Source organism: Patiria miniata, unplaced genomic scaffold (genome assembly GCF_015706575.1).
Source record: "Patiria miniata isolate m_02_andy unplaced genomic scaffold, ASM1570657v1 HiC_scaffold_7, whole genome shotgun sequence".
In the NCBI taxonomy this organism is placed as follows: Eukaryota; Metazoa; Echinodermata; class Asteroidea; order Valvatida; family Asterinidae; genus Patiria; species Patiria miniata.
The window spans coordinates 18250196-18311143 of NW_024037074.1; the positions used below are offsets into that span (position 1 = coordinate 18250196).

At 39.7% G+C, this 60948-nt stretch overlaps 3 protein-coding genes across 3 annotated transcripts in view; all 3 read left to right on the top strand.

Moving 5' to 3' along the window:
• LOC119718928 overlaps window positions 1-412 on the top strand; it is an 18667-nt gene extending 18255 nt beyond the window's left edge. The window contains exon 23 of the mRNA XM_038188362.1: window positions 1-412. This exon is cut by the window's left edge and continues 930 nt beyond it. The gene's annotated coding sequence lies outside the window, so the exon portion shown is untranslated.
• An 18415-nt stretch (window positions 413-18827) lies between these two features.
• Window positions 18828-31965, top strand: LOC119745019. The gene is made up of 17 exons (XM_038221243.1): window positions 18828-18843; window positions 19873-20130; window positions 20841-20907; window positions 21145-21358; window positions 22519-22699; window positions 23065-23358; window positions 23964-24294; window positions 24466-24592; window positions 25077-25247; window positions 26273-26425; window positions 27194-27566; window positions 28335-28534; window positions 29329-29499; window positions 29804-29916; window positions 30119-30387; window positions 30955-31021; window positions 31490-31965. The coding sequence occupies exons 1-17, from the start codon at window positions 18828-18830 to the stop codon at window positions 31962-31964; spliced, it is 3480 nt and encodes a 1159-aa protein (XP_038077171.1). The 3' UTR covers window position 31965.
• Window positions 31966-31972: 7 nt separating this feature from the next.
• LOC119745020 lies at window positions 31973-60734 on the top strand. Its single transcript, XM_038221244.1, has 19 exons — window positions 31973-32384; window positions 46538-46642; window positions 47248-47385; window positions 48018-48122; window positions 49256-49457; window positions 50115-50328; window positions 51472-51652; window positions 52044-52337; window positions 53392-53722; window positions 53893-54019; window positions 54510-54695; window positions 55001-55153; window positions 55397-55769; window positions 56230-56429; window positions 56702-56872; window positions 57169-57281; window positions 57670-57938; window positions 58312-58378; window positions 58842-60734. Exons 1-19 carry the CDS (start codon window positions 31973-31975, stop codon window positions 59812-59814), a joined length of 4614 nt encoding a protein of 1537 aa, XP_038077172.1. The 3' UTR covers window positions 59815-60734.
• The last annotated feature ends 214 nt before the right edge of the window (window positions 60735-60948 follow it).

Sequence of the window (60948 nt, forward strand, 5' to 3'; positions counted from 1 at the left end):
GATCTAGGGACCCAAAATGAATGGGGTAAAAAGAAGTGGATTGAGAATCAGTCAGGCGTTAATGTAATATATAATGTCATTGAAGGAAAAACATTAAACGGTTTTAATTATTAAATTGTGTTTTCTGAATGTTGCACTTTTTAGCACATCTGTACATGCACAGATCTTCCAGACAAAATTTAATTTTGATAAAGGCCTACAAGTTTATACTTTTGCTGACATTTTATTACTTTTACATGGGTGAAGAGTGTTTGAAATTAATGGTTATCACTTTACAGGCGTATATATTCTTTGAAGTTCATGTAATTGTAATGAAAGATTTATCTAACCAAGAAGAAGAAAAGTAAGTTTCTGAACAATAGCAAAGCGAGGCTTTATTGAAGTGTTCGGAAAGGTTGTGGTAGGTACCATGGGCGTCACAAGGGGGGGGGGGGGGGGGGGGGGGGCAAGGGGGGTGCTTGCCCCCCCCCCCCCCGGAAAAGCAAAAAAAAGAAGAGGCGCTAAGTCATAGTGGTGTAAATTTAATGAGTGGGGGGGGGCAAAATGTCCCTGCCCCCCCCTAAAACTGAGAAACCGAGAATATGTTGAGAAATACAGGAATTTTGGGGGGGAAATATGTTTTGCCCCCCTCTAGAAAAAATTCTGGCGCCGCCAATTGTAGGTACACATTTTGTAGTACATTTATAACCGAAGAACTTGAATTTAGCTTTGGAAGAAAATGTTGCAATAGCGTTTGTTTTAATGTTTATTGTACAGTGTGTTTTGTTCTCACTGAGATACATTTAATTGCTTTTTGGGAAGAGTAAAACCAGAAAAAGTAAACTGCTTGATATTTGGTTGGTATCAAAAACTAAAGTGATGCTCGTTGATTTATATATCATTCCATATTTACTTTAAGGCCGTTTATACTCAGTGTTTAATCAAATATTTTTACTGGATTTGTGGGGTATAACGAAAATTCACATACAGTCACATAATGATATCCTTTGTTCACACTTTCAAACATAATTGCTGAAGAGATATATACATAGTACACAGATGATTGAGTTTGATATTTGGTTGCTATAAGAAGTGATGCTAGTTCATGTATCATATCATTCCATATTTTCTTTAAGGCCGTATATACTCAGTATTTAGTCAAATATTTTTACTGGATTTGTGGTGTATAACGAAAAGTCACATAAAGTCACATAATGATATCCTTTGTACACAGTTTTAAACATAATTGCTGAAGACAGATATACATAATACACAGATGATTGAGTTCTGATTCTAAGTGAATGTTTTGTTTTTAAGGGGAGAAAATTACACTTAAGAAGTTCCTCACGAGGACTTCAGAGCTGTCTAAAGTAGGTCCAACATGAATTAATGATTGTTTGAAAATATCTCCTCTTGTATAAATAATGGTCATTCATCGGATATCTTGACAATTTCTTTATGATACGTTTTTTGTATAGGCTTTCAATGGAATGCCTGAATTTTTATCAAACATTTTGAAATGTTACAATGTGAAAGACTTGTCTTTAGAATTCCATACATGTCAGAAGGAAAGCCGATATGATAGTTAGGTTCTTAGGCTTTTCAAATGAGTCAGCTTTTGCCTGAGTTGTTTTATGACGGTGAACCATAATGTAAAATGGCATAAACCAGTGGGGGATCCAAGATTTTCTTAACAGGGAATTAAGGGTAACGTATCGAAGTCCAACATTTTTCAAGGGGGTGGGTTGGATGAGTCGTTTAGTTGGAGTCAACGTACGAACCAGTGGCGTAAATCCGAGTTGGCGAGTGGGGGGATGGGGGATGACTAAAAATCATAAAATTGCCCCGCCGTAGAAATTCTGAAAGCTAGGTGGGGGAGGGCTTGACAGCACATGACACTGGGGGCGCTGTTCATGATACAAATGTTCATTTTATGCAAACTAACGCGCTTACGTCCCTCAGTTAATCTTACAGCAAAATGCTACATTTTTAAACCGTTTGTTCTCTGATTTTCAGGCCTATTGAATTTTCATTTGGACTGTTAGAAAGCTACAATACAAGATAACCTCAAACCCACCTCTTTTTTCTCTTGTTTCTTGATCTGGAGATGATCCAATGGCCCTGCTCAAAAAATGGTGGGATATATCCTTCCCCCCCCCCCAACCCCGGGTTTACGCCCATAGCATGAACATAATCGGTGTGTTGTTTGATATTGTTAGTGGCAAACGTGTCTTGTTCACATATACGGGGGAAGAAATGTCCGTCTGGTTTTAACATAATTTTTATAATTTGCAAAACCTTCATAATATCAATCTTGTTGTAAAATAATACATTTAATTTTAGTAAACGTGTGTATGTTTTACTCAGAAATAAAAAATTGTTGATGAACAGCAATGCAAAATATTGCCCTTGTCATGATATTTTTATAGTCGAAGGTGTGAAGTGAACCTTATTTTGATATATAATCTGTAGAGTGTATACTGTTCGAAATGTCCTCTGAAGGGCCTCGTCTTGATATTGAACTGATATTTTTAAAACTTATGCACTCACCTTGAGTGAATTCCAAATGGATCAATGTATGAATTCGTGATATCAATCACATGATCCTTTGAGGCAGTCCCTCTTTGACGACTGGTACCCGTCGCGTGTTTCATATTGAGTCTTTGACACAGTCTTCACATTGAATACATCCCCACATGATTGTAGCAGCAGGAAGCCAGGACCAAGACGTTTCGTGGTGACGTCTTGACCACAGTTTTACTTGGAGGCGTTCACACGTTGTGAGCAGTGTGTAAAAGTCAAGTCGCAACTCCATCTGCTGCCACCTTTACACACACAAATAGCCTCGCTCGTACCCCTGCCCTGCAAACCGGATACGAGCGAAACAAACTGGCGCACTCTATCGGCGATCCATACTTGGAAGTTATAAGCGTTATAAGCGGCAGGGGGCGCTACTTGACTGTCGAACATGCACATAGGTGCGCAAGTTCAATAATGATACCCAATATAATGAAGACACAAATATGCTTGCAATATGTTTCACCCAATAAAAAAATAAAGAAAACTGAACAATAAACTACCAATAACCTGATTGGAGTCCAAAAGGTTTCAACTTGAACCAAGTGTTTTTTATAACTAAATTCCCTGGAATTGTGTGCTGCAGACGCTTACAGACGCCCCCTCCCCAGGTCTGTCCAAAATTAATATGTTTTCATAGAAATTCATTTAAAAAAATGCGGAATCCCCCCACCCCCCATCTGCTCTGACACCCAAACAAAATATCCTTGAAATAGTTTCAGACTGTGCACAAATATGGACAGAGCCAGCTAGGGTGTATTTGTACACTTTCTGTAATATAGTGTTAATAATCCTCGGATTTGAACAGCGCCCCAATAAAAAGTATAATACGAGCCCCCCCCCCCCCCTCCCACACTCCCCACCTATTGATTTTTGGAGGGCAAATGTCCGGAGAAAAAAACCTGTCTACATGTCAGATTTTTTTTGCTAATGAACCTCCCCCCCCCCCCCCGCAAGTACATTACTTGCATTTCCTGGGAGTGTTGTAGTATAAATTTGTACTATGTCTGACATAAAGGAGAAATTTTACAATCAATCTCTGTCGGTTTAGCTGCCGAAAGTCTGGACATTTCACTCTTTGTATGTGCTGTTTGGTAAAGCTTGGGGGATCAGGAGGGGAAACACACACTTTTACCCGTTAGACGGTGAGTAGCGCTTTATGCATCACTTTTATGTATTGTTCTAGTAACAATTATTTGTTCCCTAGTCTGCATAAGCTTAAGGTACCTGTTCATACCCAAACCTTTGAACTTGAACATGTCAGGTACAATGTGTGGTTGCCCGTTTTACTTGCCGGATGTTCCTATCAACTCTCGTGCACGTGCAGTTGGTGATTACTCTTGTTCACATACATGTTTATCAGTATTTTTGCCCAACAAAATGTTGTAGCTAAATGTGCTAGCCTGGGGTATCACTGATACCTTGAGGGTCTGGGTATAGACCAATCTTGGCAGGCTATCTCTCACCGAAGCGAACGCATTGGGCTAGCATTTGTTAAGAATAACCGTCATCGATCAGTTGCTCTATTCGATATAGCTGACACAACGCCAGAGCCATTAAAAGGGGGCCACCGTGAGTGCATAAAAGCTATTGTAACTACGAAAGGTTTAGTGTTTTGAGACGAATATTCAGAACAGTGTGTCTGATGCCATGCTTTAGCTATACTGAGACGTTCTTTCCTTCATCTCAGTCTTTGTTAAAAGTGTGGATTCGGATCTACGAATCTCTTACACTGGTCACAAAGTGTGGATTCAGTTAAGGAGAATACACAAGAAAGTGTGGATTCGTAATTTAAGAATTCACGAGGCACGAAGCGCCGAGTGAATTCGTAAATTAAGAATCCACACTTGCGAGTGTATTCTTCGACTTAAACCATTGCGCCAACAGAAGTATTGGAAAGAATGTTGCAACCTGACGCCATTTTTTCCTTCATATATCATCTCAGTCAAGGTCATTCGTTGCAAAAATGACCATAATTTATGAATCTGGGACTGAGAAATGTTTCCAATTTTGTTAGGAAATACTTGAAACGACTCTTCGTAGCCCTTGTACACAATTGCAGAAGTGGCGTCAGGTTGCAACATTTTTTTCCTGGCGTGTTTAGCATGTGTATCGCCACACCCTTACAACCAAGTAATTTTATGTGTATAGGCTCCTTAGTCAAAATGGATAGTTCAGGCGACGATTTCTTTCGGACTAAAAGTAGATTTTGGAGTGACGGCTGAGAATGTAAAGTGAAGATGCATTGGTAATATTCGAAAAGCAAATTTTCACGCAGACGGTCCTATTCATGCTCGTTATGGAGAACAAAAGTCCGACGTGTTCAAAGTGTGGATTCGTAATTCCGAATCCACACTTTACTAAAGATTCGGCGCTTCGTGCCTCGTGAATTCTTAACTTACGAATCCACACTTTCTTGTGTATTCTGCTTAACATAGACCACCGAAAGTACCGGCGACAATAATTAAGAGGCCACGTTACAATCCCTTAAAATCCCAACTTTATTGTAGCGTGCATCGTAGAGGTTCACAATGACGGTTCACCATGCCATTTTGGCCAATAGAATTAGAATCGGACAAACAAAATTCCCACGTAAACATTTGTAAACGGGTCAGTAATTTGATATATATAAATGAGGTAGGGGAAAGTTGATAGAATTTCTCTCAATCATAGCGACATGTCAGTGCCGGCCGAAAGACGAGCGACGCGAAACAATAATTGATGAAACAACATTTTACTGCTCGGTACATAAGAGTGATTGTAGAAAAGAGTTACGTAACAGCATTCATTGTGTATAGCACGACGTTGATGCATCTTTCGTGCAGCTATGAAACACAAAGTAACTCTCCCACTCAAGGGCGGATCCAGAACACAATTTTTTGGGGGGCCAAAAAAAAATTTGGTCTCCCCCAAAAAAGTGTGTCTAAAAAATTACGGCGTGGGGTTCGGGGCCCGTGAGGGCCCCGAAAATTTTTTGGATTCTAGATGCTCTGTGGTGCGATCTGAGGCAATTTCTGACCACTTTAACCAATTTAAAAAAAAAAAAAAAAAAATTGGTTTCGTTTTGGGGGGGGCCATGGCCCCCTTTGGCCCCCCCCCCCCTGGATCCGCCCTTGCTCCCACTGCGGAAATAAGGATTATGTTTTAAACGTAAAGAGAAAAGCACCTACTAAAACAGCTTAGTTGTTAAGCTGTCTGACAGCGGACCCAGGGTTAGGGGTTCGAGCCCGCTTGGTGTCATTTTGGTTTTCGATGCCTGCGGTTCTGTCATTTAAGAGTATTAATTTCCCGTCGTCATTTACCAACAGCAGTTAGCTCGGTCGGTCGGTAAGCTGACTCACAAGTTGGGACTGTCTGCGAAGTCCAGGTTGGCATCTGCGTATAGGTACGGGGTTCTTTTGCTGACTCGGCAGCAAGGCTTAGGGTGCCACCTCGTTTCCTCCCTTTATGGTGCCTGACTTTCGAGTTACATGGATGGACAGGGAAGGAGGTGTGGTGGGCCGGGTACCGAGTCCCGGAAGAGTTCTATATGGAAGTCGGTAAGGGGCTCATTGAGTTAGGGTCATAAGTCCGACTCCTGAAGACTTGGCCATCGCCACATAACTTTTTGTTTTATTTTCTTTCTTTTTCTATCTGAAGACAATTGCAAGAATGATTAGTTTGTTATATTGAGAGCTTGTACTGTAATCGTTTGAAATTAATTTTAAAAACTGCTTGAAAATACAAAATTCAATCCAGCTATAATGTTTTAATTTCCTTGTCGCAAAACTGCATTTACATGCTCAGTACCTTTGCGCATACCTTGTTCAAGCTAGTCCCCTGATCCCCGACTGCGGGGGGAGGGGGGTTTATATCCTATAGTGCAATTTTTATATTTTTATAGTTTTATATGCACAGCTGTAGGTCTCAACGCCCGTAAATGAAGCAACTTCGCGCGGCAGCTTGTGCCGACATGACCGAATGTACAATCTTTTGCCATGGGTTGCAGAACCTGAGTTTAGCTTCGCGGAGTTTTGAGCAGCGGTGTTTATTATTTACATTCTCCACTTTGTTCTTATCCCCTCTTCCTTTCCCCTTCCTTCTCCATTCTTCGGAACACTGGTGCCTAGGGCCTACGAAACACTTAATCCGGGCCTGTTCCCCCGTTATAGAGCGCCCTCATGGTGTTCAATGAGTTCCTGCTTCACACAACCCCCAATCGCCACCCCCAGTACTTTTTGTTCTCGAAATTGCTTTGAACGGCCAATAGTCTATCGGCACCCTGAAAATTTGGGAGGATTTGTTGCAGATCCGCCCATGGTGACCCCTTTGCAATGTTGCTACCCCCCCCCCCCACGTCCCGCCCACTGAAAAAAAACCTTTCGCAGCGAAGCACATGCGTGGCGCGGCGTCCATTTTTAAAAATCTGTAGGATGCAACCCAGCATGTACATTTATAAACATAAGTCCCCATACTTCAAATTTCTTTTAAAAAATACTCAAAACTCTCACAGGTGTTCAGGCTGCACAGAAAAATGATGATCAACATGTCATCTTTCATGTTCCTTTCAGTTTTTGGTAGGTTGACTGATGTTTTTTTGGAGAAATTCTCAACCAAAGAAGACACCCTTATCACAAATGATATCTCCCAAACTGGAAAAAGAAGCCATTTTATAAAAGAATCCTGCCACAACATTGCTAAATAGCGTCACTTTCGGACCCCATTGCTTCCGAAATGTTCGGAATTGAAAGCCCCAAGTTCAGGCCTGAGGTACAGTGCCATATGTCTTCAATCCCCCAATTCGATGGCACTCAGAACTCTCTATTAAAATATAGACAAATTTGAATGTACAACTTTTTTTTCATGAGCACGGCGGACGGATTTCGGCCAATTTCCTGGGTTGCACCCATAGATGGCACTTTGTCCACTGATTGGTGATTCTCGATGCACTACAGAGGGCGCTATTAATCCAAACCATGACGGCATCTACGAGTCGACGCCCCCTACGATGATATTCACTGGCCCACATGGTCATTGAAATTCAATGTGCAATTACCACAGTAGACTATGCTTTGCTTCCAGAAGTCACAATGTCTCACATTTAGGCCTATGCTCTCTCTTCTCTGAGAGGGATATAAGTGTGGATCTAGAGGGACTAAAATGTTGTGTGGTCATTCAGAAAAACAAAAAAGAAACTTCAAGAAAACGACAACAAACAAACAAGACTTGAGCTCCGGAGTCAAAGATAAATGTTGGAACGCTTTAAAAATCCATTGAAATATATAGTATACTTCGTGGGTTGTTTTAGGGTTTGAGGTCCCGTCTGTAATTTGCCATCTGCTACGTTTCCCTTGACTGTTGCCGTCGTCGGGGGACCTGAGGGCTAAAAGAAGCTGAAGTCCTCCTCCATGCTGGTCTGTCTGCACCAGGACTTCTGACATAGTCATCATTTGGTCGTAATTCGTTTTTTACCCATTTCCAACTGATTTCTAATCTAATCTAAGGCAATTTTGTCAGAGTGTTTTTAATAAACAGATGTTATAATTTTACTCTTTAAAACAGTTGATAAAATTTTCATAAATTTATACAGGTTTGCTTTATGAATTTAATGATTTATTTCTTCCTGTCCTTTCATCTTTGCCGTATCCCGATAATTTTTGGACTCGCCAGCCGGGCTACTTAAGGAATAGGTTGACTAGCCCGCTCCTGTTTTGACGAGCATTTGGCTAGCGGGCTACCGCTAATTTCGAACCCCGTATAGTCCACTTTACGGACCCGAAGTATAGGCCTAAACTACATTGTATTTGTCAGATGTCATTTGTAAACAAAATAATAATAATAATAACTGGCGAGGTCTTGAGAAACATGGATTTTGAATGAGGTGATTTGTAAATAGTGTCTTTATATGTAGATCAAATTGAGAGCTAAATGTTATTTAGAGGCTGCTGTTTTGCTTTATATTACAATATAATGTAATTGTATTATCTTGTCTGTTAACATTTTGTTTTGTACTTTATGCAGGGTTGACGGTCTAAATTTTAATTCAGGAGTTATAATAATTATACAGGCCCCTGTATTTGGTATACAGAGTGGGGAATATAAGGGAAAACCCCAAAAAAATCCAGATTTACCTGGAGGCTGGATGGAGGCGTCGTTCAACTACATTTGTGTAGTTTGTGAGTTTTGCCAGTCGTTTTCAGGTGATTGTGTGTGTTTCATTGTTTGCGTGTATTATAGACGTAGCAAAGGCACTCTCACAATGACCCCAAAATTATCATCACCTGCAGTTCAGAGCCACTCTATTGAAATGTGTTTTGAACCTGTCTGCCGAGTTCATTTATTTCCTCAAGATTTGTGTACAATGTCTGACATAAAACCTTTTTTTTTTCAATCAATCTCTGTCGGCGTAGTCTGCCGATAGTCTGGAAAAAAAATCTCTCTTTGTATGGGCTGTTTGGTCGCGGCTGGTTTGAGAACTATATATTTTTACCCGTCGGGGTGAGTAGCACTTTATACAATGCATCGACATTTGTGAATGTTGGTACCACTGTTTGTTCCCTTGTCGTCATGAGCTTGCTGTACCCGTAGGGCATTGGTACCCCGAATTAATTGTTCACTTTAACGGGCACAATGCTTGTTTACCCGTTTACCTGTGGATTGTCTATAGGCCCTTTCAGCTCCCACGCATGCATGCGTGCACAATTTATCTGGTTCATATTTACACGTTTGTCAGAATTTTTGCCCAGGAAATGATTTCCAGCAAAATATCCTACTCTAGTACTTTCGCTAACAAGCTGAGTACATATAGACCCGGCAATGACGGTTATTCTGAACAATATAGCTCTTCTGCCATTAATGGGATTCTCGGTTTGTGAACACTGAAAAGTGGCCGAATCGGGCTAGGCATATATATGAAGCTATTCTTCTCAACAAAATCGTCAGAAAAAATCAAGGAAATTTAAATATCAATCCAATTTTATGTTCTTTGCAATGTAGAAGAATTCTTGTCACGAGTTCTTCATGGCACAATTTCTCTGTTTACTTATTAAACCACTTTGAATGATTCCATGACTGAATTGACTGCTCCAAAGACCCATTTTACGCTCTAAATTTAAAAGAGTGAAAAATTCACTCCATTCGAGTGAAGATTCACTCCAACAGTCGGAAACGAGGGACTAGACGTTTTAGAGTGAAATTTGTTCAATCGTAAAGATCGAGTTTCACTCGAGCTTCGACTGAAGTGGTTCTTTTTTCAGACTATTTCAATCGAATATGAGAGTGATTTTCACTCTAAAACGTCCAGTCCCTAATTTCACTCTTCGGAATTTAGAGAGTAACGATGAAACTTGATAGGGAACAAAATGGACCAAATTCGTAATTAATTGGCCTCGACCTGAACCAAAAGGGAGTGCATGGGGAAACAAGAACAGAAGTCACCCGAGGCAAATAATTGGATATAAAGTAAAGTATAACCGTGACAGTATAACTGCTGGAAGGGTATAAAATGTTACAATAGGCCTACATTTTGGTTTATTTCATGAACAGGGTCTGAGCGTCAAGTGCATGGTGCCCTCCCACGCACTCCCTCCGAATTTCCAAATAAGGTCGGAACATAAATCTGTTTGCAGTATTAAACTCCTCCCCCATTCCACATGAACACTTCTAGGTACACCACATGATAACTCATGTGCGTCACTGCATGTCTTTATGCTGGGAATTGCGGAAGGTTTACCCGAAGCACACGGGTTCAGGAACACTGGGTTGACGTTGATCCCTGAACAAAAACCAAACAGGAACCAGTCTTATTTATTTTGCCAACTCAACAAAGACCTGTGCGGGGACCAAAACTCGCCAGAGAGTTGCAGCACTGTGCTGAAGGAGCATAGCATTCGCTCATTGGAGGGTGAGTTGTATATTGTCATCTGTTAAGTTTCTATATCATGTAATTTAAGGTGTTTATTTGGCCTAAAAAAGCATATTTTCCCTTCATGCATAACACTCGTTCATGTAAATATATTTTCCGTGAAGTTTACATATACATTCGATTCCCAGACTGTATTGGTAAACAAATACACGTATGAGTAAACAAGTAATCTTGTACAGGTAAACTCATTTTTGCTTTCACTGGTAATGTTTTCATTGTAAAAAAAAAAAAAAAAAGGAGAAACAATTTAAAACCATCCTCGGATTACATTTAGAGTCTTCGTGATTGGTGGATGACTTTGATAATAGGAAACGAACAGCTTTTCATGTGCTTTGATTTAAGTAATTTTTGGTCCTGATGGGTATTCGGTAGAGGCTTCCCACAAACTTAAGGGGGCAACCCATCAACGGATGTCGGCCTTTTTAGCGAAGTTTATTCTAATAAATGGTATATTTTCGTCAGAGGATGTTCATATTGGAGTCCCAGATTGATCTTTACTTCTTATTTTATACATCTTTTAAAGGAACAGTCCATCATTTGCATGCAGCTATCCAAAAAATAGCTGACGTAATTATTGTTGAAAAGCTTACTTGGTTTAAAGATAGTAATGGGACTAAACTCCCTGCGAAATGATTCTTTCTGGCAAGTTGTCATTTTGAAGAAATCAATGAAAGAAGGCCTGACCACGATCGTTGGAAATGTCCGTAAGTAGTTCGGTTTTTTATTCGGCGAAGCACGCGCAAGCGTTGACACGACGCACATAATCTGTCGGTTCAGAGCGCGACATCGCGTAGCTGCAATCGGCTCAGTGGGAACTTCGCTCGTACCCCCGCCCTGCAAACAGGGCGCTGGGACACGCTGATGAGCTTCTCAGAATCTTGTGAAGGAAGTGGGGATGGCATCCTGGGTAATTTATCATGACCTATGTATAAAGCATCTGTCTGCAGCTGTTTAAGACCGCAGTAAGCCAATGCGCGCAAATGCTATTCGAAAACTTTCTCATAGAAATGCACACATTACCGGATATGATTTCTTTTTCATTGCGGACCATGTGGACAAATTTTGAGCGTCGCATAATATGCAATCTGACCCTTCATGAATTCGAAACGGAGCATGAGCAAGTGACGGGAATTGAAAATTTACAAAACAGATAAGTTTTACAGATTTTCCTACATTATTACGCTTTTCAACGAAAAAAAAAGCATTCACGAATGGGAATAAGAGTGATGACTCAGTCTTAACGGCCGTTTAAAACCTTGCAGAGTCGTGGCCGTGATGACTTGCAGGTCACAGGTCACGCAAAATCTATCCAATCAGAGCAAAAATCCGACTTGTGTAAAGTCTATTATCAGAAAAAACATTCTTTTACAGGTTTGGCTTGCAATTGAGGCTTCGAACAGACACCATGTTTTTATTTTGTTGGATCACAATCGCCATTGCAGTTAATTTACCACTATCACAGTGAGTGTTTTTCTTCTTTTTGTGTGTGTATTTTATATATTTACGTACAATACAACCTCATTTGCGCATTGATTATAAAATATCATAACTGAGCTACATTGCGGTAGTTTTTCAATATCGTATGCCATTTGTATTGAAGTATCTCAATTAAAATACATAGCTCCCTAATTTTGTAAAGGCCAATTATATGTTTTTGCTATAAACACTAACAACTGCATGCAATGGAACAAAAACGCGACTATGTACATACAGGTTCCACATGTGTGTTTTAAGCACCACCGCAAGTGTCAAAATTTGAAGTCCTCCAATTTCAAAAAAGACTAAAAAAGCACCAAAATGAGAACTGTTGTAAAGGTTCACATATTAAGTTTCTGATAACAGTGCAACCCAAATAGTCCTGGGACGAGAGGCCGAAAACGCTTTAGTTATAAACTTCACAGACATGTAGATTATAGTGTAGGCCTACGCTATCGAAAAAGCTTTCTTCCCCGATCCACGGTTGATTGGGAATGAGAAAATCTGGGATAAAAACGCCGAAAATTATTCATGAGAAAAAAAATAAGATACAGCGCCCTCTACTGACTTTGTCGGAAACCTCTTCGCACGCAATGAGTGCTTGCTGTATGATACCTCTTTCATGTTTTATTCCAGCTGTTTGCTATTAGCATGATTAATTCTCATCAGGATTCCAAAAACAACTTCATTACAGTTTTGTCCAACTTGAAATGATCAAGTTTAAAGATCGAAGGTTATGTATACATAGCTACATACAAATCGATTGGTATGGTTAAACCCCAGATCAGAATAATTTGGTGAACTTTTATCTCAGGGTAACATCTTTCAGTTCTGCTACCTTTTTTTGGAGGGGGGATTATTAAAAAAAAATAAAAAGGCCATAAATGAGGGGTTTTGGGTGTTTTTTTTTTTTTTTTTTTTTTTTTTACAGAGTTTCCCCTTTTTCAATTTCAGTGACGAAGAATTAAAAAAAAAAAGTTTACCTACCGGGACATGTATCTGTTAATTTAAAACGTCTTATTACAAAACCACAATACATGTATTTAAGTTGCTTTTATTTTTTATAACACTTGTATAAAAATGACAAATAAAAATAAAGATGGCAATAACTGCAAATTCTGCTTTTATATTCCAGCAATAAATCTCCAAAAGAAATACAAATAGTGATTTATTTCATTTCATTTCATTTCATTTTTTTTATTATTTTATATTTTATTTTATTTTATTTTATTTTTATTTATTTTATTTTATTTTTATTTTTTATTTTTTTATTTTTTTTTTTGGCGGGGGGGCTATTTAAACCAACAGTTTTTACCAACACAACAAGAATGGTATTTAGATGCCATAATTTTGTTCAATATGTAAAATGAGCTTTACTCTTTTATTTTCAACTGACAAAAACGAGCTGTATAAGTACGTGTATACATCACAGGCTGATTACATAAATTAATTGTTGTATAACATGTCAACAGTCTCATCAAGTTGAAGGACCCATTTTCTGTTTGCAAACTTTTTTTAAGAAGAGAACATTACTTTATATTCCCCCATATAAAATCTTTTAGTAGCAGCAACTGCAATTTGTTTCAACTGTGCATGCAAGCATTGGGTAACTAAAACAGAACGCGTCTGATCATTTTTTATTATTTTGAATATTGTTAAAAGGATCGATTCATGTTTTCTTGTTGCTTCATCCATTACGTGAAAACCACCAATTAAACCCAACAGCCCATCCACTTCCTTTTTGAGGCTGTATCGGGTGTTTTTATTTTATTTCAGGCACATGTTTTTAAAAGATGTTTCAGAAGTTCAGATTCTTGTAATAGTATTGTATTTACTTCAGTATGTGCTTACATACTCTACCAGATGCCACGCACTTTTCAACAATAATATAAGATGTTACCCTGAGGTGAGTTCAATTCACAAAATTATTCTGATCTGGGGTTTCAGTTGAACTATACCAATCGATTTTTATGTAGCAAATATAATACATAACCTTCGATCTTAAAACTTAATATTGTCAAGTTGGATAAAACTATAATGAAGATTTTTTTTTGGGTCCTGGTGAGAAATAATCACGATTATGACAAAAGGATCTAGCAAGCACTCATTGCGTGCCAAAAGGGTTCTGTCAAAGTCAATATGTCAAAGTCTACAATGGTCTTTGCCCCGAATTAACCCCTGATATCGACACTACACAAAACCTTTTATTAACACTATAAGTCGGTATACATGTACACGTATTAGCAGTCATTTCCAATGAAGCCTAACAACCCACGTATCACAGTGAAATGAGTCACATTAAACTAGAAGAAATTAGCTCATTGTTTTTTTTTATATGGGTTTTTTTTTCAACCAGGGCCGTAGTGTGTTCGTATACATGCACGGAACGTTACTTCGAACGCTGCTTTCTCTTTGGTTGGGCCCAGTGTAGCAAGTACAGGTTTGTATCATCTACACTTCCCACATGTTTGGAGGTAGACCGATAGGCAAGGCCTAAGTCCTTTTTTAAACTGCAGTGTATAGTGTAAGAAAGATACAATATTCATCGATTCATTTTCAGCTGTATTTTGTCGCTATGCAGTCGCCGTGTGGAAATGTGAACAAAGGGAACTTTAGATTTTAGGGCCAAAAAAAGTCTCCGGTTTCTGGTATGCGCGCGCGTCGCCGTAGCCGTGCGCGTCGGCAAAATTAAAAAGTTTTTTTTTTCAATGTAAGATGATGTCTCAAAACCGCCAAACTCACTGGTTTGACTGGAATCCTGCTGCTGAACATTTTAACGTGGGGTTTCGATCGAGTATAAGCTTTATGTGACCTCTCTGGGCTCCCATTTGTCGGGTACCATTTGCAGACGGTGTTGTTATTTTATTGTGCGTCTGGAAGCCAGACTGAGGGAGCGATGGTCGTGTATCTGGAACCTGTAGACGTTTTTTAATTAGTGCAATATATAAGGGAGCAGACTAATGACCAGCCTTGCAGCTCATGCACGAACAGCACGATGTCGAGTAGTGTATGGTCCGACGTTACCGTTTTCTGTGATTTTTGTCTTGACTATCCGAATTTCCCGAAGAATGTTCGTGTCGGTCGAGATCGTAAGTTTGTGCAGAATTCTCCAGCCTTATAGCCTTACTGAGGTCACCTCAAGAACCACACTGAAGGGTATTTTTGAGAGTTTTAAGGGGATCGAAGCGTCAGTTGCAACATCAGCCGACATTTGAAGAGAAAAAAAGTTGGGGGAAAAAACCCGCGTCGCCGCACCACTTTTGGGGCAAGCTCCATACCAGAAACCGGAGTCCTACGGTGGCCTTATGTCGTGTATGTGGACTCGCAAAGGTCCACATAGCCTTGGTCAAGGCGCTAGTTGTTATTCATCCGGCCGTAGCGCGGTAAACGATATCTTCGCTAGCGCTATGCATGCAGTCATAATTATGTCTATGCATGCAGTGCATTAAAAATACAGCGCGAACAGCGACCTCACGCGGCCACTATTTTTATGCAAATCAGTTGGTTCAATCGTCCATGTGAGGTTTTGGGGGTGGTGCTCATTATGTTAATAGCCTTAGCTGACCTTAAATGTCGTTTTCTTATTGGTCGATCGTTGCGTGGAAACTTGCATAGTGAAACGTGGCACCGTACATAATCCATACACGTACACATTGTGTGTCTCTGCACACGGCACCAATGCACAAATCTGTGGTTCCTGTCACGTCCGCAAAAGGCGGAATAGCTGCAAATAATTTGATGACGTCCGGATTTACCAAGGTGTGATTGGACACTCCACATATTAGCTCCGCCTACATTATCTGTATTTGCATACGAGGTCGTGCGCTGGAAATCTAGCGCAAAGTAAAGAAAAACATAAGCTTTTGCCGACGATTGAACCAAGGCTCTCGATCGTCCCCAACTGATTTGCATAAAAAATAGTGGCCGCATGAGGTCGCTGTTCGCGCTGTATTTTTACATGCATGTGCATAGCGCGTGAGGATATATGCCGACGATTGACCGCATACGGGACGAATAACGACGAGAGCATTGACCAAGGCTAACTTGAAGGTCCACACTGCGTTCCCCACTTTCTGAAAACAATCTTTGAATAATCATGGAGAAATTTCTCCATGGAATAATTGATGGGTTAGAATTACAAATAACGATTTTAAAGGCAATGCTTTTCAAACGTCTTTTCTCTTAAAAGGACGAGAACTTTACGATGGAAATTGTTTTGTACAAATATCCATTCCTCCGAAATGTTTGGAAACCATGTGGCATCTCTTCTTCTTCTTTTTTTTGGGTTACTTTTTGCAAAGTCCACTATGTTTGTTGTTTAAATGTTACTGTTGCCTTGCACTAATGCCTATTCACATTGTATGTCTATCCACATTTTATGTTTATTTTTGTCCTAGGTCTTTATCGCATGCCTCGAATATCCAATAAAGACATGAATTAATAATATTCATGCCTTTTCTGACAACTGAAGACGCTGTTGCTGTGATATCTCTTTGTGAACACACTGTGGAGTTTAGGGATTTTCTATTCAAACTGTGAACCCAAATTTCTGGTGACATTTTTTTTGAATAAACGTTGCTCATGGACTTAATTTCATGCACTGATGCAACAATGTTAACAATCACCAAAGCTAAAAACATTTTTTTTTTAATTACCTTGACAAATCCCCCAACTTTCTAGAAGAGTTTAATGTTGGAGCAGCTGTAACACTGAAGTTTCTGTCTAAAATCACAGTTTTGCTCATGAATATGAAATTTGCATTGAAATAAAAATTTAAAAGGCATCAAAAACACCCATGAAAGTTAGAATATGAAGTTTGAAAATGTGAAGATAAATGGGACATAAAGGTGCATTAATTAAAAGGACTGCATAAAACATAATGGGCCCCGTGATGCCTCGTGATGCCTCGTAAAGTACTTCGCTCCAGATACAAGCATTTTATGCATTTTTACAGGACTACAGCCTGCTACCGGTGTTGCCCAGGATGGACCGGAAGTACATCAACTGGTTGCTCAAACCGTAAGTTAATTTCGTTAATTAATTGATACCAACAAAAGAATATATTTTCTGAATCCATTCAGGTCACCAATCAAGACAAATGTTTAAATTTTGAAAAACATTTTTGATTTTCTGGTTTAAACGACTCGCATATATCGTCTTGAAATGAGTTTGTTTGCAAAGATCATACATTTCATTCTTATTGTTCATTCGTAGCCATTTGTACCACTGCGTGTCCCAACGGAGGGGTTTGCAGAGGTCCTAACTACTGCGGCACCTGTAACCGAGGCTTCTACTCTCCACTATGCGAACGTGAGTGATCACGAAAAAAAGTTTGGCTAGGCATTGAATGTACTTTTTTCATGACAGGACTTTGACTTAAAAGGACGTAAAGGACGTAGTCAACTAAGTAATGAGACCGAACAATTGAAGTGATTCAAAATTTGGACTACCTATTCATATTAATGTGGAAGACAGTTTCACTTAATCTGTCAAGTGTTTTGGTATGTCAGGTGAGTTCCTCTGGCGAAAAATTTGAAACAGAAGTTAAACATATATCGTCAAGGCACCTTAACGTAAGTCCATGCCTCCAACTAAGTCGTTGGTGGTGACTCAATAAAAACATATTTTGCTTTTCGTAGGGTGTACAGGCATCGTGAACTGCATTGACGTATTCTGTAGCAACTCCTCAGACCAGAGATGTGATCGATGTGATGGTGAATATGGCTCAGCGCTGGGATCAGCGTACAAGAAGAGTGATGACATGAGACAATGCAATAGTAAGTTGAGTTCTCATTATCAACCTTATTAACCTTAGTTTTTTGTACACAGCTCATGGTTAAAGGGAAAAAACAACATTTGCAACCATCAAAAAATGAAACTACCAAATTATTTTGAAATATCTTCCTGGACTGTTAGTGAATGACAGTCTAAAGCATCCTGTGAATTCGCAGCACCTGGTATACTGTCATTTTCAAGAAAAGTGGTATTTTTGTATCAATTTCCAACGCTGGTTGGCCGACCAGCATTGGAAAAAACTGGGTTTTTTTCAAATACTGGCCCAAATTGACCATCGCATTTGTTTGCAATCGATTACACACCTATGAACAGGTACAAGCAAGCTAGACTGGTTCCCTGACCTCACAATTCTTCAATGTATATAAACTGCTCCGTTTAATATTAAATGGAGTCAGGGAACCAGACTTCAGGAAAACGATATTTTTTTTCTTGGTTTTTATAGCTTCTACAAACCCAAAATTTCAAAAAAGTTAGTGTAACAATATTTGCTATATATTACCAACCCCCCAAATCCATCCATTTCTAAAAATTAGTGCAAAAGCAAATGATGTATATTCCCTTTCAGGTCTTGTAGATTCTCCTAAACTCTTGTGGTAATTGTATTGTCCCACCTTTATATCTTTAACAATGTACATGTAAACTGTATTTCTTTTACTATTACTTTATATTTTTATGTCTGACAGTTTTTATGAATTTTATGCAAATGTATTTTTATGCTAAAGTATTTTTTTTTCAGATTGTTATTGTAAACTGACTGTAATTCAACCTATTGCTGCAAAAGTCTTTAAATGAACCATTTATAATAATAATGATAACAAAAATCATCTTAAACCTCACTCTCATCCTAACCTCATTTTCATCCTCAACCTCGTTCTCATCTTTAACCTCACTCTCATCCTCAACCTCATTCTCATCTTTAACCTCACTTTCATCCTCAACCTCATTCTCATTTTCGTTTTGAAGTTATTTTCAGTTAAAGACATTATAGCTCGCAGTAAACATACATTTGTGCCTTTCTTACTTTGCCAGAGCAATGTTCATGGAGGAGTAACAGCAAGGCATGCTACCCAGGATCTTGCACAAATGCCCAGTGCACATGCAGCAGTGGATTCGTAGGCACTGACTGCAGAACAAGTGAGTCTGTAGCGTTATTTTTAAACTGCTTTTTAATTATCAATTATCAATAACAAATTATTCATAAGTTAATTTCAGGTTATTTCAATGTATATATCAATATGTAAATATAAATATAGCTTCTTAAACAACTGTTATTATTCATATATTTGTTATTCTATAAATTCCGGATCCAAAGTGTGACATATTTCCTGTCCCTGTTACCTTTGTACTTTAAACACTTCTTTTTTGTTGGGTCGGTAGTTTGCTATTCATAATCCTTCTTGGAGAACGACTGCATTAAGGAATGCATCTAAATTATAAAAATCATAGATGTCCGATGTAACAGGAACAGGGTGGACCCAAAAATTTATAGAATATTATGTTATGAACTCTGTTCAATTTCTTTTCTGCAAGGATGCATTTATGTGCCTGCATTATATCATTTATGCCTAAAAGGCTTGTAAAACCTTGCTATGCCCACTCAAGTTGACGACCCTACACCGTTGCGGTAACTATTGCTTTAAATCGTATAAAAGCATGCAGACAAAGACTGACTTCTCTCTGACCTAAAATCGATCCAGATATTTCGCTTACATTTCATAATTCAGCTCTTATATCATTTTTTTCACATTGGCATCCTCAGTGGCAGCACTTAAGATTTACATTGGCATTTAATGCACAGAAAGGACAATCTCACAATGAAGGTGATCAAGGTACTGCGGCTGTAAATCGTTTTTGAAAAGAAATGTCACAACTGTACCACAATATGACCAGGAATCCTTAGTTTTAGAAACGATTATAACTATAGGGATAGCACAGAAACCCAGATCAGAGAGATCTGAAAACCTGGGAATACAGGTAGATCCTGAAAGAAAACACAGCACACATTCGACTTGGCTGTGGGAACTGAATCCTGGACATAGAGATTACCTTTGCTATCATTTACATTGTCGTCTCGTTTTAAGTATAAAAACAAAAATACCCATATTGGCATTGTGATTGATTTGCGATTTTCCTTTTCCTAGTGGGTAGCAGTCAAACACCAGTGCTTTCCGAGCACCGTGCCACCCTGATCACGGGGATAACAACTCTAGAATCCCCTACCGTCCAGGGCAGTACAGACACTGTCTACACCAACGTACCAAACTTTATGAGCTTGAGGATCAACTGGATAAGTTCGTACCAGCCTATTGGTCTACCAGACCCTAGTGGTGGTGGACATCCCTACATCCAAAGCATTAGGCTTGGTGTTGTGGAGGCACGAGCCACGGCCGTTGTGAATCGTAAGTTAAGAATGCACGTCCTTTTAAATGTTATACCAGATGAAATAAGTAGGGTTTTGATAGCCGTGTATGTGTTTATCCCTGTGGGTACACAGGACAAGAGCCAACTTGAAAGCAATTTGAGGGCTGGGGATGTAGTCTCTGCTTTGCTTAGTCATTATTTTACATAATGTACCGGGTCTCACTCTTAAACCTATTGTCCTGTCTCTGTCCGTGAGTAGTTGTTTAAGTTTGTCCTGCTCAGGGAAAGGGAAAAAAGCAGTGCTTCACCTTGTTTTCCTTTATGTTGACATCATTTAATATTTACACTTCATTACATACTGTCTGTGAAGAATGTTTTGTTTATACATATATATATATACTGTTTTCTGTCTGAATTGTTACCGAGGATGTCAATGTGAAAATATATGTCGAATTGATTTGATTTGATTTGAAGTACAAAAATAACTGGCAAAATATATGTCTATAATGTGTATAAACTCAAAAAAGGACTGTGTGTCATTGTGTTTTATGTACACAACAATATATACCACATTAATGAAAATACCATCCAACAATCAACAGCCTTTTCATCCTAATTGAACTTTTCAAAATCGATTTTATTTTTCCCATGCACTAAGGGGGTCAGAGTGATATATATTCGATAGGCTCGCGGGATTGTACGACATCGACAACGGGAAATTCTTTCAATCGAAACAATCCTGCTACAGACCTGGTATCCTGTGCAATCACATTCAACTTGAATTACAACACGTGGACACCAGCTACAGGAGATGTGTAGGTCTAAACCTACTTTTGTCAATAATTTCAATTCCTGGCTAATACTCTGATATTTTTATTTATAATATAATGAAATCACTAGTAGCTTCGTTTAACCGAACAAAATGGTTTTGGGACATTGTATCGAGCAAGGGGTTGCCTTGGAACAGTTTTTGTCACTTAAATCCTGTCTCAACGAAATAAATTAATTGCAATGAATTGTCTTTCTGAATTCACATTATATTTCTTTTACAGACTGAGGTATTATGTACGTTCAACAAGTGGTGGCTGCTTGAAACTCTATGACAGAGACAATTCAAACAGTATTATCACGCGCTACTACAGCGGAAGGACATCCTCCACCTTCTCAACTTTCACCTTTGACTTTGATGACCCTTACCACTGCGTGGATGTTAGCAGAGGATGCCGGAGGACTATGCTGGATACACAGAATGATGTTACCTCACAGGTTAAATTTCCCTGTTTCTTGGTCGGTGAGGGATGTAGAACACCAAGTTGACTGGGAATATTTTTATCCCAGCATTTTGTTTATTGGATAGGATGACTTACTGTAGGCCTATTATCACCAAGTGATTAAAAAGTCTTATATACTCAGTGAATAATACATGACTCCTCTCGAAGTCGTGGTTCTGTCCACATGCTTGAAGCATAGAGCAAGTTCCTTGCTCTATGCTTGAGGTGACTTTCATAATCTGTCATGAAGTGACTTTCTGTGTATGTCATGTAGCAGTTCTGGGAGCTATATCGATAGCCTTTAAGTCGTTATATCTCAGTTCAGGTTCAAATATTGTCATCATCATCATAATCAGGCTGTGGACATCCTTTGTTGGATGAAGCCCTCCTCAAGCAGTTTCCATTCTCTTCTGTCACTTGTCATTCTACTCCATGTTACTGTGTTCATGTATGTGGTGATTTCATCTTTCCATCTCCTTTGTCTACCTCTTCTTCTTCTGCCTGTCCTTGGTTGCCATTCGGTGAGTATCTTGGTCCATCTGTTGTCTTGTCTTCTTGCCAAGTGCCCTGCCCATCTCCATTTTATTTCCTTGATCTTCTCTATGATATCTTTGACCTTTGTTTTTTGTCTCATGAAGGTATGTCTGACTTTGTCCCTTAATGATAGATTGAGCATTCTCCTTTGTGTGCCAATGGTTGCATGGCGCCTGCCCTTGGTTGGACTTCGTTGTGCCGTAGTCGTGATCGGGTGTGATCATGGTTTGGCCTTGTGTGCTCATGGTTGGGGCCTGGTGTGCCAAGGGTTGGGCTTGGTGTGTCATAGTTTGGAGCCAGAGTGCTCATCATTGGCCTTGGTGTGCCAATCGGTTTACATTTGATGCACGGTTGCAGCCAAATTAACCATGTTAAGTTATGTTAACTTTGTAATACTATAGAGAAGTCCACAATGTAATTTATTCCCAATGGTCAACTTTATTCTCAGCATGCTGAATACAAGGAATGCTATGGCATTCCTTGTATTCAGCATTCCTTGTATTCAGCATGCTTCAGTAAACTCAAGCAGGACATATATGTCCTGCTTGAGTTTACTCAATAACTGACACCTAGTTTTTGTTTTTTTTTATCTAAATCTTTTAACCTTAATTTCCATGATAGGAAACAATTAATGTATCTTGGCAAGGCTGGACAGACGATCTCGCTGGCATAAAAGAATACGAACTTCAAGTGCGACAGCTGTCAGGTAGCCATGGTAACCAGCTGACAGAAATTTTTGACAGTCCCGCCGCTTATTCCGGAGTAGCACGATCCGGTCAAAATGTCACTTTGCCTTATCCTGGTAGGTTAGGTTTGGCGAATGTATATTCAAAATGAACAATATAAAAGAATTGGTTGAATGTGCCTTTCTTTATCTGAACGTGTTAAGGCTATTATTAGTTACCCATTCGCAGATATAATGTTAAAATCGCACGTTGTGAGTGTGTGATTTAGATTACTTGGGTAATTTCAGATACTGATTTAAAAAAAAAATACATCGTAGATTTTTTTTGCCATCAGTCGTATTAAGAGAGTTATGTAAAAAAAAATGTGTAAATACATTTTTTATTAAGGCTTCTTATATTTATAATCTTTAAATCAGAATCATACAGTGGAATGAAACATTATTTAAAGATCTATATGCTCTTTTTTTCTCCTTCCTTACAGGCGTTTATTCTGTCATCCTCAGTGCTGTCGACAATGCCGGCAATGTCAAACATAGCAGACGCTTTGTGTTCTTTGACGACGATCCAGACGACATCACCATTCAGAGTAATTTCTCCCTGTGCGTGGTCTCGGCGACTGAAGAAACCGACTTCGTTTGGTTGACCAATCTAGACCCCAGCGAAGGGGCGACATTCGTGCAGCTTGATTGGACAGGGCATTTCATCAATGAACGTCATCACAGCCAAGGATGGTTGAAGCCCATTTGGTCCTATGTTACTGGTACCATTGATTCTGGTGAGTTTAGTACATAAAGTTCACTGGGTTTTGATTGTTGTATTGGTAAACAAAATTCCGTTTGGCTAGGTACGTATTAAAATTCATATACTTTATAGTGTACAAGTTAGTTGCTGTCTTGTAATGACGATGGTTTTTAAAAGAGATAATGTTCCGCGAAGGAAGAAGTCAGGACAGTCAAAAGTCTCATCCGCTATTGAAAATCTTTTGAGGGCTAAAACGCACGGTTTACGTATAGTAATTTTCGAAAATACGGTTCTGTACAATTCGCATTTCAGTTATTCTTTATAAACGCTTATAACTCATAAATACAAATTCTACCACACTTGACACAGCTTTTGCAAATAGACGCACATATTTGACTTTGATTAGAGCAGGCTAGTCGAAACTAGAGCATGCTAGTCGAAACGTTGAGACAAAACTTATCTCACTTTATTGTTTTGCCTTAGCGAAAGTAGATAATAAGATGACACGTTCTTTTTAAACTAGCAGGACAGTTCTTATCGGAACTAAATCTACTAAGCGAAAGTAGACACAACCACATGGTGTTACCGCAAGCCGAAGCTATTATATTGGTTTTATTACACATACAATTTTTCTCGTAGATTATGATCAGCACTTTGGGAAGCGGGGCCGTGCAGCCGTCCCTAACGCCCTCGGTGTGACCGAATTCCGCGTCTTATACGACATCGACCACAGTGGTGGAAGGAACGCCGTCAACATGAGTGATGACAACTCTGGCAACTGGAGTAGTGAAGGCACAAACACACAGGCGAGCTATAACCTGACCTTAGTGGACGGCGATTCCATTCGGTTCTGGGTGGAGGCCAGGGACCTAGCTGGTCACTTTGTGAGGGACAGTGTGTTGGTTCACGCTGATTCATCTCCGCCAGTCATTGAAGATTTGTTGTCAGTGCCAAAGTTGGCGGGCATAAGGTATGTGAAAGCCGCACTGGATTTAATTTGACTTTGTTTCGTTTCAAGTGTGTTTGGGCTTTGCTCTCTGGTCTGGTTTCGATGTTAGATACAAGTTTGGCTATGGTTTTGGCCGACAGTGTTCTTCATATAAAGTAATTAGAAAGCGTCCAATTATATTTTCATCATCAGTGTGGAATGGAGGACTTACGACATTCACAGCGGAGTAAGGACCATCGAGTGGCTTCTCTTTGACAACCACACCGGCACAGAGATAGAACATGGCAACCAGACAGTGCAAGCCAAGAAAGTCAATGCGGTAAGGTAACTGAGATATTTTACCAAACTGAGTGAGCTAGCAATATGAAATTGAAAAAAATAAATTAATAAATAAACGTTTCAAATGCTGGGTTTACGAAGACCTTCACCCGATTGACCTTGCCTCGAAGCTAATTGTGTCATTTTTGTATTTAAAAAAGGTGATATATGTAAATGTTTTCACAATCTGCCCCCCCCCCCCCATTCCTCACATTCTCAATGGAGTTTCATTTTCTTTCCAGTTCCAAAACGTCTTAAGATTTCGCAAAGTTACATGTATGTCTTCGAAAAGTATACTTTGCATTACAGTAGGTCCTAAGAGAGTTCTAATATAAAATACCCTACTGGGTGTGTCTTGCGAAATGCTCTTGGTTTACAATGTATAAACAATTTTTCTAAAATTTATACTTCATCGAGATCCATCTGGAATAAAAAAGAAGTTATAATCATAATAAATTCCAATTGATTTCTCCCCTCCCACTCAGGATTTTGAGGACTGTGAGTCCGACAGGTGCTTGTGTATCCCTATCGGCGACTGTTATGATGCTGACTATGGGATCAACATAGACGCATCCAACACTGAAGGCAACTTCGACTACTTCCTCACGTTGACTGTCACAAATCATGCAAGACTTGCATCATCCAAGACAATCAAAGTGAGTGAAATTTTAATGAAGTTATTGTTGTTAAAGAAGTAGTGCTCCTTTTGCATGGTCTCTTTTTGCGAAGAGAGAGCAATATTTCGTCGCAGAGCTGACAAACCGACGAATAAGCGAAAACCTTGTTTCGAGTAATTCGCGTTTGAAGTTGGATGTTTTTCTGGGCGCCGTATTTTACCCTAAATGTTTTGATAAAAAGCCTTTTAGTGTGTTTTCGGAATAAAATAGGAAACTAAGTATCTATCAGGTCACTTATTTAAACAGAGAAGTTGTACGATATGATTTTATTTGATCGTTAACGTATTCGTCAGTTTGTCAAATTACATTAATCTCCAATAGTCGGTTGTTCTTCACACTGTTTGTATGCTATTCGTCGGCTTCTCAGATCGCGCGTGCACGCGCGCGCAATCCAACAAACTGACGAATAACCTTTGTTGGTACTTTGAACGCACACCTTACATTAGCTGGTTACCAGCGAAGTGCTTGTAGCTCCTCGTCAGTTTGTCGGATCGCGCGCGCACGCGCGCGCCAATCCGACAAACTGGCGAATAACATTCGATGGTACTTTGAGCGCACACCTTACATAAGCTGGTTACCAGCGAAATTCCGTATTCGTCACTATGTCAAATTATGGATTTGTTTTTGTGAGTGATTTGCCACAAGGGGGGCTCTGAATCTCAAAATCCAGACAAAAATTCAGAATTTCGGCATAAATACTTGAAAGAGCAACCTTCATAAACCCTAAAAATAACAAAATCTCGAAATCGCCAAAATGGTCGATTCGCCGGTATGTCAGCTCTGCGACGATTTATATAAAAAAAAAGGTTTTTCCCATCGTCCTTTGTTGTCATTATACTGATACAGTAAGGTCTACTAAATGGGTTTATTAAAGTGTATGAACCAAATAACTGTTACCTTTGACCGATCCGATCACTGACTCTCTTTGCACAACAATCTCAACCTAAACCCAAACTCAAATTAATAATCTCTTCGTTTTCTTTTTCACATTTTACTTACTTTAGATAAATAGCATGGTGACTCAGGATAATGTGGAGCAAACAGCTGAATCTCTCGCCACGTTGACCAATGACACGTCTTCAGTTGATGACAATTCGGTAGCCTCTGCCGCTGACATTCTGGATAGCATTGTGAACATTCAAGACACGTCGCCAGAGGTAAGCTACACAAGAGACTCCGTGATATTTATATAAAACGATAAAATTGTTTAATTCATTGAAGGTAATACGTTGTTTGCATGTACATTGTACAAGGTAGTTGCGAAGAAACAAAAATGCACGATAGGATATCTTTATATTGTACTTCACTCTTAGTCACGAAGTATATATCATTTGGTAAAACTGTAAAGCTTGTTTGTCAGGTTGACGAGCGAGCTTTCGCAAAAACAAGTGCAACTGCACATTAAGCTCTGGCCGTCTTGCATGGTCGTGATTGGCAGTTGAAATAAGAGTTTCCCATTTGTTGAAAGTCACAATGCAAAATAATAGTGACCTACATAATGCAACTTTGTCCTCACTCCTACACCCTGGAGACTCATTAAACTGACACAGGGCCAGAGACAGGCGTGAAGTATAGTGACAGGACTGTAGCAGCCCCCTCACTTCCTAAGTTCGTAGCGCACAAAAACACCACGTGACTATAACATTACCACACATTATCTTGCCTCCAAGTACATGTACACAGCTTTTATAATCAACTTCACAAATTGTTAAAAACAATTATTGTCAAGTTTTTCATGTACGTTGTTTGATTTTTTTTTGTTGACAATTACAATTTGGCACTTACAGTTTTATGGGACAATTTTCGGGGTTTCATTTTTGGTCAATTTTTTGGGTGACCGACCGACCGACACCAAAGTGAGTTGTAGAAGCTCGAGTTGCCAGAGCTTGCAAAGTTGTACTTTAAATCTGTGTACTGTTACACAGGTGACAGCGAGTGTTGTCAAGGTGGTCAACAACCTCCTCCAAGTTGATGCCAAGAAATTAAACGACACGTCAAGGGTGGCCAACTCCTCCTCGCGCGTTGTCCAAGCCTTGGAGAAGCAGATCTCCAACGTCCTCGCGGCAGGAAAGAACGTCAGCGAGATCAGGACCAGCGTCGCTGTCGTGGCGATGAATTTCGACCCCGAGTTACTCAGCAACGGGGTCGGGTTTAGGGCTATTTCTGGGGGAAACGACAGCGATTCCCTGGCCGATGACGACATCGGTGTTTACCAAGGTTCCGATGATGAGATCCCCTTGGAGGAGGTTGAAGCATCCATAGAACTCCCTGCAGAGATACTAAAGAATCATCCTCCAGGTACTTACATATTTAACACTGGCGGATTGTCAACCTGTTTTCTGCAAGAATTATCTGACTTGAAGATTTAAAACGCAGTGTTATTGAAATGATGGCTGTACGAATCAGAGGTGTTGATTTATCTTCTAAAGTTTCTGCTATACTGACCTTTGATACAGCACTTTTCTTGATTGTAACTCTGAGCAAAAATGTGAGCACAAATGTGAGTTTATCAAGAGATGTCCAAAACCCCCTCTAAATTCTTTTTTTTTTAATACATACAAAGTGTGCAGTGGTCAGTCGTTACTGTTGAAAAGGAAAATATATCCATAGATATTTAGAAATCGTTATTTATTGTGATTATAATGGGGTTTTGAAAAATCACATCTGGGTCATTCTATACATTTGGGATCCACTTTTTCCTGTCCCTGTTCCATCTTACATGTATGCTTTTGTAAATCTGATGCACGCATTTATGCAGTTGACAAAGGTTTTGCAAATGGACACACATGCAGTTGTCCTCCAAGGGTGATTATGAATATAGCAAACTACCTACTTACCGAGCAAATGGAGAAAAAAGTCGTAGTCGTAAAACGCACTTTTGTTTTTACTTGAATAGCAAATTACATAATACCAAGGGAAAAAAGGGAAAGGAAAAATTAATGTCACACTTGAGGAATTTTGACCTTTTACTCTAGAGATCTGACATATGATTTAAGACAAAATCATATATTCTCATATTTTATTATTCCCTGCTTTCCTCTGTATTGTTTTTCCACTTGCTATCAGGTAGCGCTGTGCCCATTAGTTTTGTCATGTATGACAGCAGTAACCTCTTCCGCTCCAAACTGATAGACAACAGTCAGTCCACGGACTCTCCCCGTACCATCGGCAGTCGAATCGTATCTGCCAGTGTGCTGAATACTGTCATCAATGGCCTCCCACCAGAAAGTCCCGTGGTCAACGCTTTCAACCTGCGAGTAAGTCAGGTAAGACTTATAAATTGGACTTTAATCCGATGACTTGATTATCGCATTATATTCTGAGCTGCTCATATATGGGTCACTCTATACATTTGGGGTACACATTCTTTTCTTGTCCCTGTTACATGGTTCTATAATTCTGATGTAGTCCAAGAGTGATTATATTAATAGCAAACTACCTGTACTCGACAAATAAGAATCATTTTGAACTATTTTAACGAAAGATGAATAGCAAATTACAAAATACCAAAAATATACCAGACTCTGGACTCTGCATTTATAGAATGATAAAATTCCAGATGCAAAAGCCAGGACAGGATGAGACAAGAGTTGTTGACTTTTGACTTAACAAGTATTCCTAGACCAAATTTTTTTTCAGATGTTTAAGGGTTCCTTTTTGCACCCGTATTTTTGTTTTAATACATTTTTCACCAAACAATCATTAAAATGCAACATTCATAAAAGCTTAAACATGTGTACAGAGTACTAGGCCTAAGTCTAAACTCGTCTTACAAGCAAAATGTACATGCTATACAGCTTGGGTACCAAATAGGTGTTTCAGTTTCAGAAAAACAATGTGAAAACACCTGTGCAAATTGCTCCTTCCAGCTTGTAGGTATAGTGCTATTTAGTTCCATCTCATAGTACCTGTAGAAAGTGTGAACATTAATATACATGTAGTTCAGCAATTAATTTAGGGCTGCACTGCTGAGACGAAACATTTGGCACTGGTCACAATCTATCGTCATGATTCATTAACATAACTTGAAATAATTGTAATAGTCCAGTGTCAATAACAGTTGACAGGTCCCAATGAAGACCCAGATCGATTGGAGCAATGTGTCTTCTGGGACTTCAATCTTCGTGACGGCATCGGTGATTGGTCGACTGAAGGCTGCAGGAAGGGACCTGCCGTCAACGGGCGAACAGTATGCCTGTGTGACCACGCCACCAACTTCGCTGTCCTGGTGGTGAGACAGTATACACATTTATTTTTGACTGACAGTAAAGTCTTTTCAAGTGTGATTTACCTGGAGGGTTGCATATTCCCAAAGAGAATCGATTAGTACTAGGATATGAGGGGCATCGATTAGCATCGTGCATGGACGTAGAGACATACACAGAGGTGGAAACTAGTTGAGAGTGTTGGCTCTAAGGGAGGCTCTTTAAAATCTGATTTTCAAGGGAACTTCACAACATTTCGGGTGACATGGAAGCTTTGCATGCATACTTTCACTATCCCATAATGTTATTCTTTCGTGTGTTCCTTTGCAGAATATTCACGGTCAGAAGTATGACAGTTTTGCCTTGGATGTCATCAGCAAGCTTGGGTGTAGTGTCTCTATCGTGGCACTCGTTATCACCATCCTCATATATTCGGCCACAAGGTAATTGATGCACCTTCCAACTTTGTGTGCTAACAATGCTGATTGCAATCAAGGTCTGATTGAGGTATAGACAATGTATTCCTTTCTCACCTGCCCATGCCTGACCATACAACAACAATCTCACGTATATTTTGCGATTTCAGCTGACGAGCAGTTTAGTCATTTTGAGTCACAGAATGTTTCCCCATTAATCCAACAATAGGTCGTTGAGATCGAAGACAGCCAGCCATATCCTCATCAGTTTCTGCTGCTCCTTGCTGCTCCTGTACCTCGTCTTCTTGGCCGGTGTCGAGAAGACCTCCTCCTCCTCCCGCGCTGGATGCATTGCTGCAGCTGTCTTGATGCACTACTTTGCCCTGACCTCCGTGGCATGGATGGGCGTAGAGGCTGCTAACCTGTACCTGAAGTTGGTTAAGATCTTCAATGCTGACGTGGAGCACTTCATGATCAAGGCGTCCCTTGTAGCCTGGGGTAGGTATATAGCACAACGTAAATCACTTGTGAGACATTTGGCTGTTTGGGGAATGTGCCATGGAAACCAATTGCGCCACGAGGCCAATGAGATGGAAACACAAGATATTAATCTATGCTCCGAGCATACGTAGGATAAAAACATTATTTTCAAGTACACTTTGTAATGAAAGTAATAGGGGTCATTGAACTGTACCAGTAATTATGCACAGTGCCCTCTATTGTCGTGTACACGGATGCAAGCATGTGATTTGGCTCTCTGTGTGGGTAGCCATCTTGTATGTATACATAACACATCACCGGTAGCTAGCTCGATCAGTACGCTCAAGTGTTCTTTAAAATCCAATCCATCTGATAATTACAAACTTTATCCTATAGATCATGCATATCTATCAGAAGAATATAAAATCAATTTTGAAGACCTCTATTACGGATATATTTGATCACTCATTTTCATTCTTAAAATCTTAATTTGCTTTCTTGTTATTGTATGACGGTTTAGGCCTTATGCGGGCTGGTACAAGTCATCGGCTGAATTATTCTCATATTTCACTTTTAAACTTGCAGGATTTCCTGCACTTGTCATCACTGTGATTTTGGCAGTGGATTATGAGCAGTACAATAATGAACACAGGTACATGAATGGCATCAATCTTAATTTCAAACGAGTTGTTTTGAAGATATAATCATGGTGGTTGGGGTTTTTGGTTCTGCTGTTTCAATTGAAGTACGATTCGCCAACAAAATGCCCAACACAGTTTATTGAGCAGACATTCAATGTGCCAAGAAGATTATAATTCTCCTTGCTTCTCGTGGTCGTAGCCGATTATTTGAAAGACAACCATGTAAGGTCTAAATAGTAGACTTGGCAAGGCATCCATCAGGAAACATCACACCAAAATGGCATTTTAGGGTTACTCTAATGGGATCTTTCAGTCAGACTGCACAAAAGTAAGAATCGTTATGAAGCGTATACTATACCGATGAAATCTCACTGGATGGGAAGCCATTGTCTGTCCTCATAACATGAAGTCAGTGCAGTCTCTACCTAGGTGCCCGAAGACTGTGGGCTGACATTATTGTTATTATTTGTACCCTTCAGTTGCTTCTTAAAGCCTGGGGCTGCTTTCTACTACGGCCAGCTGCTCATCATTGGTATCATCCTCCTGTTCAATGTTGTCGTCTTCGTGCTCGTCCTCCGTAAGCTGACTTGCAGTGCGAGCAAAATCAAGGACACCTCCGAGGGTAACAGCAAGCGAGCTAAGGTCGTGAAGCGCCTGCAGAACATGGCATCAGTCTCTGTCCTACTTGGCCTGACCTGGGTCTTCGGTCTGCTGTCCATCTTCGAGGCTTCCAGTTTCGCCTTCCAGTGGATCTTTGCTGTGGTGAACTCACTTCAGGGCCTGCTCATCTTTCTGCTGTTTGTCGTTCGCCAGGAGAAGGTCCGAGAACATGTGAGTAACCTGGTAAGAGGAAAGAAGGAGGGACACCTGAGCAGCACCTTCCGTACTGGTAAGTACACGATTAGCACAAGAGGAGAGGGCAGTTCCGTGCAAGATCCATCTACTAAAGTTTGAGTTATAACATGAACAAGTCTGAAATGGTTGGAAATGAAAATTACGAAGCAACAACTTCTAATGGTATGAGTGATGACATGATCAAGTCTGACAGCGCTGAAAATGAGGTTTGCGAAACAACATTTTGTAAGAGTGTGAGTGATGACGTGGACAAGTCTGATAGCGCTAATGAATGTGAGGTTCGCGAAACAACAACTTCTAAGAGTGCGAGTGATGACATGAACAAGTCTGGCAGCGCTAATGAATATGAGGTTTTCGAAACAGCAACTTCTAATGAGAGTGTGAGTGATAACGTGGACAAGTCTGATAGCGCTAATGAATGTGAGGTTCGCGAAACAACAACCTCTAAGAGTGCGAGTGATGACATGAACAAGTCTGGCAGCGCTTATGAAAATGCGATTTTCGCTGAGAGTGGCCCAAGTAAAATGTACAACCTTTCACTTGATTGATTGTATTTCTGGATCTAGGGACCCAAAAGGAATGGGGTAAAAAGAAGTGGATTGAGAAACAGTCAGGCGTTAATGTAATATATAATGTCATTGAAGAAAAAACATTAAACGGTTTTAATTATTAAATGTTGTTTTCTGAATGATGCACTTTTAGCACATCTGTACATGCACAGATCTTCCAGACAAAATTTGATTTTGATAAAGGCCTACAAGTTTATACTTTTGCTGATATTTTATTAATTTTACATGGGTGAAGAGTGTTTGAAATTAATGGTTATCACTTTACAAGCGTATATATTCTTTGAAGTTCATGTAATTGTAATGAATGATTTATCTAACCAAGAAGAAGAAAAGTAAGTTTCTGAACAATAGCGAAGCGAGGCTTTATTGAACTATTCGGAAAGGTTGTGGTAGGTACCATGGGCGTCGCAAGGGGGGAGGGGGTGCTTGCCCCCCCCCCCCGGAAAAGCAAAAAAAAAGAGGCGCTAAGTCATAGTGGTGTAAATTTAATGAGTGGGGGGGGGGCAAAATGTCCCATGCCCCCCCCCCCCCTCTCTAAAACTGAGAAACCGAGAATATTTTGAGAAATACAGGAATTTTTGGGGAAAATATGTTTTGCCCCCCTCTAGAAAAAATGCTGGCGCAGCCCATTGTAGGTACACATTTTGTAGTACATTTATAACCGAAGAACTTGAATTTAGCTTTGGAAGAAAATATTGGGATAGCGTTTGTTTTAATGTTTATTGTATAGTGTGTTATGTTCTAACTGGGATACATTTAATTGCTTTTTGGGAAGAGTAAAACCAGGAAAAGTAAACTGCTTAATATTTGGTTGGTATAAAAACTGAAGTGATGCTAGTTGATTGATACATTATTCAATATTTAGTATATACTCGGTGTTTAATCAAATATTTTTACTGGATTTGTGGTGTATAACGAAAATTCACATACAGTCACATAATGATATCCTTTGTACACAGTTTTAAACATAATTGCTGAAGAGAGATATACATAATACACAGATGAATGATTTTGATATTTGGTTGCTATATAAAAAGTGATGCTAGTTCATTTATATATCATTCCATATTTACTTTAAGGCCGTATTTACTCAGTATTTAATCAAATACTTTTAATGGATTTGTGGTGTATAACGAAAAGTCACATACAGTCACATAATGATATCCTTTGTACACAGTTTTAAACATCATTGCTAAAGAGAGATATACATAATACACAGATGATTGAGTTCTGATTCTAAGTGAATGTTTTGTTTTTAAGGGGAGAAAATTACACTTATATTTCCCCACGAGAACGTCAGAGCTGTCTAAAGTAGGTCCTACATGATTTAATGATTGTTTGAAAATATCTCCTCTTGTATAAATAATAGTCATTCATCGGATATCATGACAACTTCTTTATGATACGTTTTTGTATAGGCTTTCAATGGAATGCCTGAATTTTTATCAGACATTTTGAACTGTTACAATGTGAAAGACTTGTCTTTAGAATGATTCCATACATGTCGGAAGGAAAGTCACAATGTTTGTTAGGTTCTTAGGCATTTCAAATGAGTCAGCTTTTTTTGCCTGAGTTGTTTTATGACGGTGAACCACAATGTAAAATGGCATAAACCAGTGGGGGATCCAAGATTTTCTAAACAGGGAAAGTAACGTATCGAAGTCAAGCATTTTTCAAGGGGGTGGGTTGGATGAGACGTTGGGTTGGAGTCAACGTACGAACCAGTGGCGTAAATCCGAGTAGGCGATTTGGGGGATGGGGATGACAACAAATCCTAAACTTGCCCGGCCGTAGAAATTCTAAAAGCTAGGTGGGGGGAGGGGCCTTGACAGCACATGACACTGGGGGCGCTGTTCATGATACAAATGTTCATCTTATGCAAACTTTCGCGCTTACGTCCTTCAGTTAATCTTACAGCAAAATGCTACTTTAATTTTTTAATTTTTGAACCGTTGGTTCTCCGATTTTCAGACCTATTGAATTTTCATTTGGACTGTTAGAAAGCTACAATACAAGATAATTTCAAACCCAACTTTTTTTTCTCTTGTTTCTTGATCTGGAAATGATCCAATGGCCCTGCTCGAAAAATGGTGGGATATATCCTTCCCCCCCCCCTAACCCCGGGTTTACGCCCATAGCATGAACATAATCGGTGTGTTGTTTGATATTGTTAGTGGCAAAAGGTGTCTTGTACACTTATACAGGGGGAAGAAATGTCCGTCTGGTTTTAACATAATTTTTATAATTTGCAAAACCTTCATAATATCAATCTTGTTGTAAAATAATACATTTTATTTTAGTAAACGTGTGTATGTTTTACTCAGAAATAAACAAAATTGCTGATGAACAGCAATGCAAAATATTGCCCTTGTCATGATATTTTTATAGTAGAAGGTGTGAAATGAACCTTATTTGGATATATAATCTGTAGAGTGTATACTGTTCGAAATGTGCTCTGAAGCCTCTGAAGGGCCTCGTCTTGATACTGAACTGATGTTTTTAAAACTGCATGCACTTACCTTGAGTGAATTCCAAATGGATCAATGTATGAATTCGTGATATCAATCACATGATCCTTTGAGGCAGTCCCTCTTTGACGACTGGTACCCGTCGCGTGTTTTTTTATATTGAGTCTTTGACACAGTCTTCACATTGAAGACCTCCCCGCATGATTGTAGCAGCAGGAAGCCAGGACCAAGACGTTTCGTGGTGACGTCTTGACCACAGTTTTACTTGGAGGCGTTCACACGTTGTGAGCAGTGTGTAAAAGTCAAGTCGCAACTCCATCTGCTGCCACCTTTACACACACAAATAGCCTCGCTCGTACCATACCCCCGCCCTGCAAACCGGATACGAGCGAAACAAACTGGCGCACTCTATCGGCGATCCATACTTGGAAGTTATAAGCGGCAGGGGGCGCTACTTGACTATCGAACATGCACATTGGTGGGCCTTATATATTTTAGGTGTGCGAGTTCAATAATGATACCCAATATAATGAAGACACAAATCTGCTTGCAATATGTTTCACCCAATAAAAAAAATGAAAGAAAACTAAACAATAAACTACCAATAACCTGATTGGAGTCCAAAGGTTTCAACTTGAACCAAGTGTTTTTTGTAACTAATTCCCTGGATTTGTGTGCTGCAGACGTTTACAGACGTGGATCCAGGGGGGGGGGGGTTCAAACCTCCCCCCCCCCCTCCCCAGGTCTGTCCAAAATTAGTTTGTTTTCATAGAAATTCATAAAAGAATAATGCGAACCACCCCCCCCCCCCCCTCCATCCGCTCTGACACCCAAACAAAATATCCTTGAAATAGTTTTCGCCTGTCCACAAATACGGACAGAGCCAGCTAGGGTGTATTTGTACACTATTCTGTAATATAGTGTTAATAATCCTCGGATTTGAACAGCGCCCCAATTAAAATATAATACGAACCCCCTCCCACCCTCCCCACCTATTGATTTTTGGAGGACAAAATGTCCGGGAAAAAAACCTGTCTACATGTCAGATTTTTTTTGTTAATGAACCTCCCCCCCCCCCCCGCAAGTACATTACTTGCATTTACTGGGAGTGCTGTAGTATAATTGTGTACTATGTCTGACATAAAGGAGAAATTTTACAATCAATCTCTGTCGGTTTAGCTGCCGAAAGTCTGGACATTTCATTCTTTGTATGTGCTGTTTGGTCAAGCTTGGGGGATCAGGAGGGGAAACACACACTTTCACCCGTTAGACGGTGAGTAGCGCTTTATGCATCACTTTTATGTATTGTTCTAGTAACAATTATTTGTTCCCTAGTCTGCATAAGCTTAAGGTACCTGTTCATACCCAAACCTTTGAACTTGAACATGTCATGTACAATGTGTGTTTGCCCGTTTTACTTGCCGGATGTTCCTATCAACTCTCGTGCACGTGCAGTTGGTGATTACTCTTGTTCACATACATGTTTATCAGTATTTTTGCCCAACAAAATGTTGTAGCTAAATGTGCTAGCCTGGGGTATCACTGATACCTTGAGGGTCTGGGTATAGACAAATCTCGGCAGGCTATCTCTCACCGAAGCGAACGCATTGGGCTAGCCTTTGACGGTCATCGATCAGTTGCTCTATTCGATAAAGCTGACACAACGCCAGAGCCATTAAAAGGGGGCCACCGTGAGTGCATAAAAGCTATTGTAACTACGAAAGGTTTAGTGTTTTGAGACGAATATTCAGAACAGTGTGTCTGATGCCATGCTTTAGCTATACTGAGACGTTCTTTCCTTCATATATCATCTCAGTCTTTGTTAAAAGTGTGGATTCGGATCTACGAATCTCTTACACTGGTCACAAAGTGTGGATTCAGGTAAGGAGAATACACAAGAAAGTGTGGATTCGAAATTTAAGAATTCACGAGGCACGAAGCGCCGAGTGAATTCGTAAATTAAGAATCCACACTTGCGAGTGTATTCTCCGACTTAAACCATTGCGCCAACAGAAGTATTGGAAAGAATGTTGCAACCTGACGCCATTTTTTCCTTCATATATCATCTCAGTCAAGGTCATTCGTTGCAAAAATGACGATAATTTATTAATCTGGGACTGGAAAATGTTTCCAATTTTGTTAGGAAATACTTCAAACGACTCTTCGTAGCCCTTGTACACAATAGCAGAAGTGGCGTCAGGTTGCAACATTTTTTTCCTGGCGTGTTTAGCATGTGTATCGCCACACCCGTACAACCAAGTAATTTTATGTGTATGGGCTCCTTAGTCAAAATGGATAGTTCAGGCGACGATTTCTTTCGGACTAAAAGTAGATTTTGGAGTGACGGCTGAGAATGTGAAGTGAAGATGCATTGGTAATATTCGAAAAGCAAATTTTCACGCAGACGGTCCTATCCATGCTCGTTATGGAGAACAAAAGTCCGACGTGTTCAAAGTGTGGATTCGTAATTCCGAATCCACACTTTACTAAAGATTCGGCGCTTCGTGCCTCGTGAATTCTTAAATTACGAATCCACACTTTCTTGTGTATTCTCCTTACCATAGACCACCGAAAGTACCGGCGACAATAATTAAGAGGCCACGTTACAATCCCTTAAAATCCCAACTTTATTGTAGCGTGCATCGTAGAGGTTCACAATGACGGTTCACCATGCCATTTTGGCCAATAGAATTAGAATCGGACAAACAAAATTCCCACGTAAACATTTGTAAACGGGTCAGTAGTTTGATATATATAAATGAGGTAGGAGAAAGTTGATAGAATTTCTCTAAATCATAGCGACATGTCACTGCCGGCCGAAAGACGAACGACGCGAAACAATAATTGATGAGACAACATTTTACTGCTCGGTACATAAGAGTGATTGTAGAAAAGAGTTACGTAACAGCATTCATTGTGTAAAGCACGACGTTGATGCATCTTTCGTGCAGCTATGAAACACAAAGTAACTCTCCCACTGCGGAAATAAGGATTATGTTTTGAACGTAAAGAGAAAAGCACTTACTAAAACAGCTTAGTTGTTAAGCTGTCTGACAGCGGACCCAGGGTTAGGGGTTCGAGCCCGCTTGGTGTCATTTGGGTTTTCGATTCCTGCGGTTCTGTCATTTAAGAGTATTAATTTCCCGTCGTCATTTACCAACAGCAGTTAGCTCGGTCGGTCGGTAAGCTGACTCACAAGTTGGGACTGTCTGCGAGTCCAGGTTGGCATCTGCGTACAGGTACGGGGTTCTTTTGCTGACTCGGCAGCAAGGCTTAGGGTGCCACCTCGTTTCCTCCCTTTATGGTGCCTGACTTTCGAGTTACATGGATGGACAGGGAAGGAGGTGTGGTGTACCGAGTCCCAGAAGAGTTCTATATGGAAGTCGGTAAGGGGCTCATTGAGTTAGGGTCATAAGTCCGACTCCTGAAGACTTGGCCATCGCCACATAACTTTTTGTTTTATTTTCTTTCTTTTTCTATCTGAGGACAATTGCAAGAATGATTAGTTTGTTACATTGAGAGCTTGTACTGTAATCGTTTGAAATTAATTTTAAAAACTGCTTGAAAATACAAAATTCAATCCAGCTATAATGTTTTAATGTCCTTGTCGCAAAACTGCATTTACATGCTCAGTACCTTTGCGCATACCTTGTTCAAGCTAGTCCCCTGATCCCCGACTGCGGGGGGGGGGGTCTTTAAATCCTATAGTGCAATTTTTATATTTTTATAGTTTTATATGCACAGCTGTAGCTGTCAACGCCCGTATATGAAGCGACTTCGCGCGGCAGCTTGTGCCGACATGACAGAATGTACAATCTTTTGCCATGGGTTGCAGAACCTGATTTTAGCTTCGCGGAGTTTTGAGCAGCGGTGTTTATTATTTACATTTTCCACTTTGTTTTTATTCCCTCTTCCTTTCCCCTTCCTTCTCCATTCTTCGGAACACTGGTGCCTAAGGCCTACGAAACACTTAATCCGGGCCTGTTCCCCGGCTATAGAGCGCCCTCATGGTGTTAAATGAGTTCCAGCTCCTCCCAACCCCAAATCACCACCCCCACTACTTTTTTTCTCGAAATTGCTTTGATCGGCCAATAGTCTATCGGCACCCTGAATATTTGGGAGGATTTGTTGCAGATCCACCCAAGGTGATACCTTTGAAATGTTGTTGCCCCCCCCCCCTCCCACACGTCCCGCCCACTGAAAAAAAAACTTTCGCAGCGAAGCGCATGCGTGGCGCGGCGTCCATTTTTAAAAATCTATAGTATGCAACCCAGTAAATACATTTATAGACACAAGTGATAAATCCCTTTACTTCAAAATTCTTTTTAAAAATACTCAAAACTCTCACGGGTGTTCAGGCTGCTCAGAAAAATGATGAACAATATGTCATCTTTCATTTTCCTTTCAATTTTTGGTAGGTTGACAAATGACCTTTTGGAGAAATTCTCAACCGAAGAAGACACCCCAAAAACAAATGACATTTCCTTAACTGGAAAAGTAGCCATTTTATAAAAGGATCTCGCCACATCATGGCTAAATTTTCTTAGCTTTCGGACCCCATTGCTTCCGAAATGTTCGGAATTGAAAGCCCCAAGTTCAGGCCAGAGGTACAGTGCCATTTGTCTCCAATCCCCCAATTCGATGGCACTTAGTACTCTCTATTAAAATACAGACAAATTTGAATGTACAACTTTTTTTTCATGAGCACGGCGGACGGATTTCGGCCAATTTGCTGGGTTGCACCCATAGATGGCACTTTGTCCACTGATTGGTGGTTCTCGATGCACTACAGAGGGCGCTATTAATCCAAACCATGACGACATCTACGAGTCGACGCCCCCTACGATGATATTCACTGGCCCACATGGTCATTGAAATTCAATGTGCAATTACCACAGAAGACTATGCTTTGCTTCCAGAAGTCACAATGTCTCACATTTAGGCATATGCTCTCTCTGAGAGGAATATAAGTGTGGATCTAGAGGGACTAAAATGCTGTGTGGTCATTCAGAAAAACAAAAAAGAACCTTCAAGAAAACGACAACAAACAAACAAGACTTGAGCTCCGGAGTCAAAGATAAATGTTGGAACACTTAAAAAAAAATCCATTGAAATATAGTATACTTCGTGGGTTGTTTTAGGGTTTGAGGTCCCGTCTGTAATTTGCCATCTGCTACGTTTCCCTTGACTTTTGCCGTCGTCGGGGGGACCTGAGGGCTAAAGAAGCTGAAGTCCTTCTCCATTCTGGTCTGTCTGCGGCCTGCACCAGGACTTCTGACATAGTCATCATTTGGTCGTAATTCGTTTTTTTACCCATTTCCAACTGATTTCTAATCTAATCTGAGGCAATTTTGTCAGAGAGTTTTTAATAAAAAGATGTTATAATTTTACTCTTTAAAACAGTTGATAAAATTTTCATAAATTTATACTGGTTTGCTTTCTGAATTATGATATATTTCTTCCTGTCCTTTCATCTTTGCCGTATCCCGATAATTTTTGGACTTGCCCGCCGGGCTACTTAAGGAATAGGTTGACTAGCCCGCCGCTGTTTTGACGAGCATTTGGCTAGCGGGCTACCGCTAATTTCAAACCCTGTTTAGTCCATTTTACGGACCCGAAGTATAGGACTAAACTACATTGTATTTGTCAGATGTTATTTGTAAAAAAATAATAATAATAATTACTGGCTAGGTCTTGAGAAACATGGATTTTGAATGAGGTGATTTGTAAATATGTCCCTATATGTATGTCAAATTGAGAGCTGAATATTATTTAGAGGCTGCTGTTTCGCTTTATATTATAATATATGTTATTGTATTATCTGGTCTGTGGAGCATTTTGTGTTGTACTTTAATATGCAGGGTTGACAATCTAAATTTTAATTCCAGAGTTATAATAATTATATAGGCCCCTGTATTCGGTATACAGAGTGGGGAATATAAGGGGAAACCCCACTATTTTCCGGCTTGAGGCGTCGTTCAAGTACATTTTGTGTAGTTTTTTAGTTTTGCCAGTCGTTTACATCAGTTGTGGTGCGTGTTTCATTGTTTGCGTGTAATAAACACGTAGCAAAGGCACTCTCACAATGACCCCAAAATTATCATCAGCTGCAGTTCAGGGCCACTTTTTTGAAATGTGTTTTGAACCTGTCTGCCGATTTCATTTATTTCCTCAAGATTTGTGTACAATGTCTGACATAAAACTTTTTTTTTTCAATCAATCTCTGTCTGCGTAGTCTGCCGATAGTCTGGAAAAAAAATCGCTCTTTGTACGGGCTGTTTTTTCACGGCTGGTTGAGAGCTAGGCCTAAATACCTTTTCCCGTCGGGGTGAGTAGCACTTTATACAATGCATCGACATTTGTGAATGTTGGTCAATGTTTGTTCCCTTGTCGTCATGAGCTTGCCGTACCCGTAAGGCATTGGTACCCCAAATTAATTGTTCACCATAACGGGCACAATGCTTGTTTACCCGTTTACCTGTGGGTTGACTATAGGCCCTTTCGGCTCCCATGCAGGCATGCGTGCACAATTTATCTGGTTCATATTTACACGTTTGTCAGAATTTTGCCCAGGAAACGATTTCCAGCAAATTATTCTACTCTAGTACTTTCGCTAACAAGCTGAGTACATATAGACCCGGCAATGACGGTTATTCTAAACAATATAGCTCTACTGCCATTAATGCGATTCTCGGTTTGTGAACACTGAAAAGTGGCCGAATCGGGCTAGGCATATATATGAAGCTATTCTTCTCAACAAAATCGTCAGAAATAAATCAAGGGAATTTAAATATCAATCCAATTTTATGTTCTTTGCAATGTTGAAGAATTATCATCACGAATCGTTTATGGCTCAATTTCGCTGTTTACTTAGACCACTTTGAATGGTTCCATGAATTGACTGCTCCAAAAACTTATTTTACGCTCTAAATTTAAAAGATGATGAAAATTCACTCCGTTCGAGTGAAGATTCACTCCCACAGTCGGAAACTAGGGACTAAACGTTTTAGAGTGAAATTTGTTCAATCGTTAAGATCGAGTTTTCACTCGAGCTTAGACTGAAGTCGTTCTTTTTTTTCAGACTATTTCAATCGAATATGAGAGTGATTTTCATTCCAAAACGTCCAGTCCCTAATTTCACTCTTCCGAATTTAGAGAGTAACGATGAAACTTTATAGTGAACAAAATGGACCAAATTCGTAATTAATTGGCCTCGACCTGAACTAATAGGGAGTGCATGGGAAAACAAGAACAGAAGTCACCCGAGGCAAATAATTGGATATAAAGTAAAGTATAACCGTGACAGTAAAACTGCTGGAAGGGTATAAAATATTACAATAGGCCTACATTTTGGTTTATTTCATGAACAGGGTCTGAGTGTCAAGTGCATGGTGCCCTCCCACGCACTCCCTCCGAATTTTCAAATACGGTCGGAACATAAATCTTTCTGCAGTATTAAACTCCTCCCCCATTCCATCACATGACAATTTCTAGGTACGCCACATAATAACTCATGTGCGTCACTATACATGTCTTTATGCTGGAAATTGCGGAAGGTTTACCCGAAGCACACGGGTTCAGGAACACTGGGTTGACGTTGATCCCTGAACAACAAAAAAACATACAGAAACTAGTCATATTTATTTTGCCAACTCAACAAAGACCTGTGCGGGGGCCAAAACTCGCCAGAGAGTTGCAGCACTGTGCTGAAGGAACACAGCACTCGCTCATTGCGAGGTGAGTTGTATATCGTGATCTATTCATTTGTTATAAATCAATAAAATTAAGGCGTTTGTTTTGCCTTAAATAGCTTTTTTCCCCTTCATTCGTTAAACTAGTTCATGGGAATAATTTGATGCAATCAAGCTACCATGAGTCGTTTGTCGACCCTGCATGGTCATATTTTTATTACAGATTTGAAAAGAGCACAATCTCACCGTTATTGTTGTAAAAACTGCATGCTGATACCATCTTGTTAAAAAAATTATGGAAGTCGTAGCATCAAGAGATGTGATACAGTGATGTGATGAAGTGGCCCCATTTTGGCCTGTATCTCCACATGAAAATTCCCCACAAACGACTCATTTAGCTTGATTGCATAGTCTCGAAGGTTTTATTTCTAAAATTTGATTCCCAGACTGTGTGCAAATACACGAGTAAACAAGTGCATTTGTACGAGTAAATGCAAGTTTACTTTCACTGGTAATGCTTTCAATGAAAGAAAAAAGTAAACAAATTAAACCAGCCTTGGACAGCATTTAGAGAGTCTCCGTGATTGGTGGATGGCTTTGATTACAGTAAACGAAAAGCTTTCACGCGTTCCTGAATATTCGACAGGGGCTTTGTACAAACTTAACGGGTACGACACATCAACGGATGGTGGCTTTTTTTAGCAAACTTTGGCAGAAGTATATCCTTAGAAGTGGTATATCCTCGTCACAGGATGTAGAAATTGGACTCCCACACTGATCTGTACTATGTATTTCATACTTATGTTTTAATGCTGATAGCCACGAGATAAATTGCCATAGCGGTGATATCGGTGCGGGCGTTTATGGGCAGTGATGACTATGTACATTAACACTGACCGTCGCACATCCGATCCGACAACTCCGGCTTGTTTAAAGTCTATTATCAAAAACACAATTTCTTTTACAGGTTTGGCTTGAATTTGAGGCTTCGAACGGACACAATGTTGTTATTTTGTTGGATTGCAATCCTCATTGCAATTAATTTACCACCGTCACAGTGAGTGTTTCTTTCTCATTTTTTAATATACAAGTGTACAAATGAATGCTCATCTGTTCATCGATTTTCAATATCATTACTGAGCTACATTTATGCAGTCGGTTCGAAGTTCCGAATAGTATTATGTCGTAGTCTCTCAACATTAAACGTAATAACTCTCAAATGACTATTGCCTGTAGCGGCCTGTAGCCAAAAAAAGCTATATGGCCAGGCCATACGTTTACCAACAACAAACATGATATAATCTTAAAGCAGAAGCTACGTGCTTTTCACTGTTACCTTGGTTGACCTTCCAGGATCATGCAGCGTTGAGCTCCATTGTCTTGAAGATGTGGTGCTGTAAGATAACACCATGCTTTTTTGCTGGTCAACGTATTGTCTGGCCATACAAATGCTTTAAAATAGGATGACATTTTTTAAACACCATGTATATAGTACAGTAGACCTATACATTGTACGTCCAAACATAAATACGCGTTTATCATTAAAACAGCGTCGCATTTGTCAACATTTTCCAACTTGAACTTTGAAAAAGAAAACACCAAAATGAGCATGTACTCTTGTAAAGGAACGCAATTCGAGCCTAAATTATTATGTATATTTTTTTCGCATAAATAATTAGTCTCCGAGAACAGCGCAACCCACAGTCAGAGTTTAGACCCCCTCCCCCCTCCTCGAACCTATTTCAATTTTTCAATGTCTTTCCCTGTTGCCGACAAAAGAACAAATCGAACTCCTGTTGCCAACAAAAAAAGCTTATGTTGACTGCACTATTAAGTAGCAAATTACGTCGGTATAATAGTTCAGTCGTTTCCAATAAAGCATAACAACCTGCGTATCACAGTGAAGTTAGTCACACCAATCTAGAAGAAAATGCTTGATTTCTCTTTAAACTGAAAGTTACATTTTTTTTATCAAACCCCCAATTTTCTAGTGCCACGGTGTGTTCATATAGCTGCACGCAACGTTACACTACAGCATGCTGGTTGGTTTTGAGATGTACTAGATACAGGTTTGTTTCATCTACACTTTCCAAATGTTCTGAGTGCTGTTCCTAGGCCTAAACAAGTACACGCGTTTTCCATATAGCCTATCATCACCATTTTCGGCAATATATCACTCTCATATTCAAACAAAGCAGTGTGAGAATGATACAATATTCAAGTTTAAAATAATTTCTTTCAGCTTCACCCAGCTGTACTTTTGTGTGTATAGGCTACCTTCAAGTTCAATACGGCAAACGATTCGGCCTTAATTACAACACTCTTGTCTTCTTGGAAAGAATTCCATACACTCACGTCAGTTATCTGCCACCAAACACATTAATGTTCACCTCACCTTGTGATTTCACCTAAGATGAATCCAGGAAGCTCTGGCAATGTGAAGACATTTTCGGGGAAATGTGTTTTTACAGCACACTTTGGATGTACACATCAGCTCGGCAGCATTGGTTATTGATGTATGCGGTGCGCGTGACGTGACATCGACAACGCACTATACCCATACCCAATGATAGTGCAATATGTCATCATGAATATTTAATTTGTCATGAATATTTAGTTTATTAAATTTTTGATTTATATTTTAAATACATCAATCTGTCGTTCGACTAGTGTAGCGGATAAGGCTGGAGTGATTTAATAACAAGACTCCAGGTTCGAATCCTGGTGAAGTAAGTAACTGGTAAATAAAGGGGATTGGAGGAGGGTAGAGAGTGAGAGTCGAGGAGGGAAAATAGATGAAAGAACCACAGAAAGTAACTTTTTTGGGCTTGAAAATTGACTGAAACGTGACATACGTGTATGGAAATCTTTCCGTATTGTTAATTGTGAGCTCACTTTGGTCATGTACATTTTTTTGTATGCTGAAGTAAACACTTCCTGTCTGAAGCATTAAATATGTGTACTCAGTGCTCCTAAAAAAACGTGGGTTTTTTTCTTCTAGTAACGAATGTTTTCTTTTAACGAAAACAAAACTTTATTCCAATTTTGGGCGCCTCAACTCTCTGAACAATGAATTTCAACCCGCCTGCGAGAGCCGAATTATGTCTGGCAGCAAGAAATAATTATTCAACACCAAAATGTCGAAAATTGGCGGTGAAAAGTAAAGGTAATTTGACTTATATTTTGGGGTAGACAAAGTGAAGTTGGACAAGACGTATTCTGGCTTACTTTTTTTAATTAATTGATAATAACAAAAACTAATTTAAAAAACAATTAATTGAAAAAAGGTTTTTTAAGAGTACTTGTATTGTGACCTACAATCCCGGCCAAAATGGTTGGGACACGTCACAATAAGCATACCCTCTCCCAGTCTCCCTCCCCCAGTCCACAACCTCCCTCTCCACATCCAATCCACGGTACATACATTCAGAAAATGTAGTAAATTTAAGTCTATTATATCCTCGTGCCGTGCAATAAATTCGATTCATTTTCTCAACGTACTTTCAATTCGAACGTTTCCGTTCACCCGACAAAACCACCTCTTTTCAACCCTCTTATAGTTTCGTTTGATGTTTCATTCAAAAGTAACTTATTTTTGTATTGACAGGATGATGCTAAAAGCATATAATGACAGCCAATAAAACGTACTGGTAAATCACAAAAAGTGTGTTGTCTTAGATACAAGCATTTCATTTATTTGTACAGGTATACAACCTGCCACCAGTGTTGCCCAGGATGGACCGGAAGTACATCAACTGATTGCTCAACCCGTAAGTTAATTGAATCCTCAATTTACAAGTTAAGAAACCCCTATTTTGTATCGTATGAGTTGTTAACATAATCTGGATGGTATGCTCTTCTACAAGTCGCATGCGTCATGAAATGAGTTTCCACCGAACATAATAAAACTCATTGTTTTCTATACGCTTATTGTTGGTTCTTAGCCATCTGTTTTGGCAACACTGACTCGTGTCCCAACGGAGGGGATTGCACAAGTCCTGACCACTGCAGCACCTGTAACCGAGGCTTCTTCTCTCCACGATGCGATCGTGAGTGGTCATTAAAAAGCTTTTTATGACATGACATCATTTTGACTATTGAAGAACAGTAACTCAGACTGATGTCGCGAAGGACACAGCCATTGATGGGACCGAACAAAGTGATTCAAAATTTGAATTTTGAGAGGGTGTATAAAAGCTAGTTTATTTATAATAATGTAGAAGACCTTTTTGGACTATTGCTATCAAGTGACTTTTGAGAGATATGTCAATGAGTTCCTCGGCCGAGAAATTCAAACTGAAGTTAAACACAATCCTGTTTCGTAATAGCACGTTGACTTAAATCAATAGGTTTTTCCCTTCACCGACGTATGAACACTGTACTCTCAGTGTACTCAGTGTGTTATACCTCCCGAGTGAGAAAAAAAAATACCTCCCGAGTGAAAGTTGGGAAAAATGACTCGGGTGGGACTCGAACCCATGTCCTCCTGCATTCTAGTGCAGACGTCTTTAATACCACTTGACCACCGAGCTTACGGGATCGGTTGGCTGGTTCGAATCTGATGTACATAACAGCGGGTACCTTGACTTAACTTCAATTATATTACGGAGTCGTCGAGTGGTGACTAAATAAAAACTGTATCTACTTCTTGTAGGGTGTGCAACCATCGCGAACTGCCCTGAGGTATTCTGTAGCACTTCCTCGGACCAGAGATGTGATCGATGTGATGGTGATTATGGGTCAGCGCTGGGATCAGCGTACAAGAAGAGTGCTGATATGAGACGATGCATTAGTAAGTTCCCATCTTAAACTACATCATCACTTTCATCCTAAATCTCATCCTGAACCTCACCCTAAACCTCACCCTCAACTTCATCCTCAGCCTCATATTCACCCTCATTTTCATCCTTAACCTTATCCCGGACCTCTTTCTCAACCTCATCCTCATTCTCAACCTCTTCATCCCCATCCTAAACTTTATCCTCATCCTAAACCTTATCCCAATCTATTCCTCATCTTAAACCTCTTTACCATCCTCAACTTAAACCTCTTTACATCCTCAACCTCATCCTAAACCTCATCCTCAACCTCATCCTTAATCTCCTGATCATCCTCATCCTAAACCTCATCCTCAACCTCAACCTCATCCTCATCCGTAACGTCATCCTCATCCGTAACCTTATCCTCATCCTAAACCTCAACCTGAACATCTTTCTCAAATTCAACCTTATTATCATCCTCTTTCCCCATCGACTGCTGCTGCTGCTGGTTATTTTTCTTTTCTGTACCAAAAAAATATGTTGGTAAAAAAATAACAATTCCTTTGTAGCGTTGCATTTTCGTTTTGAATTTATTTTCAGTTAAAGACATTAATAGTTCGCAGTTTACTAGCTCTGATGTGCAAATTTGTGCCTCTTATTTCAGAGCAATGTTCATGGAGGAGTGACAGCAATGCCTGCTACCCAGGATCCTGCACAAATTCCCAGTGCACATGCAGCAGTGGATTCTCAGGCACTGACTGCAGAACAAGTGAGTTTGTAGTGTGTTTACTGCTTTTAAAGTTTGAAAGTCATATCAAATTTCAGTTTATTTCAATGAAAATCCAAGATGGCTTCTTTAGCAAACTTTATTATTCTTATATTGTATTATGAACTCTGTTCATTTTCAACTTACTTACATTTACAGCATGTGCCTGTTCATGTATATTTATGTTTGAAAGGATTAACTGCTCGATCTTGATATGCCCATCCGGGTTGATAATCCTACACTGTTGTATTGTAGCTGACAAAGTTCCAGACCAGTAAATAGACTGCCACTGACCTAAGTGGTAATAACGCGCACTTCCCAAAATAATTAAAAATACTCACAACTATCCAAGCTGTTCAAGACACACTCCAAATTAAAGCTCATTTCATAATCTTTCATATTCTGTTCCATTTTTTTTGGGGGGGGGATTCGATTTTTGGGAGAAATGTGCATCCGAAATGTCTATTCAGGACTAAAAAATAGTCCTGAAGCCCAACGCCATTTTGAAAACGATGCCTCCGCACCATTGCAAAATATAGCGCTTTTGGTGCCCAATTTCATTTAAATTTCACAGAATCGCAAGCTCACAATCCTGTACACTGCTTCCAACCCTTCTTGTTTAACAAACCCTCAAGTTCATGGCCCACAAAATGCTCTAATACTGAAGAATTTGAAGGCATGCAAATCGTGATTTGGTCGGCGTAGGCAATTTTAGGCCTAATTACTGGTCTGGACCAACAAAGACCGACCAAAAACTCTACCCTAATTCCCTATACCGCCCTCTGCCCTAAAATCAAACTAGATATTTCGCTTACTTTTCACAATTCAGATCATATAACACTTTTTTTTTTACATTGACATCCTCAATGACAATACTATCAAAAACATATTGTGTCAAATAGTGTGTCCAACTTTACCAAAATATGACCAGAAAATCCATAGTTTTAGAAACGATTATGATTAAGGATAACACAGCAACCTAGACCAGAGAGATCTGACTCCTGGACTCATTGATAAAGTTGAAAACACTGCGACCCTGATTACGTTTTGCTTTCATTCTACATTGTCGTCTTTTTTAAGTAAACACGAAAGAGTACCCATCCTGACATTGTGTTTGAATTGATTTGCGACTTTAGTGGGTATCAGTCAAGCACCAGTCATATCCGAGCACCATGCCACCCTGATCAATGGGACGACAACTCAAGAATCCCTTACAGACACTGTCTACACCAACGCACGAGACTTTGTGGGATTGAGGATCAACTGGACAAGTTCTTACCAGCCTACTGGTCTACCAGACCCTAGTGGCGGTGGACATCCATACATCCAAAGCATTAGGTTTGGTATTGTTGGGGCATTAGTCACAGCCTATGTGAATCGTAAGTTAAAATACATGTCCTTTTAAATTTTATAAAAGATGAAATAATTTGACAATAATACATGACAACAGCCAATTGGAAAGCAATTTGAGGGCTGGGGATGTTAGTCAAGTACAAAATAATTGGCGACATACATGTCCACGATGTGTACAAGCGCAAAAAAGGGACTGTGTATCATTTCTGTTTCATGTACACAACAATATTTAAATAACAATTTTAATGAAAATACCGTCCAATAATCAAAAGCATTTTCAACCTAATTGGGCTCTTAAAAAAAGATATTTATTGTTCCCCATACACTAGGGGGTCAGAGTGTTATGAGCTTGCGGCATTGTACAACATCGACAGCGGGAAGTCCTGTCAATCGAAACCATCCTGCTACAAACCTGGTATCCTGTGATTTCACTATCAATTTGAATTACAACGCCTGGACACCAGCTACAGGAGATGTGTAGGTCTAAACCTACTTTTGTCAATTTAATTTCCAAACAATGGCTTTGGGACATTGTATAGAGCAAGGGGTATGTGTTGGAAGATTTTTCGTCACCTAAACCAGTCTCAATGATGAGTTGCAAGGAGTTATCTTTCTGAATTCATATTTATCTTTCTTGTACAGAGTGAGATATGATGCATCTTCAACAAGTGGCGGCTACATGAAACTCTATGACAGGGACCATTTAAGCAGAATCATCACACGCTACTTCAGTGGCAGGACAACCACTGCCTCTTCAAATTTCACCTTTGACTTTGTAGACCCTTACCACTGTGTGGCTGATGGCAGAGCATGCCGTAGGACCATGCTGGATACACAGAATGATGTTACCACACAGGTTAGATTCTCGTGTAGCTTGTTCGGTGATGGATGTAGAACACAATGTTGATCGATGGAGAGAGGTTAATCCAGGCTTTTTTTTTTTTTTTAAATAAGTAATAAGGTTTGTCTACGACTGTAATATAGACCTTTGTCATGCTGCCACCATTTCGGTCGTGTTCCCTGTGTCCAGTGATGATGCTGAGTTCATGTTTTTTGTGCAGGGGGGAACCGGTCTGTTTTTCCTTCCGGCCTCGTTTTTGGTTGAGTTGATTTGGGTTAGATGAAGTCAGGGTGGCCGCAACATGATTTCGGTCTTTGGGGTTCTGGTTTTTTTTTTATATCCATGTAATTTTATTCCTGTTTTTTTAATAATATGTTTCGCTTTTGGGAAATCCTCGGGCCTGTTTGTTTTTAATATTTTTATCTTGTTTGCCCGATAATAAATAAATAAATAAATAAATAAATAGTCGAGGTCTCCAGGTTTGGCTTTGCCTAACAATCGGTGTTCATTTGATGCATTCTAGCAACCATATTAAACATATGTAAACTGCTTATTTGAGCCGGAGTATAATAGTTGGCACTATAATATACATGGTGGTAAAAGAAAACACCTCATACTTCCACTACTGCAGAGACCTACACTATTGATATAATATGGATAAGAAATTTAGTTGTAAGGAAAATGATACCAAGAACTCCCGATTCGGTCCAGTGGGTTTGATTCCAGTGCCATTTTTGTGAACCATAGTCAGGTGCTCTAATTAGGATTATCGCACACAGTGAACAAAATAAACCAAATAACCCCTGACTTTGCTTCACAAAAGTGACGCTGGAATCAAAACTACTGAACTGAATCAGGAGTTCTTGGTATCATTTTCCTTCTAACAAAATTTCCCAGCCATACAAATCAATGGTTTAGGTCCCTGGATTTTGGAAGTATGAGGTTGCGGGTTTTGGTTTTTGTTTGTGTTTTTAACACTCTGTATTGTTGGCCATTGTATTATGTAGACGTCAACAAGGTAATGTATTCCCAATGGTAAAATTTGTTATCACCATGCTGAATACAAGGAATACTATGCCCTGTTTGAGTTTAATAAGATACCTAGTGTTTTTCCCATGACTGTGTATCTAAAAAAATTTAACTTGATTTTCTTGATAGGAACGAATCTCTGTATCTTGGCAAGGCTGGACAGACGATCTCGCTGGCATAAAAGAATACGAACTTCAAGTGCGACAGCTGTCTGGTAGCCATGGTAACAAGCTGACAGAAATTTTTGACAGTCCCGCCGCTTATTCCGGAGTAGCACGATCCGGTCAAAATGTCACTTTGCCTCATCCTGGTAGGTTAGGTTTGGCGAATGTATATTCAAAATGAACAATATAAAAGCATTGGTGGAATGTGCCTATCTCTCTATCTGAAAACGTTAAAGGTTATTATTAGTTACCCATTCGCAGATATAATGCTAAAACCGCACGCTGTAAGTGTGTGATTTGTGATACTTGGGTAATTTCAGATACTGAATTTAAAAAAAAAAGAAAACTTCGTTAGATTTTTTTGTCATCCGTCGTATAAGAGAGTGATGTAAAAATATATATATATATATTTATAGGCCTATATATAAATATATTTTTAGTGAGGCTTCTTATATTTATAATCTTTAAATCAGAATCATACAGTGGAATGAAACATTATTTAAAGATCTCTATGCTCTTTCTTCTCCTTCCTTACAGGCGTTTATTCTGTCGTCCTCAGTGTTGTCGACAATGCCGGCAATGTCAAACAGAGCAGACGCTTCGTGTTCTTTGACGACGATCCAGACGACATAACCATTCAGAGTAATTTCTCCCTGTGCGTGGTCTCGGCGACTGAAGAAACCGACTTCGTGTGGTTGACCAATCTAGACCCCAGCAAAGGGGCGACATCCGTGCAGCTTGATTGGACAGGGCATTTCGTCAATGAACGTCATCTCAACCAAGGATGGTTGAAGCCCATTGGGTCCTATGTTGGTGGTACCATTGATTCTGGTGAGTTTAGTACATTGAGTTCTCCCAGGTTTTACACTTTAAAATTGTGTATTGATAAACAAAATTTCGCAGATTAGAGTTTGTATAATTATAGTGTATAAATTGCTGTCTTGTAATGACGATGTTTTTGAAAGGGGATAATTTTCTGCGAAAGAAGAAGTCTCGACAGTCAAAACTCTCATCTGTGTTTGAAAATCTTTTGGGGGCTAAAGTGCATGGTTTGCGTACAATCGTGTACACAAATTATGTTCTGCACAATTTGCATTTCAGTAATTCGTTACTTATTTTATTATTATTTTATTCCATATCTTCGGAAAATAGTTAAAAATCTATTTTAAAAAGAAAAATTATGCGGTCTAGACAAAAGTTTGTAAAAGCTGTCATCAAAGATGTGTCAGACCAAAAAAAAACATTATTATATAGTTTGGATAATTACTATAACATCAATAAAAAAAAATTAAAAATCCATTATAAAAAAAATATCCGCCACCCAGATTTTTTTTATAGACAAACAAACAAATTATGAACAAACAAACAAGGGGACAAGAAGGGCAAGTATAAGCCAACACAGGAGAAAGAAAAATACGCAAAAGACAGATTACCGAAAATACTGTTAAAAAAAATTAAAAACAAGGATATTCAGTAGCACCCACAAAAAAATAATACAGTGATAAGAAATTAGAGCATACCAGATCAATCGAGAGAAAAAGTCTAAGAGCAAAATAGTTAAAATGCAACTGGAGTAAAACATTTGCATAATAAGATGGACAAGTAAAAACAGGTAAAAAGAAAGCCAGGATAAATATGCAAAATAAAATGCAATTTCCCCAAAAAAAATGCTGGGATACACGAAAAAAAAGTAGTGTACCACAATAAAATGTCCCATCTAAAATGTCTCAATAGAAAGCAGAATCAGTATACAGTATTATGCTGGTATTTAGGCCTAAACATTCTACCACACTTATACTTGTAACTCAATTTAAACATTCTACCACACTTAACATAGCTTTTACAAATAGATTTGTATTTAAGTATTATGACATTTTTCTCGTAGATTATGATCAGCACTTTGGGAAGCGTGGCCGTGCAGCCGTCCCTAATGCCCTCGGTGTAACCAAATTCCGCGTCTTATACGACATCGACCACAGTGGTGGAAGGAACCCCGTCAACGTGAGTGATGACAACTCGGACAACTGGAGTAGTGAAGGCACAAACACACAGGCCAACTATAACCTGACCCTAGTGGATGGCGATTCCATTCGGTTCTGGGTGGAGGCCAGGGACCTAGCCGGTCACTTTGTGAGAGACAGTGTGTTGGTTCACGCTGATTCATCTCCGCCAGTCATTGAAGACTTGTTGTCAGTACCAAAATTGGCGGCCATAAGGTATGTGAAAGCCGCACCGAATTAAACTTGACTTTGTTTCGTTTCAAGTGGGTTCGGTCTTTGCTCTCTGGTCTGGTTTTGATGTTAGACACAAGTTTGGCTATGGTTTTGGCCGACAGTGTTCTTCATATAAAGTAATTAAAAAGCATCAATGATATTTTCATCATCAGTGTGGAATGGAGGACTTACGACATTCACAGCGGAGTAAGGACCATCGAGTGGCTTCTCTTTGACAACCACACTGGCACCGAGATGGAACATGGCAGCCAGACAGTACCGTCTAAGAAAGTCAATACGGTAAGGCAACTGAGATATTGTACCAAATTGAGTGAGCTGGGCCGACAAAGTAAGCAAAATATCAAATCTTCAATATGAAATTGAAAAAAGAAAAGGAACATTAAAAATGTTGGATCCTATTTATTTACAGAGACCCTCACCCAATTGACGTTGCCCCGAAAAGAATTTTTCATTTTCATTTCTAAAAAAAACCCTGAAATGTTCAAATATTTTCACAATTCGCCCTTCCCAAATTCCTCATATTCTTCCTGGCAATTTCATTTTCATTCCATTTTTACAGAATGTCTCAAGATTTCGCAAAGTCATGTTTTCGAAAAGTACTCTTTCCGTTACAGTAAGAGAAATCCGTGGTACAAAAAATTACTTTGTATGTGTCTTTCGAAATGCTCTAATGGTTTATAAACAATTTTCTAACATTTATACTTCAGTAAGATCCCATTGCAATAAAAAAGATCTTGCTTTTTTCTCCCCCCCCCCCCCTTCCCCTCAGGACGTTGAGGACTGTGATGCTGACAGGTGCTTGTGTATCCCTATCGGCGACTGTTATGATGCGGACTACGGGATCCGCATAGATGCATCCAACACTGATGGCAACTTTGACTACTTCCTCACGTTGACTGTCACCAATCATGCGGGACTTGCATCATCCAAGACAATCAAACTGAGTGAAATTTTAGTGAGTCATTGTTTGTCAAAGAAGAAGTGCTCATTTTGCATGGTCTCTCTCTCTGCAAAGAGTGAATTTACCTCAGAGTAATATTTATATAGAAAAAATGTCTTTCCCATCGTCCTTGGTTGTCATTTCACTGGTATAGTTGGATCTACTAAATGGGTTTATTAAAGTGTATGAACCAAATGACTGTTACCTGTGACCGATCCGATAACTGACTCCGTTTGCAGAACAAAAATTTCAACCTAAACCCAAACTCAAATTAATAATCTCTTTCTATTTTCTTCTCCACCTTTTTACTGACTTTATAGATAAACAGTATGGTAACTCAAGATAATGTGGAGCAAACAGCTGAATTTCTCGCCACATTGACCAATGACTCGTCTTCAGTCGATGACAATTCAGTAGCCTCTGCCGCTGACATTCTGGATAACATTGTGAACATTCAAGACACGTCGCCAGAGGTAAGCTACACAAGAGACTCCAATATAAAGATATATAAAATGATTAAATTGTTCCATTCGCTTAAGATAATACTTTGTGTACGAGGTACTTGCGAAGGATATCTTTACATTGTAGTTCATTCTTAGTCACGAAGCATACTACATAAACATCCTTTTGTGCAACCCTTAAGCTTGTTTGTCAAGCTGACGAGCGAGCTTTCGCCACAAAAAGTTGTATTCTAGATCTGTGTAACTGTTTTGCAGGTGACAGCGAGTGTTGTCAAGGTGGTCAACAACCTCCTTCAGGTTGATACCAAGAACTTCAACGACACGTCAAGGGTGGCCAACTCCTCCTCCCGCGTTGTCCAAGCCTTGGAGAGGCAGATCTCCAACGTCCTCGCGGCAGGAAAGAACGTCAGCGAGATCACGACCAGCGTCGCTGTCGTGGCAATGAATTTCGACCCCGAGTTACTCAGCAACGGGGTCGGGTTTGGGGCTATTTCTGGGGGAAACGACAGCGATTCCCTGGCCGATGACGACATTGGTGTTTACCAAGGTTCCGATGTTGAGATCCCCTTGGAGGAAGTGGAAGCATCCATAGAACTCCCTGCAGAGATACTGAAGAATCGTCCTCCTGGTAATTAGGCATTTACAAGTTGGGACAAACCTAAAATTCAAATCCAAAAGAACAAATACAATAGTTTTCCCTGAGAATTATCTGATGGAAATAGATTTGGAGAGTTAAGACGCAGTGTCATTGACATTTTACTGTCCGTTTTAATTTGTCTTCTAAACTTTCTGATACACTGCTCTTTGATACAGCATGACTGTCTAGGCTGTAACTCTGAAAAATGTCAATTTCTCAAGAAATGTCCAAAACCTCATCTATATTCTTAAAAAAATACGCAAATGTACAGACAATTGTAACTGTTGAAAAGGAAACATATCAATAGATATTTAGAAATTGATCTGTTTTGTGACTGTATGGCTTTAGAAAATCACATCTATGGTTGGGACGAAGCATTGAGTATCAAACCATACGTTTTTGTTTTAATAATTCTCTGCTTTCATCTCTATTCGTTTTGACTGGCTATCAGGCAACGCCGTGCCCATTAGTTTTGTCATGTATGACAGCAGCAACCTCTTCCACTCACAACTGATAGACAACAGTCAGTCCACGGACTCTCCCCGTACCATCGGCAGTCGAATCGTATCTGCCAGTGTGCTGAATACTGTCATCAATGGCCTCCCACCAGAAAGTCCCGTGGTCAACGCCTTCAACCTGCGAGTAAGTCAGGTAAGACTGATATAGCTGTATATAAATGTTATACAGCTTGGGGACCAACGGGTGTTTCAGAAAAAACAATGTAAAAACACCTGTGCGAATTGCTCCTTCCAGCTTGCAGCTAATATTTAGTTCCATCTCATAGTACTTACAGAAAGTGTGAACATTAATATAGTTTAACATTCAATTTAGGGCTGCACTGCTGAGACGAAACTATTGGCAATGATCACAGTCATTTTCATGATTCATAACTATAACTTGAAATAACTTTGTGTCAATAACAGGTGACAGGTCCCAATGAAGACCAAAATCAATTGGAGCAATGTGTCTTCTGGGACTTCAATCTTCGTGACGGCATCGGTGATTGGTCAGCTGAGGGCTGCAGGAAGGGATCTACTGTCAACGGGCGAACTGTATGCCTATGTGACCACGCCACCAACTTCGCTGTCCTTGTGGTAAGACAATCTATACATTTATTTTTGACTGACAGTAGGGCCTAAACTTCTCAAGTGTGATTACCTGGAGGATTCCCAAATAGCATTGATTAGTACTAGGATATGAGGGGCATGATTGGCATCATGCATGGACGTAGAGAGATAGTTAGAGGTGGAAACTAGTTGGCTCTGTTTTCAAGGATGCTCTTAAAAATCCGATGCCCTAGGGAACTTCACAGTATTTCGGGCGACATGGAAGCTCTGCATGCATACTTTCACTATCCCATAATGTTATTCTTTCGTGTGTTCCTTCGCAGAATATTCACGGTCAGAAGTATGCCAGTTTTGCCTTGGATGTCATCAGCAAGCTTGGATGTAGTGTCTCTATCGTGGCACTCGTTGTCACCATCCTCATATATTTGGCCATAAGGTAATTGATGCACCTTGAAACTTTGTGTGCTAACATTGCCGATTTCAAGCAAGATCTGATTGAGGTGTAGACAGTGTATTCCTGTTGACCTGCTCATGCCTCAACAAAAATCTCACATTTGGACACACCATGTGGGAATACTTTCTCAGATTAAGAGAATGGTTCTGAAAAGGACCAGAGGTATGAAATTGTAGACCAGAGTTTATAACTATCTGGTTCTTTTCAGAACCGTTCTCTTAGTTTGAAAAATTATTCCCATATGGTGTTTCCGCACAACTTTCATTCAAGCTTCAAATCTTACTAATCTCACATATGTTTTGCAATTTCAGCTGACGGGTAGTTTAGTCATTTTGTGTCACAGAATGTTTCCCCATTAATCCAACAATAGGTCGTTGAGATCAAAGACAGCCAGCCGTATCCTCATCAGTTTCTGCTGCTCCTTGCTGCTCCTGTACCTCGTCTTCTTGGCAGGTGTCGAGAAGACCTCCTCCTCCTCCCGCGCTGGATGCATCGCTGCAGCTGTCTTGATGCACTACTTTGCCCTGACCTCCGTGGCATGGATGGGCGTGGAGGCTGCTAATCTGTACCTGAAGTTGGTCAAGATCTTCAATGCTGACGTGGAGCACTTCATGATCAAGGCGTCCTTTGTAGCCTGGGGTAGGTATCACAGCATAAATCACTTATGAGACATAGGGGAAATGCGGTGTATTTGCACCAATTGTACCGGGAGGCCAATGAGATGAAACACACATTTATCTATGCACCTTCCATACGTAGAGACAATTATAAAACTTGATTTTCAAGGACACTTTATCCAATGGATTATGCACAATCTATCACTAAAATTTTGAGGACCTCTATTTGGGATATGTTTGATCCTCAAATTCATACTGAAAACCTAAATATTTTAGTTTTGTCATGACATGATTTCTTACTTGTTAACATAATTATATTGCTTCTCCCACTTTTTGAGCTGCTGTAAGTCATCAACTGAATCATTTCAATATTTAACTCCCTTTTAAACTTACAGGATTCCCTGCACTAGTCATCACTGTGATTTTGGCAGTGGATCATGAGCAGTACGATAATGAACACAGGTACATGAATGGCATACATCTAATTTCCAACAAGTTGTTTTGAAGATATCGGTGTTTGGATTTTGGGGGTTCTGCTTGTTTCAATATTGAAACACACAAACAGGTTATTAACCACACATTCAATGTGCCAAGAAGATTATAATTCTCTTTGCTCCGTAGCCGATTATTTGGGAGACAACACAAGCCACCATGTATAAGAACATGTCTGAATCTGAATAGTAGAGTTGGCAAGGCATCCACCAGGAAACATCACACCAAATGGCATTTTAGGGTTACTCTAATGGGATCTTTCAGTCAGACTGCACAAAAGTAAAAATCGTTATGAAGCATAAACTATACCGATGAAATCTCACTGGATGGGAAGCCATTGTCTGTCCTCATAACACGAAGTCATAATTGCAGTCTCTACCTAGCTGCCCGAAGACTGTGGGCTGACATTATTGTTATTATTTGTACCCTTTAGTTGCTTCTTAAAGCCTGGGGCTGCCTTCTACTACGGCCAGCTGCTTATCATTGGTATCATCCTCCTGTTCAATGTTGTCGTGTTCTTGCTCGTCCTCCGTAAGCTGACTTGCAGTGCGAGCAAAATCAAGGACACCTCCGAGAGTAACAGCAAGCGAGCTAAGGTCGTGAGGCGCCTGCAGAACATGGCCTCAGTCTCTGTCCTACTGGGGCTGACCTGGGTCTTCGGTTTGCTGTCCATCTTCGAGGCTTCCAGTTCCGCCTTCCAGTGGATCTTTGCTGTGGTGAACTCCCTCCAAGGCCTGCTCATCTTTCTGCTGTTTGTCGTTCGCCAGGAGAAGGTCCGAGAACATGTGAGTAACCTGGTGAGAGGAAAGAAGGAGGGACACCTGAGCAGCAGCCTCCGTACTGGTATGTATACGATTAGCACCAAAGGAGAGGGCAGTTCCGTGCAAGATCCATCGACTAGTAAGAGTGTGAGTGATAACATGAACAAGTCTAAGAGCGCTAAAAATGTGATTAACGCAGCAACAACTTCTAATGGTATGAGTGATGACACGATCAAGTCTGACAGCGCTTTTGAAAATGGGATTTACGAAACAACATTTTCTAAGAGTGTCAGTGATAACATCAGCAACTCTGACAACGCTTATGAAAATAAGGATTACGAAACAGCAACTTCTAAGAGTGCGAGCGATAACATGAACAAGTCTGACAGCGGGAATGAATATGAGCTTTGCGAAATAACAACTTCTAATAAGTGTGCGAGTGATGACATGAACAAGTCTGACAGCCCTAATGAATATGAGGTTTGCGAAATAGCAACTTCTAATAAGAGTGTGAGTGATAGCGTGGACAAGTCTGGCAGCGCTAATGAATATGAAGCTTACGAAACACCAACTTTTAAGAGTGCAAGTGATGACATGAACAAGTCTGACAGCGCTTATGACAATGCGATTTACGAAACAATCTAGGCCTACTTAATTTCCCCACCATGATGTGATTCTTGACATTTTGATTTTTGGACGTGTCGGGTTTCTGGTCGAAACAAAAATGTCAGGTTTGGGCTATGAGCATATACGCACAGATCTTCCCAACAAAATTTGATTTTGATAAAGGCCTATACAACTTTATACTTTTGCTGACATTTTATTAATTTTACATGGGTGAGGAGTGTTTGAAATTAAAGGTTATCACTTTACAAACTTGTATAATCTTTGAAGTACATGTAGTTGAATGACGTTTATAATGAACGATTTATCTAACCAAGAAGAAAAAGTAAGTTTCTGAACAATAGCGAAGTGAGGTTTCATTTACTGTTCGGAAAGGTTGTGGTTGGTACAAATTTTGTAGTACATTTATAACCGAAGAACTTGAATTTAGCTTTGGAAGAAAATGTTGGGATATCGTTTGTTTTAATGTTTATTGTAAGGTGTGTTTTTCTCACTGGGATGCATTTAATTGCTTTTTGGGAAAAGTAAACCAGGAAAAGTAAACTGCTTGATATTTGTTTGGTATAAAAACTGAAGTGATGCTAGTTGATTGATACATTATTCAATATTTAGTTTAAGGCCGTATATACTCAGTGTTTAATCAAATATTTTTACTGGATTTGTGGTGTATAACGAAAATTCACATACGGTCACATAATGATATCCTTTGTACACAGTTTTAAACATAATTGCTGAAGAGAGATATACATAATACACAGATGATTGAGTTTGATATTTGGTTGCTATAAACAGTAGTGCTAGTTCATTTATATATCATTTTATATTTACTTTAAGGCCGCATATACTAAGTATTTAATCAAATATTTTTACTGGATTTGTGGTGTATAACGAAAATTCACATACAGTCACATAAGGCAAAAAAAAAGTCTCCGGGTTCTGGTATGCGCGCTTCGCCGTAGCCATGCGCATCGGCAAAATGAAAAAGGTTTTTTTTCAATGAAAGATGATGTCTCAAACCCGCCAAACTCACTGGTTTGACTGGAATCCTGCTGCTGCACAATTTTAACGTGTTTTAAAATGGGGTTATGATCGAAATTAAGCTTTATGTGGCCTCTCTGGTCTCCCATAATATTTGCACTAAAATTAGTCGGGCAT

Coding starts and splice junctions, on each gene's coding strand:
- LOC119745019 (XM_038221243.1), top strand. Junction 20,908..21,144: donor ACACCAGCTACAGGAGATGT/GTAGGTCTAAAC, acceptor TTTCTTTTACAG/ACTGAGGTATTATGTACGTT. Junction 28,535..29,328: donor TCAACCTGCGAGTAAGTCAG/GTAAGACTTATA, acceptor TGTCAATAACAG/TTGACAGGTCCCAATGAAGA.
- LOC119745020 (XM_038221244.1), top strand. CDS start 31,973: ATGAACAAGTCTGAAATGGTTGGAAATGAAAATTACGAAGCAACAACT. Junction 48,123..49,255: donor AGGCACTGACTGCAGAACAA/GTGAGTTTGTAG, acceptor TTGCGACTTTAG/TGGGTATCAGTCAAGCACCA. Junction 58,379..58,841: donor CAGTACGATAATGAACACAG/GTACATGAATGG, acceptor TGTACCCTTTAG/TTGCTTCTTAAAGCCTGGGG.